The sequence below is a fragment of the Primulina tabacum genome, chromosome 4, assembly GCF_025594145.1.
Source record: "Primulina tabacum isolate GXHZ01 chromosome 4, ASM2559414v2, whole genome shotgun sequence".
NCBI classification, from domain to species: Eukaryota; Viridiplantae; Streptophyta; class Magnoliopsida; order Lamiales; family Gesneriaceae; genus Primulina; species Primulina tabacum.
In genome coordinates this window covers 9188300-9260388 of record NC_134553.1, presented here as the reverse complement: position 1 = coordinate 9260388, position 72089 = coordinate 9188300, and the positions used below count along the sequence as shown (strand labels likewise).

At 36.9% G+C, this 72089-nt stretch overlaps 3 protein-coding genes and 1 long non-coding RNA gene across 10 annotated transcripts; 1 reads left to right on the top strand and 3 right to left on the bottom strand.

Annotated features, from left to right (window-relative positions):
- Positions 1-30460: 30460 nt before the first annotated feature.
- LOC142541530 (uncharacterized) lies at positions 30461-32437 on the bottom strand. The gene is made up of 2 exons (XR_012819369.1): positions 32278-32437; positions 30461-30671 (listed from the first exon to the last, which is right to left on the bottom strand). It is a non-coding gene; the product is annotated as an uncharacterized LOC142541530 (long non-coding RNA).
- Positions 32438-36158: 3721 nt separating this feature from the next.
- Positions 36159-39330, top strand: LOC142543039 (uncharacterized). 5 transcript variants are annotated; one of them, XM_075650010.1, is made up of 3 exons: positions 36159-36257; positions 36910-37146; positions 37696-38392. In XM_075650010.1, the coding sequence occupies exons 2-3, from the start codon at positions 36947-36949 to the stop codon at positions 38156-38158; spliced, it is 663 nt and encodes a 220-aa protein (XP_075506125.1). In that variant the 5' UTR covers positions 36159-36257; positions 36910-36946; the 3' UTR covers positions 38159-38392. The 5 variants fall into 5 exon arrangements, with proteins under 5 accessions (XP_075506125.1, XP_075506129.1, XP_075506128.1 ...); XM_075650014.1 differs by lacking the exon at positions 36159-36257 and adding an exon at positions 39002-39330 and having other exon boundaries at positions 36706-37146; positions 37696-38169; XM_075650013.1 differs by lacking the exon at positions 36159-36257 and adding an exon at positions 38877-38891 and having other exon boundaries at positions 36706-37146; positions 37696-38169.
- Positions 39331-48938: 9608 nt separating this feature from the next.
- Positions 48939-51825, bottom strand: LOC142543038 (histone-lysine N-methyltransferase, H3 lysine-9 specific SUVH6-like). The gene has a single exon (XM_075650008.1). It carries the CDS (start codon positions 51818-51820, stop codon positions 49085-49087), a length of 2736 nt encoding a protein of 911 aa, XP_075506123.1. The 5' UTR covers positions 51821-51825; the 3' UTR covers positions 48939-49084.
- Positions 51826-61317: 9492 nt separating this feature from the next.
- On the bottom strand, positions 61318-67765 carry LOC142543037 (uncharacterized). Of its 3 annotated transcripts, none has more exons than XM_075650006.1 (5): positions 67649-67765; positions 64262-66341; positions 63061-63181; positions 62406-62465; positions 61318-62308 (listed from the first exon to the last, which is right to left on the bottom strand). In XM_075650006.1, exons 2-5 carry the CDS (start codon positions 66229-66231, stop codon positions 61424-61426), a joined length of 3036 nt encoding a protein of 1011 aa, XP_075506121.1. In that variant the 5' UTR covers positions 66232-66341; positions 67649-67765; the 3' UTR covers positions 61318-61423. The 3 variants fall into 3 exon arrangements, with proteins under 3 accessions (XP_075506121.1, XP_075506120.1, XP_075506122.1); XM_075650005.1 differs by having other exon boundaries at positions 67653-67765; XM_075650007.1 differs by lacking the exon at positions 67649-67765 and adding an exon at positions 66415-66491.
- Between the last annotated feature and the right edge of the window lie 4324 nt (positions 67766-72089).

Below are 72089 nucleotides of genomic sequence, written 5' to 3'. Positions count from 1 at the left end.
GAACTCAATAAATATCCACATGCTGCATTATTGAATCTGAAGGACCGCCTTACGCAGTAGGTCCTGTACAGCTATCCTCGAAGTGGATGATTAACCGTATTTGTGGAGGCCCTCGAACTACTTGCTTGAAAATTTGCGGAAAATTAAAAATTTTCTTTTTAAAAGAACTTAAATGGCCTCATTCATAAAATCACTGGTGAATCAAGTTCAATATTTCAAAATATTGCAGCGGAAGAAAATCAAAGTTTTTGCCAACAACAACGATTTAAAAATATCCAACAACTGATAAAAATTGTTTGCGAAGAAAATAACAACTGCTGCTCTGAGGTCCTCGGGTGCCACTACTGCCGACCCAAGCTGGCTCACTGGTCCCCGCCCTCGGCCCTGGCCTCATCAGTACCTACAACAATCAAGTCTAGTGAGCCTAAAGACTCAGCATGCATAAATCGCAGGTAACGAGTAAAAATCTGAATTTAAAATATGCATGTGATAAAATATCCTGTCCTGAGGCATACTGAAAATAATCTGTACTGAGCAATTATAATACGTGCATAACTGAACTGGAAATCACTGTAAAAATATTTGCTCCTTGGAGCCTGCACTGAAATATCTGGTAAAATTTTCTGTTGAGATTATGTTTTACGCCTGTGGCCACTGCACTAAGCTGAACTGATCGGTAACTGGCTACCGGGGAGGCTGAAACTGATCTGAGCTGGCCGGTCACTGGCGACCGGGTGGTACCATACTGAACTGATCGGTCACTGGCGACCGTATAAAATAACACTCCCACATAGTGAATGAACCACAAGCCATATCGCATAAATCTCAAAAATAATCATTTTCTATTTAATGCACGTAAAATAATTAACTGGCATAATGAAAATTCCTGTAATTTTACCAACTGGATTGGATTGGATCGTTCCCAGGCTCGCTGCAACCTAACTGTGCCATGAAAAATATGCAATAGCTTAAACATGACCAACTATGCAATTTACGTTCAAAAGATGCGACTATGACGCCTAATGACTTCGCATTTAATCATGACTCCGAGCCAACCTGAACCGACACTGAACCGACGTATAGTCATGATTAAAATACGCTGAAAAATCAAAAATAATGTTCCTAAAATGATAGGGTCGAAATCTAGGTGAAATGGAGGCCAAAACACGAAACGCTCTTTCGAGAGTCAATTTGGCACATTGCACCGTAAATTTTCGTACGACCTCAAAAATGATCCAAATGACGAACGGTCGAAAACATGACCTTCCCAACTCAATGAGGCACTGTCCAGTCCAAGGCCATGGGCTAAAAGCCAACCAAGAACTCAAACGACGCTTCTGAACAGCAGCATACTTGCTGTCAAAAAAAAATACAGCAGCTGCGCACTACAAGACTTGCATTGGTTTCGAGACTATCGGCCATTAGGGGCGTGAACCACCGACCAGAGACTCTTACCAACATCCCAAGGAATGATTTGAACCATGGCTAAGGGCCCTAGGCCAGCCACAATCCGCATCACCCCAAATCTTAACCGAAGGGTCCAACCGAGAGCAACGTGCATGCGTGTGTAGTGTTTATGCTATGATCGATGTCTTGCGTCGTTCCAGTGGCCATTTGATTGACCATGGCACGATCTAGACATCTAGGAGCATGATATGAACCGTGGCTAAGGGCCATAGGCCAACCAAGATCCATACCAAGCAACAAAAGGGACGAACCAAAAGCTGAACAAATGAAGAAGCCGAAGGGGTATAGGGGCTGTTTTGGCGTTTTGATTAAAAACCGATGAACCATGGACCAAGCCACAAAAAGGGCGACTTAGTCACGTCTTAGACATGCTAGGGAAGTGATCCAACCATGGCTAAAGGCCCTTGGGGCAGCCAAGATCAGATCCACAACCCTTGACACAAAACTGAAATTTCGAATCACATTTCTGCACTTATGGGGAACTTGCTGTCATTCTGAATTTCCAGCAAGCATGGGGCTGGTTTGAATGGACCAACATGGTCCTAATGCATCCTAATACATGTATACAAGCCGCCTTGGGAGCCTGGAGTCGATCCAATACCTGAAACCACCAAAACTCAGAAAAACGTGAAGCTTGCCATGAAGAGCCGAAAATTCTGCATGTGTTTTCCCAAAATATTTTGACATGTATCTCGGTTTTTGCTTGCTAAAACATGATCATGTACTGAAAAATAAATGATAATATGACTTGATTGAGGTTTAAAAGAAATCTAGACATGCCTGGTTTCGTTTTGAAAGAAAACGAACGAAACAACGACGACTCGGCACGGAGGAGGTGGAGCGCTTCTTGTCTACCTTTCTTGAACTCGATTTCTCTCCCTTATTTTCCTACTGGATTCCCACGGTTCTCAGCTTAAAATTTCACTCAGATTTCGAAAGAAAAGAGAGGGGGAAAAATGGTTAGGAAGGTGAGGAGAAATGGTGCAAGATATAAGGAATGAATCAAGACTAAGTCCACCCTCCTTTTGAATTTGAATTGTTGTTTGATATCAAGTCTTCTTGGGGATAAGGTGGCCGAATATTGGCTTGATTCTAGTCTAGGATATGTCCATTTATTTAATTAAATTGTGCTCCCAAAAATCCTAGAATTATCCTACTAATTACATGCAAAGAATTGGTCAAAGTTGGTGAGTTGGAAAATGAATCTTCTAGCACTAAGGGTGGCCGAAAAATGCATGATAAAATAAAGGGAAATGTTGATTATCTAGTCAACTAATAATCCTTGAAAGCCTTACTAATCCTTTAAATAATTTAGTGAGCTAACCCCTTAATTTAATAACTTAAATGAGTTCATTTCTTAATCACCTCAAATAATTAAATTAAATCTTCAAACCTTCCTTTCTAACTTAAATGAACTTAGTCACTAGCTAAATTAACTTCTGGAAATATTTCTCAAATCTTAAATTCTATCTCAAAACTCCAACTCCGGTCCGGCCTCACTGAAAATACTGAAATGCTAAAAATCAAACTGCTGAACTGAAATAATAAATAATTAACTTCAAATAAATGCATTTAAAATAATTATGCAATGAAGTCAATTAAATTTAAAAATCTAGAATTATGCATGGCTTATACGTCTACTGATTTACGGGTTCTACAATCCTTCCCCCCTTAAAATAAATTTCGTCCTCGAAATTAGAACTCACCGAATAACTCAGGGTATCGACTTCTCATCTCCGGCTCAGACTCCCACGTAGCTTCCTCCTCTGAATGGTTGAGCCATTTGACTTTGACTCGCTTAACCAACTTGTTCCAAAGTTTCTTCTCCTGTCTGTCTAGGATCTGCACGGGTCTCTCCTCATAAGATAAGTTCGGAGTAAGCTGCAACGGCTCGAAATTCAGCACATGCGAAGGATTTGCCATATACTTCCTCAGCATGGAGACGTGAAAGACATTGTGTACTCCGGCCAGATTTGGCGGAAGAGCCACACGATACGCTAGCGTCCCAACTCTGTCGAGGATCTCAAACGGTCCAATGAATCTCGGACTGAGCTTCCCTTTCTTGCCAAATCTCATGACACCCTTCATAGGTGCCACTTTCACGAAGACATGATCGCCCACTGCAAACTCTAATTCTCTCCTCCGCTGATCGGCATAACTCTTCTGTCGGCTCTGAGCAGTCCTCATCCTATCACGGATCTTGACTACTACATCTGCTGCCTGCTGAACAATCTCTGGACCCAACTCTGCTCTCTCTCCTACTTCATCCCAATGAACAGGAGATCTACACTTGCGACCATACAGCGCTTCATACGGAGCCATACCTATGGACGACTGGAAACTGTTGTTATAGGTGAACTCTACCAATGGTAAGTTCGACTCCCAACTCCCAGAGAAATCAATGACGCAAGCACGGAGAAGATCCTCTAAGATCTGAATAACTCGCTCCGACTGTCCATCTGTCTGCGGATGGAAAGCTGTGCTAAACAGCAACTTCGTACCCAAAGTCGAATGCAAACTCTTCCAAAACGAGGAAGTGAATCTGGGATCTCTGTCGGATACGATAGAAACTGGAATACCGTGGAGTCGGACTATCTCTCGGATATACAGCTCTGCATACTGAACCATGGTGAAAGTCGTCTTAATAGGCAAGAAGTGCGCTGATTTGGTAAGACGATCTACAATCACCCAAATAGCATTCGATCCTCTGGCTGACCTCGGCAATCCGGTCACAAAGTCCATGGTAATGTTCTCCCACTTCCACTCGGGAATAGGAAGAGGCTTGAGCAAACCTGCTGGTCTCTGATGCTCGGCCTTCACTAACTGGCAAGTCAGGCACTCGGATACAAAACGCCTGATGTCCTTCTTCATCCCTGGCCACCAATACAATAGCTGCAGATCTTTGTACATCTTCGTACTCCCAGGGTGAATAGAGTACGGGGACGTATGGGCCTCTGATAAGATGTCTGCTCGGATAGAATCACTGCTAGGAACCCATATCCTATCTCGGTATCTCACAATACCGTCGCTGACTGAATACAAAACACTGCCCTTAGCTTCATCTCTCTTCTTCCACTGTGCCAACTGCTCATCTGCTGCCTGACCGCTGCGAATACGGTCAATAAGAGAGGACTGGATAGTCAAGGTAGATAAACGAGGAACTCTACCTCGAGGGTAAGTCTCAAGATCAAACCTCTGCATCTCGATTTGAAGAGGTTTCTGCATCGTCAAATGAGTCATCACTGCGACTTTCCTGCTCAAAGCATCTGCAACTACATTAGCTTTACCCGGGTGGTAGCTAATGTCACAATCGTAGTCTTTCACAAGCTCCAACCAACGCCTCTGACGCATGTTCAGCTCCTTCTGCGTAAAGAAATACTTGAGGCTCTTATGGTCGGTAAAGATCTGACACTTCTCTCCATACAGATAGTGCCTCCAAATCTTCAAAGCAAAAACTACGGCCGCTAACTCCAGATCATGGGTGGGGTAGTTCTTCTCGTGGATTTTCAGCTGTCGAGAAGCATACGCTATCACTCTCCCATGCTGCATCAAAACTGCACCTAAACCAAGCTTCGAAGCATCGGTATAAAGGACAAACTCACCAGATCCTGACGGTACAGCCAAAACGGGTGCTGAGATAAGAGCTTGCTTCAAAGTATCGAAACTCTTCTGACACTCCTCGCTCCACACAAACTTCACATTTTTCTTTGTCAGTGCTGTGAGTGGAACGGCAATAGAGGAAAATCCTTGGATGAATTTCCTGTAATATCCTGCTAGCCCAAGAAAACTGCGGATCTCTGATGTATTCTGAGGCACAACCCAATCTCTGACTGCTGCAACTTTCGCCGGGTCTACCTCAATACCACTGCTAGAAACAATGTGGCCCAAGAACGCCACCTTCTCTAACCAGAATTCGCACTTACTGAACTTTGCGAATAGTTTATGTTTCTGCAATGTCTGCAACACTGCGGTCAGATGCCTGCTGTGCTCCTCCCGACTCTTGGAGTAGACGAGAATGTCATCTATGAACACTATCACAAACTGGTCAAGGTACGGCTGAAATACGCGATTCATGAGATCCATGAAGATCGCTGGCGCATTCGTCAGACCGAACGGCATCACAAGGAACTCGTAGTGACCATAACGAGTCCTGAAAGCTGTCTTCGAGACATCAGCATCTCTCACCCTCAACTGGTGATAACCGGAACGCAAATCGATCTTGGAGAAAATCGAAGCTCCCTGCAACTGGTCAAACAGATCCTCAATCCTCGGCAGTGGGTATTTATTCTTCACTGTAACCCTGTTCAACTCTCGGTAGTCAATGCAAAGCCTCATCGAGCCATCCTTCTTTTTCACAAATAAGACTGGCGCGCCCCATGGAGAAAAGCTCGGGCGAATGAACTCCTTGTCGAGAAGTTCCTGGATCTGCTTCTTAAGCTCTGCCATCTCTGTCGGTGCTAGTCGGTATGGCGCTTTGGATATCGGAGTCGTACCTGGCATAAGCTCAATGGAAAACTCCACCTCTCTCTCTGGTGGCATACCAGAGACGTCTTCGGGAAAAACGTCTAAGAAATCTCTAACAATCGGAACATCTGAGGCTGACTGGCTGGGTTCCTCGGGGACAGATAAAAAGGTTGCTAGAAATGTCCGACACCCTCTATGCATGAGCTTCCTAGCCTGAACATAAGGAATAATGCGCGGTAAAGGAAAGTACCTGTCCGGCTCAAATAAGAACTGCTCCATTCCAGGCGGTCGGACAAGAACGGATCTCCGCTGGAAGTCTATCAACACTCTGTTCCTCAATAGCCAGTCCATCCCTAGGATGATGTCAAATTCTGGCATCGGTAGCACAATCAGATCCGCATAAACAAGATTACCGTGCAGCTCAAGGTCTATATCTCGGATAACATTGGTCGCTGCCATCTCCTCGCCTGACGGCAACACTACTGAAAAGGCTGTATCTAGCCCAATGGTCTGGATCTTGAGAAAGTTTGCAAAGATCTCCGAAATAAATGAGTGAGTGGCCCCTGAATCTATCAAGGCCTTGGTAGCGGAACCAGATATAAAAATTCTCCCTGAAAGAGCGGAGCTCTAAGTTGAATCTCACTACAAGATCTAAACTTATAGACATGCAAAGGTCTAGGTTCCTTTAGCTTAATTTTCCCGAAATAAATCTGAGTAGAGCATGCAATCCTATAACAGTTCTAAGTTCAAAATCTAAATCCCGATTCCCAAAATGCTGAAATTCGAAGAATAACTTAAAGTTTAAAGGTACCTGTCAACAACATAGTCTCCGGGTTGGCTTCCGCGGCATGGAGAGCAAAAACTCTGCCTTGGGTAGGCAGATTCCTCTGAGGGCACTGCAGCAACATGTGGTCTGGACTGCCACACTTAAAACACTTTCCTGAGCCAGCCATACATGCTCCAGGATGGCGACGTGAGCACCTGGGACAGACTGGGTGCTCCTGAGTCCTCGGGGCTGGGCGTCCCCGCTGCTGCTGCTGCTGCTGCTGCTGGCCTCTGTTCCTGGGCGGTCCATGAAAAGGCCTCTTATTCTGCTGCTGATGCTGATGAGGAGGAGGGCGGTGCGGTGCCTGGACTGGGCGCTTGCCCTGGCGATCCCTCTCGATATCCCGCAGATCCTGCTCTGCGGCTAAGGCCTTGGAGACGGCAATCTCATAAGTAGCAGGGTCAGATACCCTAACATCCCGGCGCAAGATCGGCCGTAAACCCACCAGAAAGTGCACCAGCTTGGCTTTGGCATCATTCGCTATCAGGGGCACAAAGTGACAGCCCCTCTCGAACTTACGGATAAACTCCGTAACCGACATATCCCCCTGTCTCAGGCTCATGAACTCGGTGGTCAGCCTGGTGCGCACCTCCTCAGCAAAATACTTGGAGTAGAAAACCTCCGTAAAGCGGGTCCAAGAAAGTGTAGCCAATGTCAGGGCTACCGAAGCTCCTTCCCACCATAAGCGGGCATCTCCAGTGAACAAGTAGGTGGCACATCGGACTCGGTCTGCGTCCCCCAGCTCCATAAAATCGAAGATCACCTCGAGGGATTTGATCCATCCCTCGGCAACCATGGGGTCAGATGTCCCAGAGAATTCCTTCGGGCGCATCTTCATGAATCGCTCATACACTGCCTCGGGCCCTGTCGGCCTGGCTGCGGCTGCGGCTACGGCTGCGGCATTGCCCCCCGCAAACTGTGCGAAGAACTGTGCCATCCCAGCTAACATCTGGGCACTCATGTCCGGTGGGGGCGGTGGAGGAGGTGGTAGGTCTCCCTCCGGTCTATGCTCCTCTCTGTCCTCTCGGCGAGGCTCCACCTCTCTGTTGCGCTCTAAAATGCGTCTAGGGGGCATACTGTTCCAACATAACCCATACGTAACTAACATGCATAATTCCATAATTTATTTTAAATGAACTCTGAAATACTGAAAATCTGGAAGCATACTGACAAAATAATTCATGCTATAACTGAAATGCTGAACAAAATGCTGAACTGAAAAACTTACAGACCAAAGGCGTGGCTTCGTGAGCTTCTCGCGATCAGTAGTAGTGAAACCCTATACAGAACCACCGCTCTGATACCAACTGTGGAGGCCCTCGAACTACTTGCTTGAAAATTTGCGGAAAATTAAAAATTTTCTTTTTAAAAGAACTTAAATGGCCTCATTCATAAAATCACTGGTGAATCAAGTTCAATATTTCAAAATATTGCAGCGGAAGAAAATCAAAGTTTTTGCCAACAACAACGATTTAAAAATATCCAACAACTGATAAAAATTGTTTGCGAAGAAAATAACAACTGCTGCTCTGAGGTCCTCGGGTGCCACTACTGCCGACCCAAGCTGGCTCACTGGTCCCCGCCCTCGGCCCTGGCCTCATCAGTACCTACAACAATCAAGTCTAGTGAGCCTAAAGACTCAGCATGCATAAATCGCAGGTAACGAGTAAAAATCTGAATTTAAAATATGCATGTGATAAAATATCCTGTCCTGAGGCATACTGAAAATAATCTGTACTGAGCAATTATAATACGTGCATAACTGAACTGGAAATCACTGTAAAAATATTTGCTCCTTGGAGCCTGCACTGAAATATCTGGTAAAATTTTCTGTTGAGATTATGTTTTACGCCTGTGGCCACTGCACTAAGCTGAACTGATCGGTAACTGGCTACCGGGGAGGCTGAAACTGATCTGAGCTGGCCGGTCACTGGCGACCGGGTGGTACCATACTGAACTGATCGGTCACTGGCGACCGTATAAAATAACACTCCCACATAGTGAATGAACCACAAGCCATATCGCATAAATCTCAAAAATAATCATTTTCTATTTAATGCACGTAAAATAATTAACTGGCATAATGAAAATTCCTGTAATTTTACCAACTGGATTGGATTGGATCGTTCCCAGGCTCGCTGCAACCTAACTGTGCCATGAAAAATATGCAATAGCTTAAACATGACCAACTATGCAATTTACGTTCAAAAGATGCGACTATGACGCCTAATGACTTCGCATTTAATCATGACTCCGAGCCAACCTGAACCGACACTGAACCGACGTATAGTCATGATTAAAATACGCTGAAAAATCAAAAATAATGTTCCTAAAATGATAGGGTCGAAATCTAGGTGAAATGGAGGCCAAAACACGAAACGCTCTTTCGAGAGTCAATTTGGCACATTGCACCGTAAATTCTCGTACGACCTCAAAAATGATCCAAATGACGAACGGTCGAAAACATGACCTTCCCAACTCAATGAGGCACTGTCCAGTCCAAGGCCATGGGCTAAAAGCCAACCAAGAACTCAAACAACGCTTCTGAACAGCAGCATACTTGCTGTCAAAAAAAAAATACAGCAGCTGCGCACTACAAGACTTGCATTGGTTTCGAGACTATCGGCCATTAGGGGCGTGAACCACCGACCAGAGACTCTTAAGAACATCCCAAGGAATGATTTGAACCATGGCTAAGGGCCCTAGGCCAGCCACAATCCGCATCACCCCAAATCTTAACCGAAGGGTCCAACCGAGAGCAACGTGCATGCGTGTGTAGTGTTTATGCTATGATCGATGTCTTGCGTCGTTCCAGTGGCCATTTGATTGACCATGGCACGATCTAGACATCTAGGAGCATGATATGAACCGTGGCTAAGGGCCATAGGCCAACCAAGATCCATACCAAGCAACAAAAGGGACGAACCAAAAGCTGAACAAATGAAGAAGCCGAAGGGGTATAGGGGCTGTTTTGGCGTTTTGATTAAAAACCGATGAACCATGGACCAAGCCACAAAAAGGGCGACTTAGTCACGTCTTAGACATGCTAGGGAAGTGATCCAACCATGGCTAAAGGCCCTTGGGGCAGCCAAGATCAGATCCACAACCCTTGACACAAAACTGAAATTTCGAATCACATTTCTGCACTTATGGGGAACTTGCTGTCATTCTGAATTTCCAGCAAGCATGGGGCTGGTTTGAATGGACCAACATGGTCCTAATGCATCCTAATACATGTATACAAGCCGCCTTGGGAGCCTGGAGTCGATCCAATACCTGAAACCACCAAAACTCAGAAAAACGTGAAGCTTGCCATGAAGAGCCGAAAATTCTGCATGTGTTTTCCCAAAATATTTTGACATGTATCTCGGTTTTTGCTTGCTAAAACATGATCATGTACTGAAAAATAAATGATAATATGACTTGATTGAGGTTTAAAAGAAATCTAGACATGCCTGGTTTCGTTTTGAAAGAAAACGAACGAAACAACGACGACTCGGCACGGAGGAGGTGGAGCGCTTCTTGTCTACCTTTCTTGAACTCGATTTCTCTCCCTTATTTTCCTACTGGATTCCCACGGTTCTCAGCTTAAAATTTCACTCAGATTTCGAAAGAAAAGAGAGGGGGAAAAATGGTTAGGAAGGTGAGGAGAAATGGTGCAAGATATAAGGAATGAATCAAGACTAAGTCCACCCTCCTTTTGAATTTGAATTGTTGTTTGATATCAAGTCTTCTTGGGGATAAGGTGGCCGAATATTGGCTTGATTCTAGTCTAGGATATGTCCATTTATTTAATTAAATTGTGCTCCCAAAAATCCTAGAATTATCCTACTAATTACATGCAAAGAATTGGTCAAAGTTGGTGAGTTGGAAAATGAATCTTCTAGCACTAAGGGTGGCCGAAAAATGCATGATAAAATAAAGGGAAATGTTGATTATCTAGTCAACTAATAATCCTTGAAAGCCTTACTAATCCTTTAAATAATTTAGTGAGCTAACCCCTTAATTTAATAACTTAAATGAGTTCATTTCTTAATCACCTCAAATAATTAAATTAAATCTTCAAACCTTCCTTTCTAACTTAAATGAACTTAGTCACTAGCTAAATTAACTTCTGGAAATATTTCTCAAATCTTAAATTCTATCTCAAAACTCCAACTCCGGTCCGGCCTCACTGAAAATACTGAAATGCTAAAAATCAAACTGCTGAACTGAAATAATAAATAATTAACTTCAAATAAATGCATTTAAAATAATTATGCAATGAAGTCAATTAAATTTAAAAATCTAGAATTATGCATGGCTTATACGTCTACTGATTTACGGGTTCTACAGTATTAGAGCAAGAACAACTAAATTAATTAATTAGCTAAAATAATTGCGCATAGAGAAAAGATTTTGATTTGCAAGGGAAAATTTTTTCATTACTCATTCTTATCATGTTTATGGAAAATAAATTTTTTGATATACTAATTTGTCTCGTTCTAGATTTTGGTCTAAAGTGTTAGATTGTTTTTGGGTTTTTGTCGCATTAATTTTGATAAGTAGATCTTCTGTGAAATGGTCTCATGAATTTATTATTACATGTGAGTTAAGTCGATCTGTTTCATACTTAGAGTGAAGAATATTAATACTTTTTGTATAAAAAATAATATTTTTCATGGGTCGAATCAGGTATGAGATTCGTCTCACAAAATTGACGTGTACACAGTCTCGTAAAAGTTTTTATAAAATTTGATTTATTTATTTTTCTTTTATTACTATTTTTCCTGAATGTTGACGTGCCGTAGGAAAATGTTGGTGTGACTTTAAAAATATTGATATTGTATAAAAAAAATTGCTTACTTGAGGTTGGAAAATAATGATCACGTCACGTGCAATGTCAACAGTTGGATCAAAATAGCTAATTAAAATTTAGTATATCAAGATCAAAATTTGAAGAATTAATGTGCTTAAAACCAAAATTGTTTCAGTTACTGGAATAACAAAAATATTTGGTAAAATAATACTTTATCAAGCTTGAATTGAATTTTTCTAGAAAAATAAAGTGAAAAGAATTTTCTAAACTAGGGAACTATCAACCTTCAGCAGCTCGTTTCAATATCAAAAAATAGGGTTGTAAATGAGCCGAACAGTACAAAGTTCGAGCCGTGCTAGCTCGACTAGTTTTAAAATTATTAAGCTCACAAATAGCTTGAGCTATGTTCGTTAATTACTCATTTATCATGTTTAAAGAATCTGGATCGAGATTGGCTCGTTAAGCGAGATTGTTTTTTAGCTCGTTAAACAATATCATTTTCGTGTTGGATCAATTTTATTTATACAAGCTTATATGTGAACAAATATGTGTTATGAACTATCTGTTAAGTTAAGCCCAAAATAAATCGATTAACTACTGTTTCGGGTTGTTGTGTTTTAATGTATCTAGTAGTTGTTTGACTTTATTGTGTAGAGACATGAGTGTAATTTTTGTTTTGTGGCTCTGATACCACTTGTTGGAGAAAATTCATAAACCACATAATCTCTCATGCTAAATCATTAAGAATTTGACTCAAAACTTAAGCGGAAGCGTACCTGAAGACAAATTTCTTGAATTCTTAAGAACGTGTCTTGATCTTCCAGATCTACGCGATCTTTTCCTTGAGAGAATCCTTTAATTTTCTTTTCTGAACTATTTTAAGGTGAGCTATAACTGTCAGAAAGAGACATGGTCTCTGAATGAGCTCATCTCACACTGTGTTCAGGAAGAGGAAATGTCGAAGTAGGACAAGACAAAAAGTGCTCATTATACTTCTACCTTGAAGGATAAACGAAAGAAAATAAAGAATAAGGAAGCTGCGTATACAAATCCTCCGAAGAAACAATAAAAGAGTTCTAATGATTCTCAAAGTGCTAGTTATTTCTTCTGTGGGCGCGATGGGCATATGAAGAAGTAATGTACCAATTACCATGCATGGCATGTTAAGAACGGTGTGTTTCTGAATATGATTTGTTCTGAGGTTAACTAAGTTTAGTGCCTAAGCACACGTGGTAGATAGATTCTGATGAAACAACTCACATCAGTGTATCTATGCAGGATTGTTTGGATTGCAGAAAGCCAAGTGATACTGAAAGATTCATCTACGTTGGTGACATCAACAAAGTTGAAGTTGAGGCAATATGTAAATTTAAATTATTGTTGAAGACTAGAATATATTTGGATTTTTTTGAAACATTCATTGTATCATCTTTTAGATGGAATCTGATTTCTATTTTTTCATTGGATAAATTCGGTTATTCTTGTTAATTTGGAAATGGAATATTCAGTTTATTTAATAATTTGAAATTGTTTGGTTTTGGTTCTTTTTAGGATACAATAATATTTATTCTTTGCATGTTATTGTTTCATTTAATGAAATCTTGCAAATAAGTAAAGACAATAAAATAAAATTAAAAAGTGAGAATTCAATTGCGTTATGGCACAAAAAATTGGGTCATATCTTTGAAAAGAGAATAAGGAGACTTGTGTCAGATGAGATTCTTGAACCTTTATATTACACATATTTTAATAATTGAGGGAAAAAAAACTAACAAAAAGAGATTTGAAGCCAACAGGAGTTCAATCGTCTTAGAATTTACACATACTGATATTTGTGGATCATTTCCTTTGGAATCTTGGAATGATCAACATTATTTTATAATATTCACAAAAGATTTTTCAAGATATGACTTCAATTATCTCATCCATGAAAAGACACACTTATTGGATGTGTTCAAAACTTATAAAGCTGAAGTTGAAAATCAACTAGACATAAAGATTAAAAGCATTAGATCTGACAATGATGGTGGATATTATAGTAGATATGACAGTTCAGATGAAAAATGTCCAAGAACGTTTGCTAAATTTCTAGAGGACTGCGGTATCATCCCACGGTATACTATGCCGAGTTCGTCCACTATGAATGTTGTTGCTGAAAGACGAAACAGAACACTTAAAGACATGGTAAGGAGCACGAGTCATTCTATCTTACTTGAATCATTTTAAGGAGAGACACTAAAGACCGCATCATATATCCTTAACATAATTCCAACTGAGGCAGCGACCAAAACCCCTCACAAACTTTGGACGGGCAAAAACCTACTCTTAAGCATTTGCACGTTTGGGGATGTCCAGCTGAGGCAATGTCATATAAGCCTAATGAAAATAAATTGGACTCAAGGACAGCCAAATTTTATTTTATTAGATACTCTAAAAGATCTAGGGGTACAAGTTTTATGATTCCACAAGTAAGTCGATTTTTGAGAAATGCCCTGTTCTTTGAGGATGTTGAGTTTGCGGGAGGAGATAAAATTAGGGATATTGTCTTTGAATAAGAATATGTAAATATTCTCATAGGTGTCATGGACATTGATCAGGATCACATTCTTCACTTAGACCAAGACACAATACATGAAGGCAACATTGGAAATCCTTCTATTCTAGATGAACAAACTCAAGGATCTCCGGAACCTATGTCATTAAAGAGATCCATTAGAAAGTGGAGAAGTGCATTGTCATATGATTACATTGTATTTCTTCAAGAACATACATACATTGGACTGATGGAGGATGATCCTATCAACTTTCATTAAGCTATGAAAAATAATAACTCTAAAAAGTGGGATGATGCCATGAATAAGGAGATAAAGTCCGTGAAAGACAATGACATATTAGATTTTGTCTCATTGCCTAAACATACAAAGCACATTGGTTGCAAATGGATATTTAAAACCAATAGAGATTTAAAAGGCAATGTGGAAAAATATAAGACTAAGGCATTGATTATAAATAACTATCTCTTCGGTTTCTATGAAAGATTCTTTAAGGATTATAATGACTTTGGTGGCGTATTTCAATCTTCAGCTTCATCAGATGAATGTAAAGACTGCGTTTCTAAATGATGAAATTGATGAAACATTTTATATGCCGCAACCAAAAAATTTTGTGTCTAAAGACACAAATAATATGATTTTAAAATTAAAGAAATTCATTTAAGGTTTCAAGCAGGCATATCGACAATGGTATTTCAAATTTCATCAAGTGATCATCTCGTTTGGTTTTGAGATGAATTTGGCCGATGATTGTATGTACCATAAGTTCAGTGGGAGTAAGAATATTTTTCAATTTTTATATGTTGATGACATTCTGCTCGCTACCAATGATGTAGAGTTGTTGCATGAAACAAAGAGATTTTTAGCTAAGAATTTTGATATGAAAGATCTTGGTGTTGCACGTTTTGTAATGGTATCCAAATACATCGAGATCGTTCTCAAGGTATTCTTAGATTATCTCAGAAAGGCTATACCGAGAAAGTTTTCAAGCGATACGAGATACAAGACTGTAAACTAATGGATACCCATGTGACTAAGGGAGATAAATTTAGCACAAACAATGCCCAAAATGATTTCGAGGAAAAGAAAATGCAGAAGATTTTCTATGCATCTGCAGTAGGGAGTCTGATGTATGCTCATGTTTGTACACGTCCAGATATTACATACCTGACTGGAATGTTGGGAAGATATCTAAGTAATCCAAGAGTAAAAAATTGGAAAACAGTCAAACAACTCTTATGGTATTTACAGAGAACAAAATATTGCATGATCATATATCAGAGGTTAGATCAGTTTTAGATTATTTGATGTACTAACTCTGATTTTATGGGATGCCAAGATAATATAAAAAAATACGTTGGGCTATATATATTTGCTTGCAGAAGGTGTTGTCTCACGAAATAATGCTAAAATTTATTTATTATAGCCTCTTTACTCATGAAAGTAGATTTTATAGCTTATTATGTTGCATCCAATCAAATTTTTGGTTGTTAAATGAATAGTTCAGTGTGGATAATTGTCTATATATCAATTCGGTACAAACTGTAATTGTAGATTCAATTATTAAAGGATTATTACCCAAAAGATTTTTGTGCTCATTATTTGCATAAAATTTTCATGTTACACATCCATTTCATAATCTATGTTATTTAGTTGTGTTGACATATATGACCATTGATGGGTCTAGTTACTTTGAGTGTAGCGAAGGCTGCTTTGATCTTATATTGATGTGATTGATGGACCGAACTGGTTATGGATACATTTCGGAATGATAACATTTTTGAGCTCATAAATGTATTTTCATAAACATAGTTATAAGGTTACACATATAGCTCAATTAGGAGATTGTTGTATAAATTTTATTTATATGAGCTTATATATTGAATAATTATGTGTTGTTGGTTTGTATATTAGTTAAGCACAAAATAAAATGATCAACTAATGTTTCGGGTTATTGGGCTTTATTGTACCTAATAGGTTGTGAGCCTTTAATGTGTAGAGATATAAATGTAATAATGTTTTTATGATAGACTAAAAGAGAAATATCAGAAAATAATGATATACAATGTCTATATATGGCTGTAAATGAGCCGAGCCGAACAGTATCACGTTCGAGTTCGGCTTGTTTAAAATTATTAAGCTCGTGAATAGCTCGAGATATGCTCGTTTATAACTCGTTTATCATGTTCAACGAGTTTGGATCGAGCTCTGCTCGTTAAGCGAGATTTTTTTAGCTCGTTAAACAATATCTTTTTCGAGATACTTTTAGAGCTAGTCGAGCATTCATAGTCAAAAGGTTAACTAAGAATTGGGAATTTAATGGGTAGACTTATAATTTTATAGTCTTTGAATCACTTAACTTACATTTAAATTTGATGTGGAACAATGCAAGTTACTATTGTACACTCAAGCTGGCCCAACAAATTAGTCGAGCTCGACCTCGTGAACAAGCTTAGGAGCTTACGATCTGAATATCCTTAAGCTCTAGCTTGTCTTGATAAATTTGTCGAGCTCGACTCGATAAGCTTAACGAACAATTTCGAACAATTTTTTTATTGAACCGAATCCAAGTAGCTTGTAAACAGTTTAGTTAGTTTATATCCTTACCCACAAAACATGAATGACTTGCAATAGTATGTCCATTCTTAATTGTAGAAATCTAAATTTGTATAATTCTAACCATAATGCGTAAAAATTGTCATCACATGTTTGGTTAAAATTTAAGGAATCATTAGAATGTTTTAATACACAAGGATGGATCTTTAGTATATATTAAATGTATCTTAAAAACTTCTATGAGACTGTCTCATATGTTAATTTTGTGAGACAATCTCATATTTTTCCATGGATCGAATCATGTCGGGATCTTTAGTATATATTAAATGTATCATAAAAACTTCTATGAAACTGCCTCACATGTGAATTTTGTGAGATAGATCTCCTATCCGACATGACTCGATCCATGAAAAAATATTACTTGTAAGACTGTCTCACGAAAACCATATTCTAAATATACTTTGGAAACAATAGTTTATTGTATTCTGTGTATATATGCTCTAGAAATTTTGATTGACATTTAAAATGAAAGATATCATGCGAGCAAGTGGTGGACTTTTTATTTGAGTATCCTAATTTTGAATTTAAATTGATAAATTGATGTGTTTGGGATAGATATATCTATCGTGTAAATAATAAAAACTAGTGTTCTACACGTTATGTGCTTTTCTAGTTGATTTTTGTTATATGATTACCTTTGTTAAAACAAAATAAAAATTAAATTTGAAAACTTAAAAATCAAAGTCAGAGTTTTCTAAAAGTAATTTTTTTACATAAATTTAATTTTTCAAGCTAAAAAAAGAAAAATATGGAGTATTTTGGGACTCTACAAAATATATCAACACACTATTTTGTCTTTTCTTAAGTTCAAATTTAATGTATCTATACTATACATAATAGTTGAGCTATCAGAGGCACACTAATAAATATATATTTTTCAAAATTTCCCTACATTATATAAACTTTTAAAATTGATTTTATGTATATCTATAGTATTATATCTATACTTCTATGCTATTATATTAAGTTTGAGACACTTAGAGTAACTAACTTTGGTGTCATGGTCTGTTGTAATAATTATATATATTAATAAAATGTTAAAATTTGAATGCAAGTTATATGTAGTTCAGCGGATAGAGTCATTGTTCATTGTGGTTTAAGTTATATGTTCAATTCTCACTGAGGTTATTTTTTTTATTTTTTTTCAATTTATTTTTTAAATTTATATATCAAAATTACAGTGTAGTCTCTCACTATTTTTTACAATTATATTGATCATCATTTAAATATAAATCAAATGAATTATAAAAATATTATACAAGCACGCAACGCGTGCGTCGGCACACTAGTATTAATTAATATAGGCATTTCTCGTCAATTTTTTCCATATTTTTCTCAACTATCTATTATGAATATGGATATGGATATGATAAATAACTTTGTCGAGAATACTAAATATACTATATTATATACACGCATCGTGTGTGCGGTGTTGCTAATATAGTATAAGATAAATGTTGAACTATGTTCATGCATACAATTTTTCTTATTTTTTGAAAACTAAACCCCGAAACCTAAAAAATAAAAAGATGTTTTTAAAAAATAAAATAACAATGGTTTAAATTTATTTATTTAAAAAAATGAGTTCATATTTTTTCTATAATCTTAATTTAATTTCCCCTAGTTTTTCCTCGCGTGCATTTTGTTTTGTTTCCATTTTTTTCTGAAATGAAAAAATTTCATGAATTAAAGTATAAGGAAGCACTAAATTAACCAATTTTTGTATATCGGGTCAATTATGGCATGAATACAAGACGTCAACTTCGACAATATTTAGGCTTAAAAAACTTGGACATTTTATTCCTTAAACTCACTTGTTGGAATGGTCAATAATGGCAGGAGAGTTCAATAATTTAGATTTTTCTCAAATATATGGATATGTTTGCTTATCAGAACCAGCTTATTTAATTTGCTTGATATACTCAAAATCGACAGCGCTTATTTGCATTGATCACGACCGGATTTTCTTGCGTTTTCTTCTTCGTTTGTCAATGTCTTTGATCGGTAACTGGAAGAACTCTCGCAGCAAGAGCACCGCAGTCCAGAGGTTGGGCCGAAATCACACGAAAAGAGATCATGACGAGCAAGTGAATAACAGTAACAAATGGCTGATGTTCTGGCGAAGAATCGGAGGTAAAAAGAAGAAGAATTCGGATGAATCAGCTTCGTTTTATGATATCCAGAAAAGATATGACCCAGAGAGTTATTTGCTGAATTTTGATGAAGGGCTGGGGAGGGTTGAGCAGGATAATTTCTTTAGGTCTTTCTCTGTTAGATATGCTGATTCCTCAAGATTATTACATGCAGGGAAAGGATGAAGAGCATGCCCACTTATTCGTATATAGACATCTTGTTGGGTAAAAATTAGAGGTGCAAATACATGTTAATTTTATTTATCCATCTGATTGTTAGGGCATGCAGCCGGGCTTTATACGGGTTGATAATCGTCCGAAGTGCTTGTTAAATTTAATTTTTTTCTCTGAGACGAGGGAGAGTTTGTTACAATTAGGTCAATTTCGAATTCAAGATTTCGTTTTAGATTTGAGACATTGATATCGTTGAACTATAAGTCATCACCAATTTTAGTTTCAGCGTTTAGCATAAATAAATTTTATGCCACTTGGGTTTTTGTTTTGGTTTTTTCATTAATTTATTCCAGTTTTAGTTCATATTATATTGAAAACAATGTGTCGATTATGATATCTATCTTTGAACGTATGTGTATATATGTGAGTCACACGTTAAAAATGCCACTATTTCAGGACTCACAATTTGATATCAATGCGCTAAAACGAGAAAAAAAAAAAAGAATAAAGAGAGAGATGAGTTAAAGGACTTCTTCTCCAATAAATAGATAGTTAATGTTATTTGATGTCCGACAAAGAGCCTGTGTCATCTTCAGACTCGGGCAAAATAAGAGATCGGGAGCCTAGGGCTATTGGAAGGAAGACCAGCCCGGGTAAAGAGAGTACTCTTATATAAACCATTTCTGGATATACAGCAACTCGAGAAGTTGGCTAAACCAGCACACACTCAAACAACCCGGGTTCTCTGTCTGAGTCCTCGCATCATGACCACTGCTCGAGCATCTCTGGAAAGGCCTTGATTTTGGGCCCACGTGTATGAATCACCATGCATCAAAATCATTAATATGTCAGTCAGCGAACGTAAGGGCGATGTAACAAGACTTGAGACAATATGAGTTGTAGCGGTGACAGTGTCAGTGGGCAGGGCATGGGCAGTCGTTCGATCATGAGGAGTATCATAGCACTTCAAACAAGGTCATCATTATCTTTTCTCCTATAAATACTCAGGTTTGCTCGATTATTTAGCACATTCACTTAACATTTATCACAAGCATTCACTATATACTATATATAGAGGACTCACATTTCCTTTGCGAGAATACTCGACTGATTTAGGCGTTAGAGTGCTACACTAGAAATCGTTCCGGAGCCCTGCAGATATTATGTGCTTTCCAAGTGCACAGATAGCTCATCCTGAGAACATTTTGCCCGGTTACAGTTCTCATGAAAGAAACATAACTCGACCTGGTAAATTTTCCACCCATCTCACCCAATTTACCCGGGAATCATCATTGACGCCGTCTGTGGGAAGCAGATCTATAGATGTAGATATGATTTCCACTTGAAAATAAGCTCGAAGGGATAATTCCCAAAAAAACCACAGACTCAGAGATCCCCCAAGGAAATCCTCCCCCAACAAACTTTTATCATCAATCTGCAGCTGACCAAGTGGATAGTAGCGGCTGTCCGACAAGCCATAGTGGAAAAATTTCTCTCCAACAGCAGCCACGTGCATCGAGAAGCAAAATCCGAGGATAAATCTCATCTTTGGGATAAGACAAAAAAGGAAGAAAGCTCGCAGGAAGGTTCCAAAGCCCTTACCATGGCCAGGAAATCGGAAGATCTAAGGAAAATGTAAAGAAATTGGAAGGACAGACTGTTGCCTATCCATTACAAGTTAGCCAAAATCAGAGAATATAATGGGAACACTGATCCAGAGGAAAATTTGGCCCGGTTCGAGAACATGGCCATGCTGCATTGTTACGAGGACAAAATCAAGTGTAAAACTTTCTTGACCATGTTGATAGGCTCAGCCCAACGATGGTTTGATAGACTCGAGCCACAGAGTATCCACTCTTTCGATGATCTCAAGAACATTTTCTTGCATCACTTCAATAGCAGCAAGATATATAAGAAGACCACTTTCAGCTTGTTCGAGATGATTGAGAGTAGGGATGAACCATTGAGGTTGTATATCAATAAGTTTAACAAAGCAGTCCTGAAAGTACATCATGTGCTCTAGAAACCAAAATCACAGCTTTCACGCAGGGAATCCGAGAAGGAGACTTCTTCCGATCTTCGGTAAAGAAGCTGCCCCGAGATTTTGAAGATCTGTTATCTCTGGCAGAAAAGTACATCAATATGGAAGGAGCCCATAGACAAAAGAAATAAGCCATGAAGAAAGAAAGAAGGGACCGGCCAGGAAGGACAGAGGATCAGGTCCAGAAAAGAAACCCTCTCGAGCTATTTTCTCAATACACACCCTTGAAGGTTCCAAAAGATCGGAAAATACACCTCTGTAATGAAGATAAGGCCATCTCAAAGCCCTCACGATCCTCCCACGACTCACGAGAAACAATGAAATTTCACACATTTCATCAGGAATGCTTCCATGATACCAATGAGTGCAAACGATTAAAAAAGGCCCATTCTCGACCAGATCCTATAAAAATCAGTCTGTCCATGAAGAAAACTCGGGGACTTCCATGGGTACCCAGGAACCCAGGTCTCATCATGCCTGCCAACACCCAAGGTTTCCAATCTAGACTGAGAAATCATGATAAGCCCTCTCACGGAAGTCATGTCCGAGTTGACCAAAGCCGTGTAAAATACATTACTTTGGGAGTTATCAAAATGATTTCGGAGGATCTACAGATGGTGACTTTAACCGAGCACGGAAGGATTGATTCCAGCAAGAAAGTTTGAGAGTGAACAATGCAAGCCGATGAGGTGGCCCAATGATCAGTTTTGGCCCCCAATATTTGCAAGGCATCAACTTACCTCACAATGACGTCTTTGTCATCCAGGACAAAATTGCCAACTATGATATAAACAAGTATTCGTGGATTCAGACAGTTATGTAAATGTCATATTTTAGAAAGCCCTTGATGAGATGGATTTAAAGGGTTACAGGCTGGAACCAGTGGAGACTGCTCTTTTTTGTTTTGCAGGTCATAATGTGTACCCGAGATTAGAGAGAGTGCTTCCCCTGACAATTGGAACTGAGGACCTAAGAAAGTCAATCATGAAAACTTTTACAGTGGTCAGTGCGCCTTAATCATATAACATCATTATAGGATGGCCGGTCATGAATTCCTTCATGGTCGTCGCCTCAACTTACCATAATAAAAATCAAATTCTCCGTGGGGAAAAGAGAGGGAAAAGTCTGGGGAGATCAACCATCCTATCAGAAATGCTATGCTGAGACAGTCAGGGCTGAGACGAAGAGAGCAATGTGTGAGAGGGATAATAGAAGGGTGGGTAACGAAGAAGTACATTCGATGGGGGAAGTGTGGGCCATGATGGAGGAAGGACTAGAACAAGTGGATCTAGTTCTCAGTCATCCCGGGAAAGCTACCAAAGTGGCTCATGATCTTGAAACCTCTACTCGGACCAAGTTGCTGAATTATTTACAGATAAATGAGGACATCTTTGTGTGGTCCCCCTCAAATTTAGTTCGGATCTTGGTCAATGTTGTTGAACACAAATTAAACATTATCTCGGGTTCCTGAACTATGATGCAGAAGAGAAACATTTTGGGCTCAATAAGAACATAATAATAACTGAGCAGGTGCAAGAATTGCTTAAGGCCAAGCACATCCGAGAAGTCCAATTCCCTGTTTGGCTCTCAAATATGGTACAGAAAGCCACTGGCAAATGGAGAATGTGCGTGGACTTCAGGGACTTGAATAAAGCTTGAACCAAAGATTTCTACCCTTTCTCGGATCGATCAGTTGGTGGACTCAACCTCAGGGTATGAATTGCTTTGTTTTATGGATGCTTATCATGCGTACCACCAAATCCCCTTGGCCCAAGAAGATCAAGACAGGGTCAACTTTATCACCATGGGTGGTACATTCAGTTTTACGGTTGTGACATTTGTACTGAAGAACGTAGGGCCACTTATAAGCTATTGATGGATAGAGTATTTGAGAAATAAGCCTGGAGAAAATTTGATGTATACGTGGATGATATTCTTGTTAAATCTATAGAGAAATCTTGTTTCATACCAGATCTCTAGGAGACATTCTCGTCTTTTAGAGAATATATGGTGGAATTAAATCCAGACAAGTGTACTTTTTAGGTTAAGAGTGACAAATTTTTTGGGTCCATGGTGACCAAGAAGGGGATTGATGTCAACCCGGAAAAGGTAAGAGCTATCTTGGAAATAACTTCCCAAATCTTTTAAGGAAGTGCAGAAGCTTACAGGTAAGATCGCTGCCCTGTCTTGATTCATTTCTAGATTGGCACATCGAAATTATCCCTTCTTTCAAGTATTGAGAAAGACCCAGAAATTTGGATGGGATGATAAGGCTGAACAATCCTTCCAAGGTCTTAAAAGTCATATGGCATGGCTATCCATCCTGGTAAATCCCTAGCCAGGAATGAAGTTGGGGTTTACCTATCTGCAACCGAACATACTGTCAGCTCAGTCCTTATCTGAGAAGAAGGATCTGATCAGAAGCCTTTCTACTATGCCAGTCATGCCCTCACAGGACCCGAGTTGAGATTTACTGGGCTCGAGAAGGTAGCCCTGGCCCTAGTAATCACCGTGAAAAAATTAAGACCTTACTTTTTGTCTCATCATATTACTTTTCTCACCAATAGTCCACTCGGAAGAATAATGACCAACCCATATATCTTCAGGAAACTGGTAAAATGGACGGTGGAGCTAGGGGAATATGATATTGAGTACCAGCCAAGGACTGATATTAAAGCTCAATCCCTTTTAGATTGAAATGACTCAGCTCGGGCAAAAAAAAACGTGTGGAGGATATTTGTGGATGGTGCTGCCCACAAGGAAGGGAAATGGTGCAGGAGTTGTTATAATCTCTCCAAGTGGGGAGAAGATTAAGATCTTCATAAGATTTGATTTCCAAACTTCAAATAATGAAGCTGAATATTAATATGTTCTAATCGGGATGAGAGACTCTTGGGAAACAGGAGCCACCTAGGTCATCATTTACTCCGATTCAGAGTTGGTTACTCAACAGATGAAAGACTCTTATGAAGTTAGGGAAGAAATACTGTTGAAAATTTGAGGACTATTCAAGAGTTGTCAAAAAGCTTAACCGAATGGAGTGTAGAACAAATTCTGAGAGAAGAGATAACAGAAGCCGATACCTTAGCCAAAATGGCATCATCTCTGACCGGGATAAAGGAAATGAGTATTATTCATCAAAAAAAGCTCATATCTATGATAGAAATTGGTTTGTTGGTTCCTCGAGAAAACACATGGATAACTCCCCTGCTCAAATATATCCCGATTGCTAAGTTACCCGAGGATCCTGGCCAAGCTCAAAAAATCAAAAAACAGGCCCCTCATTTTGTGGCTTTGAATGGAGTGTTATATCGATGATCCTATCAGGACCCAATGACAAAATGCTTGGCCGGGGACGAAGCCAAGTATGTATTTAAATAACTTCATGGGAGGTGTTGCAGGGACCACATCGAGTCTATGGCACTAACTCGTAAAGCATGGTTAGTAGGATTTTGTTGGCCTAATATGAAATCAGATATTTTCCAAGTGGTCCGATCTTGTGAAGGTTGCCAAAAACATGAAAATTTCATCACATCCCGGTCTTAGCCATGAAACCTATTCAAGCGTGTCATGTCCTTTCGATCATTGAGACTTGGATATTGTGGGAACCTTTCCAATAGCCCCAACACAAAATTAGTTCTTGTTGGTCACAGTATATTATTTCTCCAAGTGGGTGGAGGCCGAGCACTTGGCCAGAATCACAGAAGAAGAAGTGTTGAAATTCTTGTGGAAAAACATAGTGTGCCGGTTTGGACTACCAAGGAAGTTGATATCTGACAATTGTCGGTAGTTTCACGGAAGAAATTTGAGAACCTAGTGTGAAGAGATGAAGATTGTACATTCCTTTACTTTGGTTGCCTACCTACAAGCTAATGGGATAACCGAGGTCACCAACCGCACCATTATTCAACCCTTAAGATCCTGGCTACAAGGAGTCAGAAAAGATTGGGTTGAAGAAATACTATGTGTTCTATGAGCCTATCGAACTACTCCTCGGCTTGCCACTGGGAAACACCTTTCAGTTTGGTTTATGGCTTCGAGACAGTGTTACCTGCCAAGATAGGGCGAATTTCAGCCCGGGTAGAAGCCTACCTAGAAGGGAATAACAACGTTCGGGCTCAAGAGTTAGAACTTGTGGAAGAAATAAGAGAAAGGTTAACATACGAATGGAAGCCTATCGAATCCGAGTCATGCGAACCTACAACAAGCAAGTTTGACCCCGGGATTTTCAGGTTGGTGATTTTGTCTTAAAGAAAGCTAACATATCCGGAGACGTGGGAAAACTAGAAGCTCAATGGAAAAGATCTTACAGAGTAATCCAAAAAGTCAGTTCATTAGCATTATATATAGAGGATGGCGAGGGCCGATCACTCTAAAGGCCCTGGAACGCTTTTCATTTAAAGAAATATTATTCATAAATTGTAATGATCATTCAAGTATCAATGAAGTTTGTTTTGTTCGTTTTTGTACATATGGAAAATCTTACATAGGCCTGAAAGACATGAGGCCCCAACTTTCTATCTAAAGCCCTGGAGTTATGAGGCCCCGTCACTATATCTTACATAACCTCGGGAGGCATGAGGCACCAGCTTCCTATCTAAAGCTCGGGAGTTATGAGGCCCCAGCACTATATGTTACATATGCTCGGGAGCCATGAGGCCCCGACATCCTATCTAAAGCCCGAGAGTTCCAAGACCCCCACATTTTTTCTTATCTAAATCCAAAATATCGGGCCTCGTAAGAATTTGTCAGTAATACTTATCAATTGTTCAGAACTAACCTGGTTACTTTCTAAAACACTTAAATAATTTTTACAAATTTTTATGACGCGGTTATTAATCAAAGTGGTCGAACTATATCAGTCCAGCCTGAAAGGCCAGTCCACCCCTCAAAACTTAGAGAAAGTTTTATAATCCGTAAGTTTCGTGTGAAGGATCAGGTGTCTCGGGTTCGACAGTCCGAAGGACCCGGTTACTTCCGGACACTTAAAATATTTTTACTATGTTATTAATATCGGTTAATCCGATCTACTAGAAGAATCAAGTAATAAAACATAGGAAGCGAGTTTGTGGAGAAAATTTTTTCATTAAAATAGCTAAGTACACAAAATGGCTCATGGCCGGGAAATTACAAAACATATTCTATATTGTTCGGGCTCTCAGACCCTGTAGCATCGGTGTCCTTCGGTCATCTTTTTCCATCATCTTTGTTCGGAAGTGAGTTGATGGCTCGGTCGAAATCCGGAAAGTCCTCCCTATCAGCCTAAAGAAGACCAGCCTATTCAAACTACTCCTTACACTTGTTGAAGTTGGTCTGGAAGAAAGAATAAGCTTTATCTTTGTTGACCAGTTTGAACTCCTTAGACAGAAGGAAGGAAGTCCGTGATTTCTCCTCGGAGTGCTGTCGGGCCCCCAAGGTAACCACTGCCTCATTGGCCCGAGTTAAGGAAGTCTCTGTTTCTTCAGTCGCCACCCGAGCCTGAATACGGGAAGTCTCAAGTTGCTCCACCAATCTCCTTCGGGAGACCTCAGCCTCTACCTGAGTCTACCTTAGCTCCATCTGTGCCTCCTCCATCTGCTAGTGGGCTACCTCCACAACGGTTCTCATCCCAGCCTCTTCTTTCGCGTGCAATTGGCGGGATCGATCCATTTCATCCTTAATTTAGCCATGAGTCCGATGGCAACTCGGGCCTGACCTACCTCCCTTTTGGCCAGGGGAGAAACATACTCGTAAACAACCACTAGCATTTGAAGGCCATGAATAAATATAAAGTATAGAAGCCCTTTGGGATTGATCAGCATGGTCCAAAGGACCGAGATTAATAAGGGTGAAGCTAGAAGGGATGGATCCGAGAACTCGGAGGTCCTCATCAGAGTCGGATTGCAGATAATGGCTGTGGTAAAAACCAGGAAGCACCTTGCCCTTTCTCTAGACATTGGAAGGCCCAATAACCGGGGGTGAGAGTTTAGATTGTTTGGATTTTTTGAGGTTTTGGCTTAAAATTGTGACGGAAAGGACGGGGAAGGGTTTTTTGGAGCTTGCAGTAGAGCGGGGAGGAGGAGAAGCTGGGGTGGAGTCAGAGAGAATGGCTGTGGACTCACACCCAGATGAGCCACACACATTTTCTTCGGAAGTAGAAGAGGTAGAGTCAGACGTTTTGAAAAAACACAAGGAGAAAGAAAACTTACAAGGAGCAAGAAAACTTACAGGGAGTAGAGAAAATACGGTGGGTTAGTCGGAAAAACAGGAATAGCTCACTGGACAAGACCATTGCGTTTGAGAAGTTGAGATGGATGCTGATATGCAGGAAGATCAAGGTTTTTCAAAAGTGAGAAATGATGAAGGCGGTCAAATACTTATAGGGGCATGAGGATTAATCGCGGATGTTGAGCAGAGGATGAGTGAACAATCAGGATTTAACTAGGAAGTTGAACCGGGTCACCAAGAAGACAAAAAAGTCGGGTCAGGTAGGCGAAGCGACGTCTTTCATATTTTTGTTTTTTTCAATTGCTATGGTTTATATCCCGTTTCCATTAGCCCTAGCCCACCTAAAATTGAAAATGTATTAATCTTCCACCTAATTACAATCTGGCCCTTTTGGACATCGAGTAGGACTGTAACCCGACTATTTAATGAAGGAGTGGTGATGCCCCACAAAGAGCCAGGATCATCTTCAGACTCGAACATAATAAGAGATCAAGAGCCTAGGGCTACCGAGAGGAAGAACAACTTAGGTAAATATAGTGCTCTTACATAAACCATCCATGAGTATGCAGCAACTAGAGAAGCTGATTAAACCATCACATATTCAAACAAACCCAGACTCTCTGTCTAAGTCCTAACATCATAACCACTACCCGAGCACCTCGAGACAGGCCTCGATTCCGAGCCCACAGGTATGGATCACAATGCCTCTAAATCATTAATATGTCGGTCAGTGCGTGTAGGGGCGATGGACGGGAGATAGTATGGGTTGTCGGGAGTGAAAATGTCATGTGGGCGAGGCATAGGCAGTCGCTCGATCATGAGGAGTATTTGGACACTGAAAATTTTGATTTTTTTGCCACCCCTAATACCATAAACAATGCTTTGATATAACAAGGCTCCAGCAAGTCTTCATCATCTCCTGATTCATTGAATAAAATTGTTGTGTAACATTGTTGAAGCTCATTGGGATCTCATCTGTCAGCATGTCTCAGTAATTATCCAACACTTATTCCTCAAATTGACCAAATACATCAAATCTTGAAAATGAGATAATGTTTAAAAAAAGGCAATCATTATGGTTGTTAATTGTCAGTGTACCTGAGCATTTATTGTTATGTATCATTTCAGGAAAAAGTTAAAGACATGTGGCATCTTATGTTATTTTTGGTCAAGTCGTGTGTATGACCTGGATAGGGCCGTTCAAATTTGAATGCTAAAATTCTACTATCAAATGATGATTCAAGACTCAAGAAATAATCTACAATCTACAATCTTTTATCTGAGAGAATAATATCCAAGACTCGCTGTTACCTTGCTGAAGGAGATCAAGTACACAGTCAAAAGTCTTTATTAAATCTTCTAGGATCACTTGTCTACTTAAATATCACATTGTATTCAAAGAATCAATTTGATTAGTGAATAGTCTTTCGACACAAAAATTTGTCGAAATTAGTTGTGTTGATTTCTGAGAGTTCCAGTAGGCAAATGATAAGTTTTGTTGAAGTGGTTTTTTCAAATTGCCTATACTAACCAAACTCTTTCAGTATAAATCTTCTAGAAATAGAAGAATGAGAAACGTAGAAGGACTTTTGTCCAGAAAAATATATGTTGTTCTTTCATTAGCTTATTTGCTTCTTTGTATACCCAACTATCTGTAGCACTTCTGAAATAATTCTTGATTAGTTTACTGAGACCAGTCGATCTTTCTTTCGCGATTTGTTTCAAAAAGATAACCTGATGTTCTCAATCAGATTGAGATTTTCCTTGATTGTTAGTAGAGTTAAGGGCCCTAAAAGTGTAAAGAAAAAAGTTTATAATGTGTTTTTTCGCCCCTTCTAAACACATTCACCGATCCTAACAGTAAGAATAAATTAATTTTGGAGATAATTTTGTATTTGAATGGAAGAATTCGGAGGTGTGGGAGGATTTCAAATCAACAAAATATTTGAAATATATGTACTTTAAATGACTATGTTAAGACCCACTCAACTAAACTTTAAATATAGACTCTCGTGTATATATATGAGCGATTGTGTGTGAGGATTTAATCTATTAAAGTGTGTGTATCTTTCAAATGTATCCTCATACTTGGGCTTGCTCTCATTCTAGCTCATTTTTTCATGTAGACTGCTCATGCTTTGAATCCCCTTCAAAAGCTTGTATTTGATCTTCAAGATGTTGTGTTTATGTGCTCCAAGAATGATATATACGTTAGATACAAGAATATGACCGTTTGGAAAATTTCTATACTATTTCTGATATTGAAATAGTCATTTCCGCCTTGTTCATCACGTTTCCCGAGCCCAACTGATTTTGAAGTTTTTGTTCAGTTTTGCTCGTCAGCTAAACTGAACATGCTCAAGTGAAGCAAAATGATGAGGTCAGCTGAAATCAGTCTTCTTGATTTTAGTCTGCACAGAACTCGTATCTTCATTGTCATTATCAGCATTTTACACTCTGATTCAGACATTGATTTGTGAATATGATTTGTAGATCATTGTCTTAGATTCGAAACACATACTGAATCGTTTCATTTGGATAATCGAGCTGATCAGCCTGACCAATATATCACAATTGCTCATGTTCCATTGATTGTTATTTTTGTGCAATCAGTTTGATCTGACAACCATCAATTTGCCTATATAACATTCAATTTAGCCCAAATGACATGAAATAAAACTTGTCCCAAATTGATTCAATCAACTTGGTGGCTAGTCATTCATATCACTGAATTGTGAGATATCACCAAAACACTAAAGCTTGCTAGATTTTCATTGGCTAATTCGAGTTTCAGATATTTTGGTTCTTGAAATATTGAACAACGATGAATTATATCGAGTTTGGTTTTCAAATAAAGCGGAAAACGCACAAAATAATCATTCGTAGAAACCGATTAAACATTTTGTTAAGCATTTAAAAGATATAAGCAACAAAATATTATGCTTTATATTGTTCATATAACATCTCTACTGGGATGTATATTGAGAATGGGCTCGTGGCCATTGAATTTTCCACATTATATCCTCTGCAATTAATTATATTCAATTATCTAGTCGTTTCCAACGTCTACTAATTCAAAATGATGCTAATTTTTTTTTATAAAGCTCACATTTTCGAAAATAACCTTTGAATAGTTTGCATGCATGCAGTCATACTAAAATACCATTTAAAAACAATCATAAGTATTTGTCAATAAAAATATAATGAAAGCATAAACAAGTAAAAATCCTAACATCCATCAGTGAAATAAATCAGCGTATATAAAAATATTCAAATCCTCTCAAACTCATAAAATCATAAATATGCGGAAAACATGTGGTCCTCGATTCGTGCTCCCCACCAGGCATGTCTACTCAGAGTTCGGCACATCCAGTCTCCTCGATATCATGCTCACCTGCATCACGGATGCCTAGTGAGTTTAAAAACTCAACACACTTGTACCAGAAATAACAAGTACATATACATAGCACACAAAAGTGAAAAAATCATGTAATCAACATACCTTTCATGAACTTTAAAAGTGTAATGTAAACGTGTTGTATGAATTCGTAACATGTCAAAACAGCTAATCATTAATCATCATTCATCGTTCATCATTCATCATTTTTTTAGTGAATTCAGTTCATTAGTGGTGACTATCGTACATCATTCATCATTTACGATGGATCCATCATACATAGAACCGCAGTACCCGACGGCTGTTGGACATCAGTGACAGTGTTACCCATCCACTGTGCCTAGGACTCATCATCATCATTTACATATACGTCTTAAGCATTTATATATACTTCGATAGCCACAACTAATTCTCATCATTCAAAACATCATAATTTTCATCACTTATCAAAATTACGCACGTGCGTAAATTTTCTTAAAATCAAGCATGCAACGTATATTTCATAAATTCATAAAAATCGTGATCATGATGCATAAACATTTAAAAACATGATAAAATGTGCTCAGGGCGCTGCCAGGACTAAAACCTCACCCCGGGTGCAAAATGACCATTTTTCCCCTGGAAACCCAAAATGACCGTTTTACCCCTGAACTTCTAAATTTCGACCCGAAGCTTACCGAACTCCTTGAATCATCCCAAAAAAAATTTAAAATTATATCTTAGACGTAAACTCGAGCCCGTTTCAAAACATAATCGACTCATTTTAAAACTTGGACCGGAGCCCCGATTTTAACCCGAATCGACTCGAAACTTAACCAAACTTTTCCCAACTTTTTACCACACCTTATAAACATATAAAAGGCCCTAAAAACATCAAGACCAGACCAACAAACCCTTCGAACCAGCCCTGCAAGTTGCTGGAAAACAAACAACCATCGACCCTCGAAAACCCTAGCTCACCGAACCACCATAAATTCGACCCTAGCTTGAAACTGAATGGACCAGCTCCTAAGCAACCTCTCCTAGACCACCCTAGGACCCTACTGGACTCAATGACCCCATGGCCCCAGCCCCATACAGCCTACACACTGGACACGCACGCTAGGAATCGAAATCGCTCAACAAACTACCGAGCCATTCCTCGGCCTACTCCCTTCGACTTGCTATCGAACCAAGACCAGCAACTCATGGCTCCCTCATAGCCCTGTTACGGACCCAAGTGGGTCAGCTTCTTGACCAGGGTCGAGCCGTGCACTGCTGCACCTACAAAACTTTCGATTTACCCACTAGACGTGCCATGCGACCCTCAAAACACACAGCCCTTGCTACCAACCGTGAATTGCTCAAAACATAGCCCTAGACCTCCATGATCTGCACAAGACTCGGCCCCTACCATGCTACAATAGAAGCCCCTTGCACCAAAACAATCAGAACGTGAGATGCATTCAAAACCGTGAGCATGCAACCAAAAATAATGAAATTTCATGTCAAACCTTCAACAAAACGTTCACCCATGCTAGATCGAGAGATTTCCATGCACTTACACACATTTTTACATAATAATGGCATGAATGATACAAAAAAAAAAGGAATACATGCGTGCCTTGATGTGCTAAGCTCGAAAACCTAAGAGATTTGCGCGTCGGGGAGGCACCGGAAGAGCGGGGATGAAATTTTCTTGAAGAAAAATGGATGAGCCGATTTTTCTCTCCTAAATGCTGCTGGAAACGAAGGTGGAGGCTGAAGAATAGAGGGGAGGGGCGGCCGCTTGCTTGCTTTAGGTTTAGGGTTTGCAAAATAGGTTTAGGTTCCAATTAAAATGCACTAATGGGCCCTAGAAAATTTTTAAAAGGGTTTTGAGCCGTTAAGCTTAAAAATAGGAACATCAAGCCCAAACACACTCCCGAAAAATATTTCATTTTGGTAAGTTTTTTAAATATCGCCCAAGCCCTCAAAAAGTCATCTGAATCGTTAAAATTTGTGTACCGGTAAAAAATATGCTTTGACGGGTAAAAATACCCAGCAAAGCCCATTTTGAAAAATGCATTTAAAACACCTTATATTAATTTAAAAAATTAAACATGTAATTAAAATAATTTTCCTGATAATTCCCCGGTCTCCGCTCCTCGATCGAGCGCGAAATGCATCTAGAAACCCTAATGCATGAACTTTTAAAAATGTCATGAAATAAATCCCATCATGCAATAATTATGCATAAAAATAATTAAACACATAATTTAAATAAACCATAGATTGCATGCATTCAGGTTACGTAAATTTAAATTCCTGGACCTTACATTCCCTCATGATATTTGTACCATGCTATAAAATAATGTTGTCTTGCTAAAAAAAACCAGATATCTCTTCATGTGTTTCGTGTCAAAATACCTCGTCTTCAGTCAGATTCTGATTTTGTTCTATCAGATTCTTTCTAACTTAAAACTTCTTCTTCTTCATATGTATTTTCTTATGAGGCAATATTCTCAAACTGGTATACTTGAACAAGATCTTGATAATAAATTGTTTCTTCAATGTCCGGGGATGGATCATTGCGTTTTATTCCTCTTCTATCATTTTCTAGACAATTGGTCGAAATGTGACCTCTTGCTCCTCATGTACAACAATTACAATCTTTAAAACTTTCATTAGCGCGGGTGTGAGCTCTTATGAAAGTTTTTTTTGTAGGCGTTCTTCTCGTGCTTTGAGATGTGCTCGATACTTGGGATGACATCCTACTTCTTGATGGTTCACTCTTTTGCCCAGATTTATAAGATCTGGGTTTTTGTCTATAACATACTCTTCTTGGTTTCCAAGAACCACTTTCACTTCTTCCACTTATGGCATATGGATGAGATCTAAAGCTCTTCTTTTTCTCCCTTTGTAGCTTACTTTCAATGATTGTTGGAAGATTATTTTCTTTACAACATAAAAGAGTATGTTTATTAATACCCTTTAATCGTTTGTAATTCTTTTGTAATGTTGTCATATTACACAATTCTACCAATTTTCTTTTGAGAAAAGAGGCTCTTTGTGCCAAGTATATTTCTTTTTTCTCTTTGTCTTGATTGTTAAAATAGTCTACCCGTATACATTATGCTTTAAATAAGGTAGCTATTCTTCCGACTATCTAACAGAGAGATTTTCCGGCTAGGACTGATTCTTTAATTTCTATCGATGTTATCTCTCATGCAATTTTAACTGATATCATAAGACTTATTTCTAAAAGTTATATGAATCTTTCTCTATTGAGATCAAGTACTCTTGCTGCGATTCTCATAGCCGACGTTCAATCATCTATGAGATTTTCTCTGTTTTTCAAGTCTAGTATATCAAGGTTAAGTATAATCCCATAAGAATTTAAAGGTTCCAAAACAGATTTCCCATAAGGCGTTTGGTGCAAAATAATTTGTCTTATCTTTGATCTTGTTCTCGCTGGGTGTGCTTCTCCTGCAATATGAAAATCTGTTTGAGGTCCTCTCATATTTGTATTATAAGATCCCACGCTTTTCCTTGATGGTTCATGAAAAGATGACCATGTTATTGCAGTGGTTCACCCCCAGTTGTGTTCATCTTAAGATCTACGACCCTGAGATTTGCAAAAGATTCTGCAAGGTCTTGGAAATCATCGAGACAAATCTTTTCTAAAATTGTTATCAGATTATTTTTTTTTCTGAGAGATTTTTAATTAGATTGATAATTTATTTTCGTCGATTAAAGGTTTTGACATTACATTGGTCGTCCCTCTTTGATGTAATAAAGTTTAAGTATCAAATGATGGTGATAACCTTCCTACCCAAAACCTTTTACTAGAATTTGCTTGTTGTTTTAGAATTTGAATTTTTGTTTGAATATCTTTATTGTTACAAGAATTTCTTCTTGTTTTTCAATGATTTTTTTTACTTTTTGCTTTGGCCCGGGGCCTCGTAACTTTAAAATGTGTGACAAGGGGTTGCTACACGTTTATTCAAATGTCCAGTATCTCTCTCGTGGTTTGGCGATGTGAGATTTCATCTAAGGGCCTAACACAAACATGATATGAGAAACATGAGTGCAGACAAAAAACATAAAAATCTACCATTTTTTATTGAGATTTTGGAATATAGATAAATACCCACCGGATGAAAGATGGAAGCCCTCGGTGGCGTTTAAAATGCCTAAGCCGTGTATTTGCCCAGCATTTGATTAATGTTTAATTAATTAATAATAAATGAATAATTAATGATCGGTGATTGATTATCTTTTATATCATTTTAATTCCTTCCTCATCCATTTATTCATTACTCTTAGTCATTATTATGAATAATAATAAATGCAATGCCACATAAACACCATTTGACCGCTGCAATTTATTTAAAATTGAATATATATCTATGGGCATCAAATATCTTTGGGTATGATTGGAATCTAACTAATCTTCTAAAGGCCAGTTTGGCTAGGTGGATAAAAGATAGATTAATAATCAATCATTCATCATCATTCGTTTGGTTGGAATATTATATGTTCTTAGTTATCCTATTGGCCCTCATTTGGGCCCGCACTGTACTGACAAAGTGTTTGATGTCTTATCACTCTTTGGAGGTGTGATTCTTTGTGCATGTTTATGATTAGAATAGTTTATTACCATTATAACCTGACGTAATTGTTTATAGTTTTTCAACAACTCGTTAATTTTTGAGATAAAATGTGAAATTAAGGTTGAAAGGAAAAAATTATAAATTAATTACAAAAGAAAATGGTTTTCAAAATACTAAAAATAGATATTTTTTAAGCTTAAAAAATAGATATTTTACTTCACAGTATATCACAAAATGTACACATTTTTAAAAAGGTTTAATAATAAAACAGTAAGAAAAAATAATAACATATTAAGAATTACAATAATACTAATAAAAATAATATATACGTGATAAGAATAGTAATAAATAATAATAATTTAATAACTATCACGTTATTTTAAGAATATATATTTAATTAACACTTGGGGCATTTTGGTCATTACAATAAAATTTACAAAATTAATCCATCATTTTAAAATCATACCAAACACCATGTTATTTATCCCACCATACTATTAATCCATAACTCTCATTTTTTAATCACTCTAATTATTAATCATTTACTTATCCCATCACACATACCAAACGGAGCCTAAGCGTACAAAAGTAATTACAGAATTCGAATTTTTATTCATATAGCAAAACCGTTGCTGCTAGCGACGGTTTTTTAAAACCTGTCGCTGTATTAGCGACAAATTGAGTAACAACGACGGTTTATCATAACACCGTCGCTCTTATCGACGGTATTTTGCTACCGTCGTCAATAGCAACGGTTATGGATAACCGTCGCAGATATCGGCGACAGTATGCCTTAAACCGTCGCCAAATGTCTAAATATTTCGCCTTGCGCGAACATTTTCCTTAGCAATTTTCGCCTTTCTTATGTGGTAGTAGCGGAAACTCTCAATTTTTTTGCAGTTTCGTTTTTGTACTTTGTACTAACATTTTTTCATATTAATTTTATAGATTTGCTCGTCGGTGTGATCTTCCAACATTACGTGGATCTGCATATCTTCGCGCACGTCAAGTTTTTAAATCGTTTTCTTTACAGAAAATTTAATATTTAATTTTAATTTTTGCGTATTAGTTTATTTATAAATTTTAACGTAGTATTTTATTTATGAATTTTAGCGTAGTAGATTATTTATTTTGTAAATAATGCATGAGTTTTTTTTATTAGATAATTAAGTTAATGTTATTTTTGTAGATACTTATTTAACTTTTCATTTTATAGTTTTTGATAATAGATTTTAAATAAATTAATATTTAAACACTTGTAGGCTTCAATGGATAACACAATAGACGTTGGATGTTCTACTACTTAAACATTTAATTAGACAACAATAATAATATTGTATATTTGAAATACCAATATTTGTGTACCATTACATAATCGATCAATAAAAGCAACAAATATAAAGATATTTTTTTAAATTTTTAACATTTTAAGAAGTTTGAACAAAATTGTTTTATATAAAATTTAAAATAAATTTATATTTTGATTTTGAGATTTAAGACAATTTACCCCAACTTCTACTTCACTTTTTTTTAAAAAAATAAAAAACTTATATACTAAATCGCCTGTCACCTCCCCTCCTGCAACTTCATTGTGACACATTCCAAGTCCTAAAACCCTAACCCCCAAAGTAAAACAAAATTAATTTTATATATTGAATCAGGCCCCAATCACTATTCAATCGACTGAGAAGAAAAATAATGGCGTTTAGATCACGAGAAATGATGAAGAAAATCGTGAAGAAAATTGGCGGTGAGAATAATTTAGCTCCGGGCGTGAAAGAGCAATTGAAAAAATCTGTACCAGCTAGCAAAGTTGTGATGGGCCGGGCTCACAGAGGGATTTTTGCCCATCGACATATCCAATTCGGCAACCGTGTCAGTGAAGACGGTGGCAACAAGTAAGTTTTATAATATTTCTTGGTTTGTGTGAGTGTGGCGTTTCTTATTTTGTTATGTATTAAGAAATGCGATGAGAGGCTTAGATGAATAAATAGTGTGGGAGTCTGATGAAATTTGAGAGTGGATGCGATTTAGTGGTACTAATGTTATTATACTGGCTGAATTTGCATCGAATAGTGATTGACTGACTATGCGCCGTGCCAAAAAAATGTGCCGAAGCTGGCAGTAGCTCCAAGCCTTGCATAACATATAAAATGTTAAGCTTGTCTTACTTGGAAGAATGAACCTATAATAGCTTTAAGTCGTAGTAGAAACAATTGAAATGGGTATGTTCGCGGTTACTTGTGATGTATCTTTAGGTTGGACTTACATATCCTTGAGGGGGCCGAAATATTAACAGCTCAGGTTCGTTCTTGGTGTACGTGTCAGAGAGATATACTTAAATTTACTGTCTCGTTAGTTGGATAATACTTGTGTCTTTTTACAGCACTCTCGATTATCTTGTTGAATTTACCTTATCATACTTCTCGATGTGGTGATGTTACCAGGAGTAGGAGGACGTGGAAGCCCAATGTGCAAGAGAAGCGGCTCTTCAGCTACATCCTGGATCGTCATATTCGTGTCAAGGTATCCACTCATGCATTGCGCTGCATAGACAAGGCTGGTGGGATTGATGAGTACTTGCTGAAGACACCGTACCACAAGATGGACACGGAAATGGGCCTTTACTGGAAAACTAAGATTCAGAAGATGTATGAAGATCTCGGGGAGATGGAGCTAGTTTTCTTTTCTCCAGAGGACGAGGCCAACATTGAACAACAGTTCAAGGAACTGAAATTAGAGGAGCGTGCAACACGTAGAGAAGCAAGGAGAAAGATGTATGGTTGGGCTGCAAAAGAAGAGCAAACAAATGACAAATCAGATTTTGGTGATACTAGTGAAGAGGCTTCAAAAAGCAACGAAGGAAGCTTGCATGCTGACTTTCATGAACGGATGATAGCCAATGCTTAAATGTGCATTTGGTATGTAAGTTCAAATGTTCTTGGCTTAACTACAGAAATCTGGCTAACTATCAGCTTGATCTCTATTTAAGCCTTTTGTCGTGCATTGTTACTGCTTATGCTGTTATGATTTTGGTGCTTTATCCTTATTCTTTTATATTTTGTGATGGAATTTCTCATAATACTACTTCCGGTCATGCTGGAATGGGTTTAAGGCAACAAGCAATTGTGGTTCTTATTTTCATTGCATACCTTAAATGTATGGGAGGTGTTGGAAGGGGATTCATAAAAATTTAAATGTGTTGACCATATACAGTTGGATTCTTTGAGGCTAAAAGTAGAGTTCTGATTGATGGTTTACTGTTTTTTGAAGGTTTTGGCTTTGATCAAGAATGCCAACATGATTAAGGTTGTTTTTTCGAACATGAGCTAGAGTCTACATGTAAAATGTCATGTGAGAGTTGCTGGCTCGTGCATTTCTATTTTTGGGATGCAATAAAAAATTAAATGGCCTGATATTGCCTTAAGTTATTGGTTTGCCTCTTTGTTGTGATATTGTTTTGGTGACTCTCATGGGCATTAATTTCTTTTTGGCTGCTGTTTTAAATCATGTGATTGTTTATTTAACTGAGTTTTTGGTGCTGTAGCATACAATATCTTACTCATTCAACTTTATCTCAAGCATTGTATATGCAACTCACAAGATACTATCTCATCTTTTGCTGCAGCTGTGAAGAATAATTTTGCAAACATTTTTTTGATTTTTATCATGAAAAATCTGATCTTGATGTTGAAGTGGCTTTATTGCTTTATTTTTCCTTCTTCACTTGCGCAAAATCGGTTGAAATTGTAGGTATGGTAGCTGCTTCATTTAAAAACTTTGGTAAAAGCAAAGAGCAAAAATAAAACCATCGTCTAGCATTCAGTGTGTGATATTGTTTCTTAAGAATGTTGGACTCCCAACAAGCGAATTGTTTAAAGTGTTTGAAAGCTGGTGAACGGTGAAAAGCTTAAAGGTTTCAAATGTAGTGCCTAGTGCAAAGTCGAACATCACTTACCTATACCCCTTCTTTGATGGCGTTGTGTATGTAAAATAAATCGTCACATTGTTCCATCTCTTCGTTCTATAACGAGTTCTTCTGCCCTGATTAGTACGAAATCATGGTGGGGATTGCTTATTAATTTATTGCCCACGGCTTGGCTTCACCATGATTTGAGAACGTGAAGGGGAACAGGTCCTTGGAATTATCGGTGGACATGATCCATGATCAATTGACTTAGTCTTCTTTTGCTGCCCGATTAAGGCCATGGGCCCGGGCTTATACAAGTTGGTAGCGGTCTAATAGGTTTCCTGGGTTGATGCCTGTCCTTGGCTGGTTTAAACAGATACTATTTTTATACTTGGGTAGCTTCCACCCGGTCTTCTCTTGGCTTCCACCCGGCTTCTCTTGGTTTCTTGGGACCAACTCTGAATTGGCCCTAGTTTTATCCTTCTTTTTTCGCACGGGTCCATAGGATGACATGAGCACTTTCCGAGGCATCAACATCAAGTACTAATAAGTCAACCAGCTGCATTGCCGCCAAATATGAAATCACCAAAAATAAAATATTATTAAATCCCCAAATAACGAAAACTTATCATTTCAATTATCCCACTCGCTAAATCCAATTACCACCTCTATAACATCAACATAGGAAAAAAACTCACAAATAAATTATTTTAATAATTAAATGTGTATTTAGTTTCTCTGAGATTTTTTTTTTAGCTCCTGACTAACAAAAAAAATTGCAGTCTCATGGCCCTCACGTTTTTTTGGATGAAATTCGATACAAATCATTGAAAACATGGAACAAATATATGATATTTCAAATCTAAATGTTTTGGATCTGATACTAAATATGATTTTTGACTGTCCAAACATGTTTAATAAATTTTGATATTAATGATACGTCTTTTTTATGAAAATTCGTTACAAAACTTTGAGAATCTAATATTAATATATGATATTTAAGTATTAAATACTTTTGATCTATCACTGTTAATGATTTTTGAGTACTTAAATATGAATAATAAATTTTTGTATTATTGATATGTGTTTTTTAATGAAAATTGATATAAAATATTAAAAATGTTATAGTTATATATATATATATATATATATATATATAATACATCTAATTTGAAGCACTCACAGCTAGAGATAAGAAGTGTGTTCTTTCCTTCCTTCCTTCTTATGCTTTGTATATATATATTAATTTGTGTATATATATATATATATATATTAGCAAAAGCTTTGCCTATATATATATTAATTTGTATATATATATATATATTAGCATAAGAAAGAAGAATGTATATATATATTAATTTGTATATTATATATATTAGCATAAGCTTTGTATATATATATATATATATATTAATTTGTATATATATTACACGGTCCAGCCAACTTGTGATATTGTCCGCTTTGGCCCGAGACCTCACGGCTTTAAAACGCGTCACATGGGGTTGCTACACGCTCATTTAAATGTCCAACATCTCTCCCGTAGTTTAGCGATATGGGATTCCGCCTAAGGGCCTTCACCCCCCTTTCGGGACTCAACGTCCTCGCTGAGGTTTGCCCCAACATCCCAAACTCACGCGGAGTCGTTCTGATACCAAATGTCACGGCCGAGCCAACTAGTGATATTGTCTGCTTTGGCCCGAGGCCACACGATTTTAAAACGCGTCACGAGGAGTTGCTACACGCTCATTTAAATGTCCAGCATCTCTTCCGTGCTTTAGCGATATAGGATTTCGCCTAAGGGCCTTCTCTTATGCTTTGTATATATATATTAATTTGTATATATATATATATATATATATTAGCATAAGAAGGAAGGATGTATATATATATTAATTTGTATATATATATATATATTAGCGTAAGAAGGAAGGAAGGAAGGAAAGAACACACTTCTGATCTGAGTGCTTCAAATTAGATGTATTAGTCATAATAAATATGGCAATGGAAGGAAGATCAGCACTGACGTTGGAGAGAAGGTCGCTGGAGCCGCTTCTGTACCGGCATCATTCGAGGGAAGGAGAAATCAAGAACTTGGCGTCTATTTCCAGCAGCCTTTTGCCGGCTTTTGGGACGGTTGTTGGAGAGGGCTCTCTTATATATATGTATGTATATGTATATATATGTGTGTGCGGGTGTGTGTTATATATAAGATTTCAGGTGTACGTGTATTTTTTATCTTGTTTCAGTTCTTCTGTTTTCTGAGTTCTTAGCATGCCTCGCTGTGGTTAGTTCTATTGTATTAACCTTTGTTTCCTAAGATTATTTTCGTTCTTACAAGGATTTATTAAATATTAAATAATTACAGGGACGTGTGACACTAATGAATTAGTTAATATAAGCTAGGAAATCGATTTTGGTCTTTAAATATTTTGTTATACTGACCATACTTGAAAATATTGTGATTAATTAGATTATGATCTTGGATACAATTCTGAAATTCGTTGTTGAATAACTCACATTTAATTTCTTTAAAAGGCTGCCAAAATTTTACTTATTATTTATGGTCTTTTTCGGTGCTCAAATTCTTATGAGATCGTCTCACTTGTCAATTTTGTAAAATAAATCTCTAACCCAATTCAATTCATGAAAAAATTATTATCTATTAAAAATATTATTTAAATATTAATCTAATCAATAAGTAATTATTGAGCAGTAAAATAATTAAATATTTGATCATTAATAATCAAGAATTCATTTAAGTTTAATTTGGGGCCAAAATCTTCGATCGAGTATGTAGCCGTACATGAAAGATCTTAATTTATTTAATAATAATTAGAGATTGTTTCATAATATAAATTTAATTCTTTAAAAAAAATCTTTGAATGCTGTGATATGAAAATCATTTTGCTGACTAAAAAGTTTGTTTCACAATATATAATATATTGTCGGCAATAAATATTTTTGCATGCATGTATACCACAATTGTGCCTACTTTTTCTGAGCTGGAAACTTTAAATTATTACATTAATTTATAATTTTCCTAATCGTATTTTAATCGTGAAATTGTTTTTACTTCGTTCGATAATTATCATATGCTGTTCAGTAATATATTATTAAACCTTGTAATTTTGACTTCATCCGTTTATGGACAGTAACCTTAGAATTTGGCAACCAGTTAAATCACCGTTTTAGTCACCATTTATGCTTATCAACGACAATAAAATCGTTATATTACTTCAGTTTAATTAAATAATACGTATGACATCGTCAAACTGACGAGTACTTATGAAATGTTTGTTGGCATGGGGCGTATTTTGTTTAACATAAATTGTAAAAGATATAAGAGAGTTGCGTGTATCAGATTTAAATATTGTCCCAAATGTTATTACTTCTAGTGACAACACGCAACGGAATTAATTAACACACAATTCAATTACTTAAATTAAGGGATTAATTATGCACAAGTACAAGGATGTCTCGGGGCAAAATGATCGCTAGACAACCAATTACAGTTTACAAAAACCAATGATTTTAAGGAAAATCAATTATATCCAAAAAAGCCCTCTAACTTGCTTCAGGCTAGAGCTGGACTAGATACTGCAAACTGATATGTATAACTATGTATCCCCTTTATCATGTGCCATGACAAGACAAAAGACGCACCGAACGGCCGCGTTTATAAGGTTGTAAGCCGTGTTGTTTGACATGTGACATTGTTTGCTGTACACTCTGCGGGTTGCTTCTACTTCTGGCTGGCGTTACATTATCATATTTTTAGATAATACTTGGATAGGAGCTCAAGTTCCCGGTTTTGAGGAGAAAAGTGTGTGGTTAGGATATACGTATTCGATGTATTGGTCGATTGTAACTCTCACAACAACTGGATATGGAGACCTGCACGCTGAGAATACCGGGGAGAAGGTTTTCTCCATCTTCTACATGTTTTTCAACATCGGTCTAAGCCTCTTATTTGATTGGAAACATGACCAATCTTGTTGTCCATAGCTCGGTTCGAACATTTGCCATGGTAAATGATCATAGCAAAGCAATGCATTTGCTGATGTTAACTTTTAGAGCCAGAGAACATACATCAAAAGAAAAGAAAGAAAGAGTTCACAGCTGCACTTGGAAGGGAAAAATGAACTCTATTCGTGGTGTTTAAAAACTACCAGATTACATAGCTTTTATACAAAAAAGGCTTAACAGAAAGAACATAAAAATAGGAAACCAAATCATAAAGATACGCTAAACAAAACAGAAGAATAACAAGAAACAGAGAAAAAATAGTGTGGGTTGTTTCCGCCTTTCACTCGATCGGGATTTGGACTATCTTCGCTTGATCTTATCTGGATTATCTGCTCACAGCTGATTCATATACTCTTCAAACTTGGACAATAATTTTTTTTTCCTCTGTTGCTTTTGAAGAGGGATGCCATCCACGAGATCCTACGGTATGCTAGCAAGAATCTCCTTCCGCAGGGTTTAAAGGAACAAATGCTAGCACACGTGACCCTCAAATTCATGACTGCGGAACTACAGGAAGAAGAAGTACTCGAAGACTTGCCTAAGGCAATAAGATCTAGCATTGTTCAGCATCTCTTTCGTAGGACAGTACTAGAAAACAGCTACCTTTTCAAAGGAGCTTCTGAAGACTTCATTGTCCAATTGATAATCCATTCTAACTTTCTATAACCGATCTTTTTTTTGTAAAAATGAAGCATTTCTGAGATATGCCACCATCAAATACCAAGAATGTATCAGATAAACTTTCTGTAACCGATCTTTTTTGTAAAAATAGAATGTGTACCACATGAAACCAAAAAGTAAAGCGGACACAGCAAATAAGTAATCAAAATACATTTGAGGGTAGGAAGGTCTAGTTTTCATGAAAATATCTATGAGGTTCAACCCAGTATAGTTTACAAAAAGAACATATTCCACCATGTTTCTATCGCTGAACATAAGTAGAAAGTGATAATCAGTTCATTTTCAGGCCATGACACCAGCTGAGGAACATCAAAATCGTGAAGCACGAAGCCAAGAAGCAAACGGTAAGATCCCATCTGCTTGATGTTTTAGCATAGGATATTCCACATCTTGTATTCACTGTGATAGTACAATAATGTATTATTTCAGAGTACAAAACTCACATGACTTTATAATAATTCAGTTAGCTTCGCTAGTTACAGTTGGATCTGGGTTTTCTACACGCCCAAACGCAACGGAAGTTTTAAAAATTTTATTTTTATTTTGACAATCAAAATATGTTTTGCTTTGGGCGCTCGTATGATTTTATCATGAATAACATTCATAGGGCGTTTAATAATTTTATATCTTTGGTGATTAAATCACTTGACACCCACTGATCCGGTACTGACGGATCTAGCTCTTGATGAATCCCTACGAACTTTCTTCAAGAGACTCCTTTAATTTCTTTTCTTCTAATCAGGTCCACGACTGGATGATCTATTCCTATTCCAATTTGCACTAGAAAATTGGGAGAAGTTTTGCGTTGGAGATCAAGGTTTGAGAGACGGCTCAACCTTTTTTCCTATAAGGAGGTGTCCGAAATTTTTAGGAAGAGAAGAGAGTGATTTTCGAAAATCACCATGGAGAGGGAGGCTAGGGTTTTTAAAAAATTGTGAATGAATTGTGTTTAACCCTAAGCTAATACACATATATATAAGCATAAGGCCCATTAATTAAATTAAATACTTAATGGGCTTAATCAATTAATTATTCTAGTCCAACTAGTTTAATTAATTAATTAATCTTTTAAAGTCCAATTAAGAACCTTAATAATATGTATGTTGGTCTTATACTCCTACAAGCTCATTATACATATACACATTACATTTAATTTAAATCCCTTATAAATTCAACATTTGAATTTAATATTTAAATATAAATTCAACTCCTTGAATTTATCACCTCCAAAATTTAATATTTAATAAACTCAACTTTTGAGTTTAATAAATTAAATCCACAAATTTTATAAATTCAACTCCTTGAATTTATTCTTTCCAAATTTCATAAATTCAACTTCTTGAATTTACTATCTCATAAATTCAACTCCTTGAATTTATTTTCTCAAAATTTAATTATCATAAATTCAACTCCTTGAATTTACTATATCATAATATAAATTCAACTCCTTGAATTTATTCTCTCAACGGGAACAAACAATCCAGTGCTTGTGTGACCCTCAATGGTTCAGGGATACAGCTAGCCGTGGGTTCACAACTCTTTGTGATTCAGAATAATATTTATTCTTATTCAGGCTTACCTTAGTTAGCCTCATTCTTTTCATCAACACCTTGATTAAGAATGTCAGAACTCATTTCTGATTGCACCCATCGGATCATGGTAAGAGCGTCTAGTAGCATCGCCTCATGATCCCCTAGGTATCACTGATAGTGCCTGCAAAAACAAGTCGATTATGATTAACGTACAGTACGGTCCGTTCATCTCATATATCCCGATCGAATCTGCGACCATTGGTTCATCGAGGGTTGCATATTAATTCGATAACTATGTGATAACTATAATAGTGGCATCGCGTGTACTATTTGATAACTCCTTCTCTAACGTACATCTCATACTCTGGCCAGAGATTCCATGCACTATTATTTTATCAGATCACATAGGATATCCACACCCGCAGGTGAGCGGTGAATCCCCGACTACAATGCACTGGCTCCTATATGTGTCGCAACTGTAGCCAACCTCGTCACCTGATGACTCTCCTGGAGCCGGTAAACGAGTCAAAGCACAGCCCTAGCACATAGAGCCTCAGTGTTGTCACGGGTCGTAAGGACTAATTGTGTACAATCATAACCACGGACTTATCCTCTCGATGAATGATAACCATTTGGAAAGTCCGATGGAGGGTTGTTCGGTATAATCATCATATGACTACCCATCTGCATGTTTGGACATCTCTATGTCCTTACCAAGAAACGCAGTACACAACATCACAGATGCTAGTCTCGAGCTCAAGCGACCTTTATCCATGTTTTAGGCGGCTGAATCGACTAGGAACGAATTTAGAATATGCATTGTTTACAAATGAGTTTCAACATCGAATTACGATTCATTTTTATTAAAGCATAATCAAGAACTTTATATATGCTATTTGCATGGGTATACAGATAAAGTATAACAAGACCATAAAAAGTTAAATTATATTAAAATAAAGATTGTTTATTACACTTGAGTCAATAAATTCTCTAGCCAACCGTTGGCTTGCAGAGCATCTACTCTAACAGTTACACCCCAAGCATACGTCCAACAAGGGTGGTGCTCCATGGACATCATCCAGAGGATAAACATAATGAAGACGGGAAAAACTCACCCATCTACCTGGATCAATACCAGAACTCTTGTCCTTAGCAGGTGAGCGTTTTCCATGGTTATGACGATACAAATGCACACCATTCAAATATTACATTAGACTAAAGATTACGTCTTTTCACATGATAACCAACCATCGTAAGCATCCTGTTTTTATAGCAAACATTAGTATCAAATACAACGGAAGATTACGTCTACTCGCGGAATTTCATATTGAAAGTTTGTGGGCACTTTGTTCACACTCGTTTGGTAAATGTAGAAAAAAAGCTTGGAAAACGAGGGACCACAATTGTCATGGCTGACGGGTCTCATGTGGAAGACATAAATGCTTTACAAGACCATGATTACTTATACATCTATTGAGGACTATAAGCTTAAGTAACTGCAACGGCTCAATTACTTAGGGGAATAAAGGCATACAGCGAGCAGTCATCAAATGCATGTCGTACACCCCTCGAATGTAAGAATCTTGGTGTATAACTGTTTTCTTTTAAAAAAAAAAAATTGTCCAAGAAACCAAATCCTGTATGCAGGGTCGTGCCTACGTAGAGGCATGAGAGTCCATTGACAGGTCCATTTATTTTATGGGGCCTATAATTTTTTGAAAATTTTATTATATATTAGTATATGTTTTTCCAACATAAATATATTATTTGGGTTTTTTAATAACAAAGTCATTGTCTTCCTCAAACTTTATTCCACACATTCCAATATTCAATATTTCTTACAATTATATCATTAAAAATATGAATATTATAATAACTACTTTTGGTAGGTTGGTATCTCCATATTTTTATTACAAAAATAACAATCATTTTTTTTGTTAATTTCAATTTAATATTTCATGTATCTATTCTATTTTATTAAAGTTGAGGACATGATAGTAACCACCTAAGAAGGACATCAACTTTTTCTTCCAACTTTACTCTTATATGATAATAATATTACACTTTTGTTTTTTGTTTTTAAATTTCAACACACTTTTATTTTTATTTTTTTTATTTCAACAATTCAAATATCAATTTAGTCCCTCCATAATTTGTCAAATTTCACTTTAGTCCATCGATAATGATAAAAAAGACTGTACACACACATCGCGTATGTAGAGTAACTATTATTTCTTAAGTCTTAACCCGCATAAAAGAAAAAAATTGCTCTGCCTACTCAATGTTTAATTAGTGAACAAAATATTTTTGACTCTATTTTTTAACTCGCGCGATCCGCATGCGCATACACTACTAGTTCGTATGAAATATTTGACTACAGAGAACTTATTGAAAAAAAGTTCGCTATCCGCTTCTTGTCGCCAGCAAGCGGCACAGCCGCGCCTAGAATCGAGATTCATTTGGTGTTATTCGATTAATAGTGAATTCCCTAGAAAATCTAAACCATGAAGTTTCTCAATCTTTCTAGTAATCACGAATCTTCCGCTATATTCTTTATCATATCTGATTATTTTTGGCGGTCGGTTTTCCTTTTTTATTTTCTCGTACAAGATTGTTTTGCTTCATCGAACACTAAAATTTTGTATCATAGCACTAGACCAGTAGTCAATATAGTATCCGACAGTTCCATATGTTGTCTACAATCTGTTCGGCGAAATGTATAAATCTACTCTATAAGGTGATTTTTTTTAATTATCATTTTGGACATGTTTGATCTTTTTATTCGTTTATTTTTTATATTAATTTTAATATATTGATTTAATTCGAAAAAGTTGTTATGGAACTAAAAAATATGAACACACGATGAGAGAATCTTTTAAAAAAGTTATACTGGCATTTCTTCGAACAGGTTCAAAGCTTTCATAAAACATCCACTCTTCACACGGGCATCATTCATTCATCGTATTGCAGAAATACGTATCTGATTCAAATCCCATTCGCATCCCCACGCAATGAATCGTTTCCGCAGACCGGGCACCACTTTCATCAAGTGATTCAACAATTTTAATTAATATTGGAAAGGTGAAACCATCACATGGAACGCCCCTGTCTCTCAATAATTAAAAACAAGAATAGCTGATTCAACGAACCCTGAATTTACATAATCTTGCATCAGAGAATTCCATGCAAAATCATAAACGCGACGCGTAGACATGATTTGAGGAGAATAAGTGATCAAGGAGGTGATAAAAAAAGAATTAAATCCATTGAAATGAGGAGAAGATTTTGAGCAAGATTAAGTTTTTCCCTCGTTTGCTCGACGAAATAAGCGATTAAATCATCGACATTCAGAATAAATAAACTGTTCCATTGCAAGAAATGCAGTCAATCTTTATAAGAACTAAGCAACCTCCAAACAAAATCGAAGATGCGAAACGATCAAGAAATCCCCTGAACCAAGGATAGACAATTTGCTATTGCAGTGCAAAGGAGTGTCTCATTGTTCATTTGGTAACTTTCCATAACATGAAGATAGCATAGCGACCAACTTCTTGAAAATACATAATATTGTACCAATGATTTTCTCATTTTATGTGTTGCAACAACCTCAGATTCAAACTTCAACCATATAATAATTAAAATTAAAGCAATTCAATGACTTACAAAGTATTGACAGTCTCAAACAACTCAATACATCCTGCCAGTACATTTTGCAGAACCACAGTAACATTTCTTAATCTTAATATTTCCATTTGAATCACGCACCTGGTCAAGCGTGTAGTTGTAATGGTAAGTCAGCTCTTGCAAGGGGGGGATGTTCTCCGCGGCAAAAAACATCACATGGGGCATCCTCTTGTCATCGTGATCATATATCACATTTTGAGCATAAAGGTTGGGTGAACAGCTGTGATTGACAAACCTGCCAACATTTCCATATTGTCCAGCATCAATTGTATATCCACCTTCCGCTTCTCCCATAGATTCGACTGGAATTGCCTGTTCTTCCGCATTGAGAGAAAAGTCGCTGTAATTTTGACCAATATCAAAGAGATATTCATCATTTCCAACTCTTTGTTCAGCTTCCTTGTCTTCAAGAAGCTCGCCTGCATACTCACATATAAAACTTCCTGAAGGGACAGAATTTAGGGACCTTATACCCCAGCCCCTTGAATCTGTTTTGAATATCTCGAGCTTAAATCTGATGCCACGTTGGGTGACTCTGTTATAGCATGAAGGAGGACAATTACAGGAAGGGCCACACTCGAATACCAGAGGTTTGGCTTCGACAATAGCTCCGTTGTGATTGTATGGAATCTTACCGCCGTTTCTCGCTTCACATGGGCACTTTTTAGTGTAACCACATCTCCCTGTGCAATTACAACCTTCAGGGGGAATAGGACAGAACCAATCAGGATAAATCATCTTGGGAGTATAGTTGAACGGGGGCGGTTTCACATCATCTATAATATTGACAGCAGATATAGGGAACGGCTCTTTTCCTCCTGAAATATCACTGACACAAACACCTGGCCGAGTTCTGAATTTATTTGAATTCTTCAATTCCTTCCAGGCAAGTTCAGGTTGACCAGGATTCCTCCTCAACTCAAACATGAAAACCTGCTTACCCCGAGGCCCCATTTCCGTCCAATATCTTTTCACAGTGTATAGGCCATCATAAACATAAATGGAGACTGTCTTAGGTCTTGAATCAGCAGGATCAATCGTCTTTGTTTCCTTCCAACCACGGACAACACGAACCGGAGTCTCGGCTGATATACTATTCCTTAAAGCCAAATTACCTCTTTCTAGCTTCTGATCTTCAGCTTGCTTAGACTTCCCAACAATATTTCCTCCTTGCCCCGAGTATATTAAGACATCAGCATTCTCCAAATCATCAGAATAAGCCCCAGAAGCAACAATACTAATGGCAACTGGTTCGCCATTGACCTTCATCCAGTCTATACCAGCCTGATACAAACGGTGAATACCAACAATCGCAAGTTCGACCCTGTACTGAAACTCATCACCCACTTCAACTCCTGGCACTTGTCCAAACATCTGCTTATCTGTGTTAACTTCTTTTCCTTTTTGTTTAATTATCTTTGCAGAGACAAGATCGATCCTTATCATTTTTTTGTCAGATTTCCTCAAGCTTCCTTCCTCATTTGGCCTTGAATTTGCTTCCTCTTTTTGCAAGAGCTTCCGGCAAATAGCATGAAACAGCCTTAAACTTTCTCTTACTCTGTTACGGGCATCACCTTGACTTGAATGGTTAGGACCAAAAGGAGGCAAGCTGACTCCAATATCTTGCATTTCACGGATGGCAAAAGAATTTGCAGGTAAGTCTCCAGGATGATCAGGACCTGCCTTATCTGTTTGCATAAATCCCTCGGGGCTACCATCTTCATCAACCACAGAATCTTCTTTCTGCTTCATAGATAGTCCTCGCAGAAAATTCGATTCAGAACTACTTTTCTTAGCAACACCCTTCACCTTCTTTCTCGAATACAATTTCTGATTCCTCACTTTTCCTCCACTATTTCCTCCATCCGAGTTGTCTAAAACTATTTTCCCTTGTGTCCATGGACAATAAGGCGCTTTCATCAGACCATGCACCACCTTCCTCTCCACTTCACCTTTTAAGCTGAAACCACGGTGCAAAGGCTTCATATTATCGCATGTATCCGGTTCATAGACAATAATCTCCTTTCCAACTGGTCCTGCAATATCCTCATTGGTATCACCAGGAATTGCTTGGATCGGAACAGGTGTTAGATAGGGTAAATCTTCGTCATAAACATCATGATCTTCCTTGTGAAAGAAAATTGATGAACCTCGGTTCCCATCTGTATCATAGGAACAAGGAACTGCGTTTTTTTTTGTAGATGAATTTCCTAAACAATCTGCTTCCAGATTCCTATTTGAAGAAATCGCTATAGACTTAGGTTTCCCAGGAAAGGTATGTTTTTTTGACTTCCTAGCAGTTGATTCACCGCGAAAATCATTTGAAGATAGTTTTCCTTTCCTCCGTGGCCAAAGTGGTGCAGCAGGCAGGCCATGAACCACTAGTCCATGCAATTTGTCATCTGGGTCAAAATCATTGCGTGGAGGCCTTACTGCAGTTTCTTCGATATTGCTATCTTGTGGACCTCCATCGCATTCCTCAAAACTCACGAGCTCACGAGCTACACTGGCTCTATTCTCAGTTATATCGGTTTCATTCATGTTCTCTGATTTGGTTGTATTGGTTTCATTAATCTCCTCCAATTTTATTTCAACTTGTTTTACCCCATCGAGATAGTCTTTTCCTGAAGTATCAGTCTGTTGCTTTTGTTCAGTAGGAACCCAATTGTAAGTCCCACAACCAGGAGGGAAGTCACGAACAGCTGACACCCTTCTCGGATGGTATTTGTCCTTCCCCATAGCAGAAGCCCCTAGCTTAAATTGCCATAAAATGAAGTTGATGGCTGAGAAAAACCAACCAATGGGAATTCATGAACGGAAGCACCAGCATCTGACACGGATTTTGCCTCGCCTGCAATGGAATTTGGAATCGAAACAGATGCTTCCACCTCGCTTAACTTTTCCAACGTTGACTGGCCTTCAGGCTCTGTGTCTTCCTTAGAAGAATCAGACTCTGTAATCTTTGCAACACCATTCGAGAAACCATCCGTGGTGTTCATTTTCCCCACCAATGCATCCAATGATTCAGCTCTATCTAATTCAACGGGTTGATCTAATGCTTCAAGTGTTTGAACTTCAACCTCATTTGGCAACTCGTCGCATGTGGGTCCGATTTCCATCATCACTTCCTCTACATTCGTGCCATCTATCGCTGTGGCTGTAACATCTTCGACCAACGCATTCACCGACTCAACTACTTCATCGACAGGACTACTAATATAACCCGACCCACAATCAACCTCGGTGCTAGAAACTTTAACGCCACTAGGTCCATCATCCTTCACAATTTCAGAATTCTTTATTCCATCAAGTTTTAGGAATTTGGGAATGTCACCTATATCAGTCTCCATTGGACTGGATGCTAAGAAACTCTCGACACCATTAGCTATCGCAGTATGGGCCACGCGACAATCATCAACACCACCGCCATTTTCCTCATGCTTGGAATCAGCAGGTACAGCATGGAGACCACACCCAGGAGGAAAATCACGGACCGCAGATACTTTCCTGGGCTTGTATTTGGGCACATGACCATTTTCCAATGGCCTCTTGTTCGACACTTGCCCGATTAATCCAACATCTGAAGTTGAAGCCATTCTTTATGGTGAATCAATAACCTCTCAAAAATGAAGCTTTACCAACCCCACTGCTCGTCCATAGAAAACTTCGAAATCAAAATAGCAATCAATCAATCAACCCATCATTAATTAGGGCTAAGAAATGAAAATATAAAGAATCGATTAATCGGTTCGATACCTGAATCACGAGTTTCGGAATAGAATTCAGAATCCTATGATCATGGTGGGTGTGCATGTGTGCGCGTGGACATCAGAGAAAAGGAGAAGACAGGGTGCTGAAATTACCGTTCACCCCCTCGTAGTCTTGCGTGGCGCGAACGCGCGGTGTATAAAGATTTACCGGTTTTGGAAGCGGTCCCGATGATGTCAATTTTCGGTATGGATTTGGAAAATTTGAGAATTCTCATCTCATTTTTTATATTTGTTTTTTTTTTTTTTTTAGACATTGCTTATTTTAATGAGACTGATTATTTTTATATTTTTCTCACCCTCAATTCTTACTAAATTTATTAAAAATTTATTTTATTCAGTTTAATTAATTTAAATCTATATCTTAATAATAATAAAAATAAATAATATATTGTATGATTATTATTTAAGTAATTTTATTCCTATCATGGCCATGGTTTGACCAAAAATATTTTTCAAAAAAGTGGCTTGTCTGCCTACTTTTGCAAATTAGTCGATCACTTATAATTAATAAGGAGATTCAAACTTGGCTCGGATCTTCTAACCCCTCCGACCTGCTGGAGTAATATTGTTGTAAAAAAAATATATCATTCGCAGAATTATTTCTTATTTACTCTTTTATTGTAACTACGAGCTACGTACCTTTGGTTTTTGTAATAACAAAGCACGTAAGTTTGCATCTTTAGCTCATCCAGCTCCTCCGACTCCATACCCGTCCCTTCATTGTAATGCTCTGGTGTCAATTTGCTTTGTATGGCTACCCTTAATGAAGGGATGACTACCTCCATCGTGGTCGTACGCCAATTTAAACACTTCTATTCTAGTTGCAAGATTTTGATCAGATTTTGAGTTTGAAGCATCGGCTTGCCCGTTGGATTGTAGACGATGAGATGATGAGTTTATTAAAATTATATAATAATTATCCAAAAATTCTTTAATTCATGATCTTTTGAACATAGTTCCTTGACACGACGTCATTGATCAAGGAATTCGGAATCGATGAATAATATGTGTTCTACGGTAAACTCAATACATCGGTTTGCTCAACTTTCTTAATGGGAAAAACTTTCACCCACTCATTGAAAAACATGTGGCCACTATTATAAAAGAGTGGGGTTTTGAGGACGATGAATAATTTTTCCAATCCAACCAAATACATGTCTGATCCTCTAAAAGATCATGGTTTCAATATTGCATGCATTTCATAAGCTATAATCTAATAATCCTATGAATACTACCATGTTTTTTTGCATTGTTGATACTCTCTCCTATATCTAATGCAATCTTTTGTGATTTATGGCCAACTAAAGACATGCATGCATAGGGATTAGTCATCTCGTTTTTAATTGTTTTTAATTCAGGATTGATGAGCTCCGCACACATCTCCTTCATTAACTTGTTGTATTATTTGCATTGCTTCTAGAAATCTTAAGAACCTCAACAACAAGTTGATCTACTCTTTTTCTATATAACTCTCCTTCAACCATAATATATTTAATTTCTTTCATCTCCAACACATATGCCATTTTTCTACATAGGAACTCAATAACTTCTTTGATCTCATCTATCCAATCTGCTGCCAAATCAAGATCAATATTGAAATTATCAACTTGTATTCCCCTTTTCAAAATAGAAGAACGATTATTTCTTTGCACCTATACCAACTTGTAGGTTGGTATGTGAGTTCAAGAGACATTCTTAAGTTATAACCAATTCCATCCAACTCCCCAACTTCCCAGTTTTCCTTCCTAGGTACATGAAGAAAAGAAACTTCTTCCAAATCATCAATAAGTTGAGAAGCAGCTGTATAACATAGTTCCAAAGAAATACTCGTAACCTTGACATTTTTTTGAGCACGAGTTAAGAATCTCCCAAAATAAATATTTTTTTGCTCCAAAATCCTTTAAAATTTCAAGTCCAATGACCAATGCTTCATATTCGGCCTGACTATTTGTGCAAGGAAAGTATAAATAAAGGACAACGGTTTTTACTCCCGAAAGAGATGTAATCACCACTCTTGCTCCCGATTTTCTCTCATCACTTGACCCATCAAACTTCAAAACCCAAGTTTGTGCCTCCACTGTATATACTGGAATATCAACCTCTGACTTATTTCTTATCTTAATGGCAGGATGGTCTGCTAAAAAGTCTGCTATCACTCGCCCTTTCACTGACTTTGTGGAAAATAAATTAACGAAAACTCAACTAACACTAATGATCATTTCCCAATTCTCTCAGATAAATTTGGTCTATTTAACATGTAGTTTGGGATAGCACATACACATTAGAAAATATAACATAATGCATAGATTTGGTACAAGCATAATATAAAACCAGACACATTTTTTCTACATTTAATTTAAGTATTTAATTTCTCATGTTGTAAGAATTTTAGTCAAATAATATATAGCCTGCTCATGACCCTCCCGTATGATTTAAGCTAACAAACAACTAATAGAATCATGTGTGACAGATATGTATAATTTGAGTCTGGTCTAGGGAGAATCAACACTAGAGGTTTGGACATATACTCCTTGATCTTGTCAAAAGCTAGTTGATGACTCTCCTCCCACTTGAACTGATCTGAATTTAGCTTTAGGAGCTGAGAAAATTCCTTAGTTTTACCTGCCAAATTTGAAACAAAACACCTCAAAATAATTTAACTGCACCAAGAATCTTTGTAGCTCCTTTTCATTCTGTGAGGATTTGGCTTCTATTTTTGCTTTAACTTTTCTTTTGTCCACTTATATTCATCATTGGTGCACTAAAAATCCCAATAAATTCTGAGCATGTACGTCAAAAGCACATTTTAAAGGATTGAGTTTTAAATCATTTTTTCTCATCCTCTCAAAGCTTCTTTTCAAGTGTTCAATGTGATACAAGGCATTAAAGGACTTCATCATGATATCATCAATGTGTACCTCCACATCAAAGCCCAATTATATAATGAAATATAGCATTCACTGCCTGTTGTTAAGTTCCACCAGCATTCTTCAAACCGAAAGACATCGCAAGCAATTGAAATGTGTCAATGGTCCCAGGACATTTGAAAGCAGTCGTTGAAATATCATTCTCTAAAATCTTGATTTGATTATAACTAGAAAAACCCTCCATAAAATACAGTAACTCATTTTTGGATAATGAGTCAACCAAAATACTCGTGATAGACATCACATAATATCTTTAGGAGTGACACAATTTAAATCTCAAAAAATCTATGAACACCCTCAACTTATCGTTCTTTTTCTTCACGGGAACAATGTTCGCAGACCAATTTCCATATCGTTCTGGTCGAATGAACACGAAAGTTGTACCTTTTTAAAATAAGCACACGGATTTAGTGGTTGACTTGAACACAAAAATTGTACCTCTTATTGGAAGTATGTAACGGTCATAACCCAAAAATATTGTCAAAATTAAAATATTTCAGACTATCTCAGTTCACCGTAACACCATATTTAAATATGCTACAAATCGGTTGAGAATTTGGAAAACTTGTCAAAATATCTCACAAATATATTTACTCCGGAAAAATCCTGGCCACACATAATGATTGGAAGGTCAGCCGCACGCTGGAACATTAGTACATGCGCAACCAAAATGACGCAATTCTGGCCACCTTCGATCTCTGCAACAATATTCGATCATTTGACCAACTTTAAGATTTTTTGGAAATGTCTATTAATTAAAATTAATTTTCTAAGGTTTGAAAATTTTTTTTATCTAAACCCAATATATAAACAAAAATGGCTATAATATGAAAAAAAAAACCTCTAATTATGGCTCTAAATATGATATATCAATCCGTTGTATTTTTAGGAATTCATTTAATTTCTGAATGAATAAACGAGCTCTGACGGTAAGTTATAAGATGAGAATATTACTACATTTTATTTTAATAAAGTCTTTGTCTTTTTCTTGGAAATTTTCAATTTGATTAAGATTGTATCACTTATTATAATTGTTGGACTCGGTGTTTTTTATTCTAAAAATATCTCTCAATTATTTTTTTTTAAATTATAATTGGAGAAAAAAATTTACACAATTTTTCATACTTTGTATGGACGTCAGTCAATAGCATTGCCACAGTCTCAAGGGCAAATCCCCAAAAATATGGTGGCATCAGTTAATCACATAGATCAAATCATGTTCATCAATGTTCGATTACAACGTTCTGACACGCCATTAAACAGTGGTGTGGCAGGAGAGAGGTCCACTGTGATAGAATCTAATTCTCTTTAAGATAATCTTGGAATTCAGTACTCAAGTATTCTCCACCTATTTAGATCGAAGTGTTTTAGTACTTTTCTTAGTTTTTTCTCTATCTTAAAGGTAATGAAGTATGATGCCCATATTTGGTGCTAATATTTAGCGGATCTCATACATTTGTAAGGATCGAATTCAATATATGATATACACATTCCACTTTCCATAGGAATTTTCTTAGCAAATAAGCTTTGGTCAATTTCCTTTTGGACATGACTCACATGTGTTAAAAGAGTGTGTTTGACAAGTCAAACATGTCATCTTCCACTAACTTGTGCAACCTTATTTGAGAAAAATGTTCTAATCTAGCATACCACAAGTGTGCTTGGTTTAGACTATTTTGTATATGTTTGTTTGTTTGTGAAAATTACTTGGACATTGTTTAATGAAATATGGTCATATTCTTTGAAATCTAGTTATTGCTAAAACACTTCTGACCAAGAAAATTTCCAGTGTTCAAACTTCTTACAGTAGAAACAAACATGTTTTTTTTATCGGAACTTTTGCGACTTTTAAGTATTCTTTGGAGTATGCTTCTTATTAAACTTGTTTTTTTTTTTTTTTTTTGTAATGAGAAGAACAATTCTTTTTCTTATTTTGTGGATCGCTTTTCATCCCAGACGATGAGTCCACTGGAAAACATTTTTTCTTTCTTTATGGTGCTATCATAAGTCGTAAGCATGTTCGTTAGCTCTTCAAGGATAGCCTCTATCTTATTTATATCAAAGTTCACCACAAAATCCGTCAAATGAGGAAGTCAGTGCAACAAGATGATGTCATCATAGAACTCATTGAAAATCACCAATTACAGGTCCACCGCCTCTCAATAAGCCTAATAATATATACACCACGTTCATAGGCCGAGACCCTATATTGAATACGTGTAGTTCACTCGAGTCTGAGTATCATACAACTCTTGAAAGTAGGTCTGGTTAGCTTGTTTTGATCGAGTATAACAGATATTGGATTACATGACGAAATCGTAAATGTACTGAATATGAAACATATAATCATTGCCGACTATTTTAAAATATATTATAAAACATAATATATGGACTTTTGTTTTATAAATTATCTCTCACTATTTTTGACATTTTCATCATTATTTGATGTAAACGGCAAATCGTATTTTTTTAACGAGTATGCAAGACCCAATTGCTTAATCATGATCCAGAATAATATTTGTCAATAATAATTTCCATAGGTAGAGCCTAATTGAAGCTCATGCAATCCTTACATAATTTGCATCACGTTTAATGACAACCCAATAATATGACGATGTTTATTTTCACGTGTCGAGCTCGACCCATCAATGCCGAATCTTAATGGATTGTCACCATGAGATCTCCCAATAATTAGTCATGTAATTCACATCCAGTACATAAGTGGAAATCACAGATTTCTGGTGTCTGAGCATCCCCAATCATATAAGTAAGATACTGACTGTGGGTACCATTCGTCATGCAACCGTTGATGGAAGGCAAGAAAATATTAAACACTTTAATTTTTAGACCGTTGTGAGGAGAGATAAAATATGTAGCATGTCAAATTTAATTGTCGTGAGGAGAGATAAAATATGTAGCATGTAAATTTGACATGTATTGTCATATTTATAATTTTCATGAATCGAATTAGAATTCTATGAGGACTCTTACTTTGGAGTTTTTACCTTGTCAAAAATCTCATTCAAGTTTCCACTAGTAGTTTTGTTTGGGCTAAAAATTAATATTAGACAAGCCTAAATTAAATTAAACATGCCCATGTAAATTATGCAAGCCCATCAAGTATAGCAGATCAGACCCTATTAATTTAAACTCATCACGGGACGTTGAGAGGGAGAAGGTTGTGGGAAGAAAGAGAGGAGAGATCGTGGGATGGAAAGCGGAAGAACATGGATCATGGGGGAGTGGAGAAAGATCCCACAATTGCTAGAAGAAAAAGAATCGGCCGACACAGAGGGAAAGACAGACAGACTCTACGCAAAAAAAAAAAAAAAAACTGCAAATACTCTCTACAGAGTTTCAATATTCAAACACTAGTTTTCAAGTATTTCAGTATATTTTCTATCATTATAGGTCTTATCGTTTCAGATTCATCAATTTTATATGTTAAATTTTTATGTCTTGTAAATTCATATCGTTTATTGAAAATATAGACAATGTTAGGTGTTTATTCTTCAAATTTCAGTAGTTTTCTTTGTTTTGGCGTCATATTTGTTTAGGAGATTAGAACCGATGGTCAAATTTAGGATTCGCTTTCGTTTGATAGTTAGAAGTTAGATTTTTTTATTGTTTTTATACAAATCGATGCATTTTTGCACTTGGCACGCCCGCAAATATCTATATTGTGCAAATAAGTTTATACCTTGTCAAACCTCTACTAAATTTTTATCTAACTAAGACTCCTACTAGTTAGAGTTGTATTAGGATTCTCCAACCTTATAATCAAATTATCCATGATTGTGGTTTCATCATAATTCCAATTGATGATCAGGCTGAGACGATGACAAAAAAAACGTTATTATGAAACAAATTGAAAATTCTACTGGTTTATTTTTTTCAACTTCCAATTTTGGAACTCATTAACTAAATTATGCAGTTGCACTCTCGTAACAAAACTAGCAGTCATGTTAACTTTCACAACTTTTAAATATTGAGTTCACTTATAAATATATTTACAAGAAATATATTTGACCTCCATCAAAACTCAATCATCAAATTCAACTCATTGAATTCGACTATCTCAACATAATATAGAATTCAATATTTGTGTGACACTTAATGGTTGAAAAATACAACTAATTGTGGTTCACAAGTCATGGGATTCGATATAACATTTATCTTTTATACGAGCTTACTCTTATTAGCCCATTATGTGCATCAACCTCTTGATCAAAAGAACTTCAGAACTCAAGTCTCATTGTATCCATCGGATCATGGTAAGAACGTTCAGTATTATCTCCTCATTATCCCCTAGGTATCATTGATAGTGTATGCAAGAACCAATAGGTTATGGTTGACGTACAATACGGTCCCTTCAACTCATATATCCTAATCAAATCTGCAAACATTGATATATTGAGATTTGCCTATGAAATTGTTAACGATATGATGTATTTTTGAGTAATCATAGTGTCATTGTGTGTAAGAAAACATTTTTCCTTAAATCACAATTCATACTCCGGTCAGAAATTCATTATACTATTAACTTATCATATCACATAGGATATTCACACCTGTAGGTGAGCGACGAATCCCCGACTACAATGAATATTCACACCTTTCTGTTGTCCCGAATCAAGAGACTAATGATGTTCAATTATAGACCAAGACTTATCTACTCGATAAGTGATAACCACTTGGAAAGTTCGAGGGAGGATCGTTCATTACAATCATCATATGATCAATCATCTATATGATTGGACATCTCCATGTTCATACCAATGAAACGTGGTGTTACTATCAAAGATGCTAGTCTCGAGCTCGAACGACAATTATCCTTGTTTTAGACAACTGATTCGACTATGAACGAATTTAGAAAATACAATATCGTATAATAAATTTCATGATCTATATTGTGAGATAGATATTATGGTATTATAATATTCAAGAACTTTATCTACGTAGTTTGCATGTGTATACAAATAAAACAAATATCATAATTAGATAAAATAGTAAAATATTATTAAAATAAAGATTGTTTTTACACAGAATCAATAAAATTCAAGCCACAAGTTAGTTCGCTGAACATATACTCTAACAAATTTTACTAAAGTTGCAATTTTTCATTTGATTTCATGATTATTGCAAAGAATTGTTGAATGCGCAACGACCGCCCTCTCCCAAGCCAATAATTGACCTTGCATGGAAGTTGGGAAGATTCGAGTACAACCATTGTTGTGAGGTATAGTTGTTTGTTATAGTGATAAGTCATTCATCCATATATTATGTATGCCTTGGTGTATAAACGAACTTGATAGTTGCAATGAGATCAGTGGGATGATAGCAGCGGTTATGTCATGGCTTATGTCTGGGATTCGCCTATGTTTATGTATGAGAAGGAGAAGGACAAGATAGCTGGTGTTCCGCTAACATACAGGCCTCCTATCCCTATCCCTATTCTTTATGAAGGCTGTTTCATTCACCTCACGAAATTTATGAAATAGTCACAAAATGAATTAAATTAAATAAAACTAAAAATCCGTTGAAAGGTCAAAATAAACCAACAACTAAAACATATGTAGTCACAAACCAAAACATAGTAAATCAAAACACAAAATTATATACAATAAGTTATGTTTAATCCTATTTCAGTATCGGTTCCATCTCCCATGACGTTGGGGACCAGGGGGTAGCTGATGGGTCAGCCACCCGCCACTTGAAGGTGGACCCGGCTGCTGGCTCGGCATGTCAACCATACGTTGGCTTGGCAGGTCAACCTGCAATGGCGGCTTGTGGCTTTGAGCCACCAGGTATGGCTGGCTGTGAAGCTGATTTGGCAGTTGCGGCTGCCACTCGGGAATATCTTCGCCGTCATTCCATGGTTTAACGATACCGAGGGTCCTATCATCTACCAAGCTCCTACTCGGTGCACTACCACCACTTTGTCCATATTTTTTGATAAGCTCTCTAACTTGATCTACTGAACGCTGAGTAGAATTCACGCCAGGATCATGCAAATCCTGTGGCAAAATCCGGGCCACTGATGGGTTCAAATGCCCAGAAAAATTGAACTCTGGCAAGTCGTCTTCGATTTTTGCTGCTCGGGCAGTAGACATCAGGCCAAACCCAGGTGGTATATCATCATCCTCACCGGGTTGAGGCATTAGAGCGGGACGTGCAACTTTGGATGAAGCGGATGTTAAAGCTCTAGTCTCCGCATTAACGTTAACTTTAACATTAGATGAATCTTGCATCTTCTTATGAGGGTCGAATGATTGTTTTTTCAAGCTGTGTTTGTTGAATGAAGATGAGTTATTAGGTGATACTATGCTGCTTTTATGAGCCTTTCTCCACACAACTACACCAATTAATAGTGCATTTTCGATAGTATTATCAGTCTCGGATTGTTTCATGGGTATGTGTTCATTAATCATATTGGTCATTTTTGCGGTCGGAGGGCATAGATAAAGCTCGACGCCAGCAGATGTTTCCGCATAACCCAGCCTCTCGTCCGCAGCAAATGAATCGATAGCCTTTCATAAAGAATAGAATCACGTCACAAAATTAAACGATAACACTTGGCGTAGCCCACATAAATTTTAAATAACGTGGAATGGGAAGTAATGTTACCTCAGAAAGGCTGGAATGCGGAGTTTTAGATGATTTGTCCCCCAAAACAAACTGCAGAACCTGAAGATAGAGTAGTTTGATCAATGAATTCAACAAGTAAAATGGACATTTTACGGTAACCTAGCTTTAATGCTTGAAGATGGATTCTTTACTCCTTTTTACTTTCGAAATAACATTTTAAGATTTAAGACGTCATTCACAAAGCATATTCGGAATTTTCACGTTCTATGATTCAATTCTTGTAGTGAGCTCAACTATGTACGGGTTAACTTTCAGAATAGCCATTGCTATCCAATTGACATAATTTTAAATTGGACTGAAACGACATCAAATAACAACGGTAGTTCCATATTTAGACCATTACGCACAAAACAGAAAAAAGAAAAAGAAAGAACGACACCTACTCGACATTTTGAGTACTGCCCCATTGAATCACAAGCAAACGCTTGCATCAACATTTTAAATTAATCAAATAGCAGCACCAAAAATATTCGCTGCTGCTGTACATCCACATTCCACACTAATACTAGATAAACAACACTACACATAACCAATAAGAGACCATGTGGATTAATACGAAAACAGAAGACCAAGTTAAGAAAAACAGGTGGTACAGATTAGTTGCAGAGAAGAGGAAGAAAAGGCATCGGTATACCATGACTGCACGAGTTCGAGACATAGGGAGCTCTCGAAGAAATTTTTCAAATGAGTCAAGTCTAACTCGTCCCTTGATCTCAAGAGAGGCGGGCCACTCCTTGGTAGATGTCTTCTCACCACTGTTGACAGAAATGAACAAATGAGGGAAAGCAATGAAGTACTTAAGTACATTAACTTTCTTGATAACTTCAGAAGAAATTTATGATCAAACATGCATGTCAGTATTGATCTGCATGACAATTACAAACACAAGGCAACTGAAGAAGTGAAAAAGAGAAGAATCAATTGTTTTACAGTACAAACACAATGCAACTGAAGAAGTGAAAAAGAAGAGAATCAATTGTTCTAACAGTAATTGGTCGTAAATTTGTTCGCTGGGTATCAAACACATACCAAATTTGCACAAACTTGCACATTCTAGAACACAAATCACAATTTCTTTCACCATAACTAAAGATAGGCCACAATACGAAGTCATAAGCAATCTTCAGACACTACAGAAGGATGAGAGTTCTAGGATGGGACAAAGAGAACTCAACTAAAAGCTTAGCTTACTGTAAAGGAAAAGAGTCGTAATGATAGTATTAAACAATCTAAGATTTAGAGTCTGACTGGTTAGACTCATTTCATGTATCTTATGCACTTAAAGAATATATAAAATATTTCAAAACTTATAGGTTCTTAGATTTTATCTAATTTTAAAATTAAGCTTTCAAAACATATAATAAAATGAAATTTTGTAGAAGGAAAAAAATTGAAAGGGAAGAGAATTAAAATAACCGATAAAAGGATTGATATAATGACAAAAATGGATTTGAAGATAATTCAGAAAATAAAAATAAGATTTGAGATTATTTAGAATAGAACAACTTACTATTATCTTATAATAAATTGGCACGATCTTCACTCTTCTAAAAAGATTTTATAAGATCTTAAATTTTTTCACAAAAATCTTGTTTCAAGGACTTTCAAATAACTTATAAGCTAGCCAAAAAGGCTCTTATTTCTACACTGAAAATAAGTTTAAAATGGGTAAATATTGGACAACAGCACAGGTAACTTGAATCATGCAAAAATTATTTTCAAACTAAATTCATGCAATTTGCGATAAAACTCCAGTATGTAGCATAGCAACATACAAATAACACAGCATGAATCAATGGTCACTATTTAGGCTTTCCACCTATAACATATCAAACCTTTGAAATATGCCACCAACATTGATTGACGTTGATATATTTAGCTGAAGTATGCCCTCCCAGATGTAGCTAACCCTTGATGCATAACTAGGAAGATATTTTTGCTTTCCAGGACTCCCACTTGACTTATCATTCATAACTTCGAGTTTCTTGACAACATCTGAATTTTTGGTAGAAGCATCTTTTGGAGAAACTGAAGCATGATCAGGAGCCCGAGAGTTGACAACCACCTTGGGACTTTCTTTGTGTATCATGAGGGTCTTATGTGTAGCGTCTGGAGATAAATTCTCAAAAGGAGGTTCAGAATTTAAAGACTCCATGAATTCATCCAGCGAAACAATTGGAGGTAGAAATTCTGCATCCTTCAATTCATCAACCATCATTCCTTGCATTAAATCAGCCCCATCAGTTGGAATAATCAGGCTACCTGAAAAATCTTGAATTTTTGAACTCTTCTGACCTGCAGCATTTTCTTTATCTTTAGGACTTGCCACAGAAGGAGGAGTTTCAATCTTCTTTTGTGGATGAGGTTGTGTCAATACAGTATTTCCACCAGAAATTTCTGCAGAAATTCCATCATCACGCTCAATTTCTAATTGATATTCACCCTTATGTGTTTTCTTAACCAAACGTCTAATATCCACTTCAATATCAGGTAAAACTACCATTTGGGCCATCTCTTCTGCTTTTGCCACGCGCCACTCCGATAACTCCTTGGAAGCAAGCTCTTCAGCCGACATTGAGCATAATTTCTCAGGAGATATTTCACCAGACATGACACGTTCTCTCAGTTCTGGGTTATTACGATCTTTCAGATTGAACAATAGAGACCTGCCCTTCTCTTTGTACTTTTTGTTCACACCACCAAATAGTTTAAACAGTTCAGATTCGATTTTAACAGCCACATTCTCCGGTGTTGGCATTTCTACGACACTCCTGTCACTGCGACCCATAATTATTAACTCTTCAACAGGCTTGAGCTTTTCTGAAGTTCGAGCCTCCAGTCCTTCCCTCATCTGGACATCAAAGTCGAATGCCCAGGAGAGTCCATTTCCCCGTAAAAGGTCATCTTTAGCGAAGAAACTATCACCAAACGGAATGTCCTCATCAGGTAAAATGGAGCCATACTGGAAATCCTGAAAAGCCTGATCATCAACCCCTCTGTTTCCACCTGTAGGAAGCTCATCAGATAACACTCGACAATCATTGGTTGCGCCGACTACATCTGATCCTTTTGATGAAAAATCCTCAGAAATACAACCTACAACAAGCCCTTTTGTAGCCAAATTGGATTCAGAAACTTTCGAATCCACAGGCATCTGAGGCATATTGGGTGAATTAATTTGGTCTTCCTGGGTATTCAACACCTTGAGTTGGCTCATATCCACAACAGATAATGCAGCAGTTAAAGATTCCCTCATTTTGGATCTTACAGCTTCAAAGCCATCCTTGCCAGTTATCGATTTGTTTTGCATCAGTTTTTTATCCACCAAGGGTTGAGCTCGCAAATCAGGAGCCACCAACTTTGACTGAATTGTTGAAGTTCTCCTTTGGGGTGCTGATGGCTGAAGAAGTCTTGTTGAACCAACATGAGCTCCCATGTGTGATTGACGCTTGCTAGGTGGCAGCGATTGCTGTCCAGTAGAATTGCTCATAAGAGGTTCCAGATCAGCCTTTCGTTTAACTGGCAAAAATGCCTTGTCTCCAGATACATGACCTACCGTGTTCGACAGCAAAATTGGGCTCGATACCGGATTATAACATGAAATTGCATTATGTCCAACTAGGTTGTTTTGCATAACTGATGTATCGAACCCAGGATTATATGGTACTGGGCCTGGCACCACCAAACCCATTTGCTCTTTTGATACGAAGAAAGGATTCGATACAGGATTATTCAACACATGACCTACCATTTTCATTTGCATGCCTGATACCGGTAAGTTCAGAGAGCTGGACGAATGCTCCATCTAAATCACCTTCCAACGAGATACAGGCAACTCAAACAATAGTGCGGGACACAATGGACTGGCTACTCAGCTCAAAATTGTATAAATTAGTTGACACTCAAAGATTTTACCTGCACAGGAAAGATTCAAATGTCAATGTCAATGGGGAAAAAAAGAAAAGCTTTTAGCAAGTAAATTTATTACATTTCGTTCTTTGGCTAACCCAACAAATCGATGAAGTTATCCATAATTTATATGCCAAAGAACAAACAATCAACATGGATAACATCGTGTATTTTAGAAAAAAAAAATGACCTGAAAATATGTAACTAAAAGTATACATTCTGTATCAACACTAACAATAAGAGTAAATATAAAGAAGAATTGAGCCACTCAATCACCTAGGAAATAAAAACTATCATCAAAGTCAACCAAGACAGGTTAATAGCCATGACATTCAGGAATCAGAAGTCAAAAAAATTTAATTAGTTACACTTGCGATATCAGGCATAGAAATATAATTTACAAAATATGTAAACAAAATCTGACACGCAGGGCCATGAATGCGGTAACTTCAATAAAAAGAAAGCATAGAATCAATCTGTATCTATAGAGAAAAGTTCTCAAAGACACTAGGCGAGAATGTTATCATTATCCTGCAATGACGAAAATAAAGTCTTTGCGCATACAAAATCAAGGAGGAGTTCTCAAGGAGACTAGGCGAGAATGTAATCATTATCCAGCAATGAAAAAAATAACTTCTTTGCACATACATCAAGGAGGCCAAAGAGTAGAGCCAAACTAGTTCACGGAAAGGTCACTCATGGTACGCAGATATAAAAATAACCAAATCCATGTTTGGGAAAGCGTCTAACCATTTAACCATAAAAAAACCTGCTCCATAAAAAATGCAAATAAATAAAAATTAAAGAAAATGAAAGCCATGTACTTGCACTTTAACATTTGACAGAATTTATCAAAACAAATCTGAATTTAAAAAGAGAAACCAACCAGTTTGTCTGATTAAAATATTAGTGTACAGAAGCAAAAACTAAATTAACAATCCAAACCTAATTATTCCAAATCTCGGATCAATTACAGTAAAAAAATCTCCTTTCAACAAAATAAATAGAGACAGAAATCTTAAAATCTACTCGACCACTTCATTTCGATCATGTGAACAATATCTGATTACCCAAAATAATTGAATTACCAACCCAAAGCAAAAACTCAAAAAACACGCGAAAAGATTAAATCTTTTTAACCTTTTCGAAACCTCAAATCACAACCTCAATGATTAAAAGAATCTTATAACTCAAAACTATTGAAATAAACATCATTCAATTATTTGTAAAAATAAATATACTCCACTCTGATAACACAACAAAATCCACAAAGGTAAAACCTCATCTACAAAACATGAAGATAAGAATCTTACCGACCTATTGAAAAAATCTTGAAATCAACTAGTAAACAGACATGAAACTGCCGACGCCACCGAAAAATGAAACCCTAGCAAAATCGGTGCACATACCGAATTTATATACAATATTTGGGGCAATTTGCAAGGACGCAAAATCGTGTGCACATATCTCATATATGCTTTATCGTGATACGTTTTTAGTAAGACTAACGACTTTTAACTTTACACCAGAGAAACAAGATTTCAAGAATCTGTGTGTGATCTAATAAACACGTGCAATATATTTTAAAATTGATTGAACAAATGCTGATTTTGCTAACTCTATTTCTAGATTTACACAATTATTTATAAAAAATGGTTGACAATAGTTAATATTTATAATAGTTAAATAAAAGTATATTAGTAAAAGAATAAATAAATACTACTAAACAAATACACTTGATTATATATATTTGATACGGTGTTTTTAGAATCGAACTGAAGCAATCAATTCGATTGACTATATATGAAGCGTCCACTACTCGTTTTTCTTTAAAAGGTACTAGAATTTTTTTTTCTTAATTAAAATCAACTCACCAACTAATTATTTGAAAATCAAAAACTCAATTCAAAACATAAATTCGTAAACGTCAATCAAACATAAAATTAGCATTTTACAAAATAAAGTATAAGCATCTTAAATTCCCTCAAAAGCATCAAAAGTCATAAAATTTTTAAAGTAATCTTGAATCATAAACATAATTGCGGAAAACTAGCGACGGTTTTCGGGTTGTGTGTACATCAGTTCAGCTAGTTCAACCATCAAGTCATCCATCAACATCATGCTCACCTGCATCGATTACATCTGGTGAGTCTATTAACTCAGCAAACCTTAATAATGATAACAAGTAATATATATATATATATATATATTCACAAGCAACAATGAAAATACTTTTAATCAATATAGCTTTTCATGAACATCAATTTTAAACATTTTTCCTTTCATCACATACTTTACTTTCCTTTCATCATATACTTATATGTTTCCTTTTTTATTGAATTCAGATCCTTAATTGTGACTTTTCTTATCAGCTGTAGGTCGATCGATCCATCCAACGACACTCTCACCCGTCAACTGAGTATTGGCCTTACATATCATCGTATTAGTCACACTCGATTCACCTCCTTCAAATTTTCATATTTCTATCACTTATAAAAATTCATGCATATATAAATCATTTTTCTTTTAAACCAAACATGCAACATGTCTTTTAGCATTAACGTTTCGTCATAAAATTCCATGAACATTTGAAATAAACATTTTAACATCCATTACAGTATTTAGGGCATTGCCAGGACGTCTAACATTTTTCAAGTGTAAAATGATCGTTTTGCCCCTGAAACCCTAACTTTCTCAATTTATCCTTAAATCTTAAAACGGCGACCCATATACATCCAAACTTAACATAACACCTTAAAATAAACCTATAAATATTTCTTATACGTAAAATTAAGCTTCCCGACTAATTTCTCATTTCGTTTTTAAACTTAGACGTACATCCTGTTGTTAATCCGAATCGACTCGAAACTTAACCAAATCTTACTAAACTTGAAACATAGCTTATTAACACCTAACCATACCATATACAACCCAAATCAAGCCAATTAAAACCCTTAAATATGCATGAACAGCTACTGAAATTTTACCCGTATTTTTCGAAAACCCTAGCTTATTTGCCATGCACCTCTTCGGCCCTAGCCCTCAACCAACAAAACCAGCCCCTATGAGCACTTCCTAGGACTATGGCTAAACCCTAGGGAACCTACTGGACATAACTTAACACACCTAGAAGTCGCAGCCCTCAAAGCTGATAGGCCCTAGCCATGCGCGCCCAAGCCTGATGTCCCAACCCCCTTGCCTTCGTACCAGCCCTCGTGCAGCCACCCTAGGACCATCATAGTGCCCCCTTAGGTCTCGTGGTCACATCCTAACAGCAGCCAAGAGTCGTGCCTCTATAGTAAACCTTGGTCGAAACCCTAACCTCGTTTAATCCAAATTTTCGTTCGCCTTTGTTAGCCTCTATGTCCATCCCTTATGCAGAATTGTCTAACCCCTAAACCCTCTGGAATTCATCCTTTTTCATGCCCCTATTATGGCAGCCCCTTAGTGCATCATAAGCAAAGATTTTAAAAAAGAAAACCCTATTTTTGTTATGTTTATGCCATAAAAACAAAAATATACAAAAAATCTCATGTTTTTCATGCAATCATGTGTTAAAACATATAATATGGTGTGAAAGATGAGTGAAAGAAGATTAAGACGTGCCTTTATGTTTATTACGCACGAAAAACGACTTGCGATCCGAGGAACGTTGGCAGAGAGGCAGGGGAAGAAGCTTGCTGAATTCTCCTTCAAATTCACGTGAGTTGCTCTCCCAAAATCGTGTGTGTGTGGTTGGGTTGCTGATGGAGAGTCCTTGTATCTTTCACTACAACAAAAATAATTTTTCGCAGCGTGCGAATTCTCATTCCGCGGCGCACATTGCACGCTACGAAGTTGCAAGCTGTTGAAAGTTTAAGATTATCCGCAGCGTACATGTGCATGCTGTTAATACTATTATCAACTACGTGCATATGTACGCCGTTAATACAATTATCCGCAGCGTGCAATGTACGCCGTTAATATTCAAAAAACATCTAAATATTAACGACAGTTTTTCACAAAACCATCACGAATTGACGACGGTTTGAAACCGAAGACACCGTCGCTAAAGTCGCGACGGTTTATAATCCGTCGCTAAATTAACGACGGTATTTAAATTTAGCGACAGTTATAAAACTGTCGCTATATTTCGCGACATTTAAAAAACCGTCGCTAAAGTTAGCGTAAAAATAAAAAAAATTACTTTTATAATTTAATAAATTTTAAAAAAAAACTACTGTACAACTATGATAAATTGACTGATGATCTTAACTAACACTTAAAAAATTAACCAAAAATTGAAACAAAGAAATGTACCTAAATCGAAATTAAAATCGTGTAAGAGAGAAAAATTTTAAGTGTTGTGAAGTGGTGTGGAGGAAAGTAGATCGAAAATCGGATATTTACAGACAATTTGCGACTATTAGCGACAGCGATGGTTTAAATATAATCATCGCTGATTTACGGTTATTAGCGACGTGTTAATAAAAATCGTCGCTTTTAATTAAACCTTCGCTGATTTTAAATCGGCGACGGTTTATCGTATACCGTCCTTAAAGATAGCGACGGTTTTGTAAACCGTCGCAACTTTTAAATTAGCGATGGTTTGACCAAAACCGTTGCTAATTTAAAAATTCGCACCCATATTCCGCAGCGTGCTTTTAATGCACGTCGTGAATGCATAGGGTATTAACAGCGCACATTATTGCACGCTGCGGATAGTATATAATATTACTTTCCGTAGCGTGCTTTTAATGCGCGCCGTTAATGTATATATTATTAACGGCGCGCATTAAAAGCACGCTGCGGAAAGTATATAATATTTATAGCACACATAAATACACGCTACGAATATTACTTTCCGCAGCGTGCTTTTAATGCACGCCGTTATTTCTGTCAAGTGCAACAATATTAACAGCACACATATTGATGCACGCCGTTAAAAGTACTATTCGCAGCGTGCTTTTAATGCGCGCTGTTGATGATGTGCTGCGAAAAATCATTTTTCTTATAGTGTTTCTAGGATGAGGGGCGTGTGTTTTGTGTGTGTAGGTAGGGTTTGATAGCTTAATTTTGATATATAATACATGGTGTAAGTTTAGGCCTATTAACCTAGTATAATAGGCTCATTAGGCTCATTAGATAATAGTTAAAATATTTTGTTAAGAAAAATTTGTGAAAATATTAACCGAGTTCTCAAAAAGTCCCTATTTTTGACAAAAAATAATTGTCGGTTTATAATACGACTCGGTGCGTAAAAACACCTCAAAATACCTCATATTCAAACATACATATTAAAATATATCATATACTAAATAATTAAAAATAATTATTTAATAAAAATATTTTCTCTTATATGGTCTATGGTCTCCGTTCTTTGATCGCATCTCGAATAACCTTTAATACATAGTTTTATGCATTTTAATATAAAACTACATTTTTGAACATGTAATCATGTAAATCATATTTAATTCATGCAATTAAAACAATTAAATTAGTAATTTTCTATTTTTCCTAAATTTGTATGCAGTTGGGTTACGGTATCGCATTTTGGCACCTTACAATATATATTTGGGACAGTGTTTTTAGAATCAAATCGTACTATTCGGTCGAATGAAAACTGGTCTTGAGCATGGTCCGAACAACGCTCAAAAACTGTTTTACTGGTCACAATTATCAAAACTAATCAAGAATCGGTCGGACCGATATTAAACTGGTGAACCGATTAAAAATCAGTTAGACCGGTTCACCTAAAATCTGCAAGGAAAGCGG

Bases quoted from the DNA above. Each gene is read 5' to 3' on its own strand.
- LOC142543039 (XM_075650014.1), top strand. From the start codon at position 36,947: ATGGCGTTTAGATCACGAGAAATGATGAAGAAAATCGTGAAGAAAATT. The intron at 37,147-37,695 runs GTAAGTTTTATA...TGATGTTACCAG, and splicing joins AGTGAAGACGGTGGCAACAA to GAGTAGGAGGACGTGGAAGC.
- LOC142543037 (XM_075650006.1), bottom strand. From the start codon at position 66,231: ATGGAGCATTCGTCCAGCTCTCTGAACTTACCGGTATCAGGCATGCAA. The intron at 63,182-64,261 runs GTTTGATATGTT...TTCTGTCAACAG, and splicing joins GTTGGTGGCATATTTCAAAG to TGGTGAGAAGACATCTACCA. The intron at 62,309-62,405 runs GTAACATTACTT...TCTTTATGAAAG, and splicing joins CGCATTCCAGCCTTTCTGAG to GCTATCGATTCATTTGCTGC.
- LOC142543038 (XM_075650008.1), bottom strand. From the start codon at position 51,820: ATGGGGAAGGACAAATACCATCCGAGAAGGGTGTCAGCTGTTCGTGAC.